General features: G+C 41.3%; 2 protein-coding genes and 2 long non-coding RNA genes across 6 annotated transcripts; 1 reads left to right on the top strand and 3 right to left on the bottom strand.

Annotated features, from left to right (window-relative positions):
• Positions 1-13,404: 13,404 nt before the first annotated feature.
• On the bottom strand, positions 13,405-14,292 carry LOC109197667 (uncharacterized). Its single transcript, XR_002058773.2, has 3 exons — positions 14,063-14,292; positions 13,802-13,988; positions 13,405-13,722 (listed from the first exon to the last, which is right to left on the bottom strand). It is a non-coding gene; the product is annotated as an uncharacterized LOC109197667 (long non-coding RNA).
• Positions 14,293-29,116: 14,824 nt separating this feature from the next.
• Positions 29,117-48,160, bottom strand: LOC109197085 (uncharacterized). Of its 3 annotated transcripts, XR_003218889.1 has the most exons (4): positions 48,150-48,160; positions 42,051-42,053; positions 29,789-29,957; positions 29,117-29,438 (listed from the first exon to the last, which is right to left on the bottom strand). It is a non-coding gene; the product is annotated as an uncharacterized LOC109197085 (long non-coding RNA). The 3 variants fall into 3 exon arrangements; XR_002058379.2 differs by lacking the exons at positions 42,051-42,053; positions 48,150-48,160 and adding an exon at positions 30,788-30,935; XR_003218888.1 differs by lacking the exons at positions 42,051-42,053; positions 48,150-48,160 and adding an exon at positions 30,464-30,570 and having other exon boundaries at positions 29,789-30,232.
• On the bottom strand, positions 44,671-45,539 carry LOC109197081 (uncharacterized). The gene is made up of 2 exons (XM_019352184.2): positions 45,417-45,539; positions 44,671-45,325 (listed from the first exon to the last, which is right to left on the bottom strand). Exons 1-2 carry the CDS (start codon positions 45,489-45,491, stop codon positions 44,678-44,680), a joined length of 723 nt encoding a protein of 240 aa, XP_019207729.1. The 5' UTR covers positions 45,492-45,539; the 3' UTR covers positions 44,671-44,677.
• A 2,751-nt stretch (positions 48,161-50,911) lies between the features above and the next one.
• LOC109197662 (NLR family CARD domain-containing protein 3-like) lies at positions 50,912-67,165 on the top strand. The gene is made up of 5 exons (XM_025905211.1): positions 50,912-51,015; positions 60,888-61,172; positions 65,022-65,442; positions 65,779-66,792; positions 66,872-67,165. The coding sequence occupies exons 2-5, from the start codon at positions 60,896-60,898 to the stop codon at positions 67,047-67,049; spliced, it is 1,890 nt and encodes a 629-aa protein (XP_025760996.1). The 5' UTR covers positions 50,912-51,015; positions 60,888-60,895; the 3' UTR covers positions 67,050-67,165.
• The last annotated feature ends 4,924 nt before the right edge of the window (positions 67,166-72,089 follow it).

The raw sequence follows: 72,089 nt of genomic DNA, 5'->3' as shown, positions 1-72,089 counted from the left end.
TAAATCGATTTGTTGATCAATTATTAAGTCATGTACTAACAGAGACTTGGAGGAGAGAGACCTAATATTTAATAATCCACATTTCACTGTTTTACTCTTTGGTTCAGATGTGGATACTGTATTGTTCTTTCTTTGTGATTTTTTATGTTTAAGTTGTTTATTGCTGGCTTTTAGTTTGTTTTTTGTCTGTTTGGGAGCTGACACAGTCTCAATGGAGATGGGTTTTTGGGGGGGTAGCAGAAGGAGAGAAGCTGCAGAGAGGCGTGTAAGACTGCAACTCTGCTTCCTGGTCCCAACTCTGGATAGTCATATTTTGGGGGTTTAATAAATTTGTCCATATTTCTAGAAATGAGAGCTGCTCCATCCAAAGTGGGATGGATGCCGTCTCTGCTAACAAGACCAGGTTCTGTTTAAGACTATGTTTCCTCCTCACCGTCACCCAGCCGCCCTCTTTCCCCAGCTGGTTGGGATCTGCCAACTAGCGGGGCCTACGCTACCTTCGGCTGCACCAGCTACAGGGGCCTGGCTAGCTGCGGGTAAATAAAGGGTGCGAAGCCGAGTCTCCAATTCAGTAATCCTGGCCTCCAGAGCTGAAAATAAACTAAATTTGTTACAAGTATCATTACTGCTAAAGGAGGCCGAGGAGTAACTAAACATCTGACACAATGAGCAGGAAAGTGCAGGAGGGACAGGTGTAGAGGCCATGCTGCTAGCGAGTCGGCTACAAGCTAAGCTAAGCTAGCGAAACAGTACAGAGACAGTGAGTGAATATCCATCCATCTTCATCCGCTTTATCCGAGGCCGGGTCGCGGGGGCAGTACCCTAAGCAGGGAAGCCCAGACCTCCCTCTCCCCAGCCACCTCCTCCAGCTTTTCCGGGGGAACACCAAGGCGCTCCCAGGCCAGCCGAGAGATGTAATCTCTCCAGCGTGTCCTGGGTCTGCCCCGGGGCCTTCTCCCGGTGGGACATGCCCGGAACACCTCACCCAGGAGGCGCCCAGGAGGCATCCTTGTCAGATGCCCGAACCACCTCAACTGGCTCCTTTCGATGTGGAGGAGCAGCGGCTCTACTCTGAGCCCCTCCCGGATGGCTGAACTTCTCAACCCATCTCTAAGGGAGAGGCCAGCCACCCTTCGGAGGAAGCTCATTTCTGCCGCTTGTATCCGCGATCTCGTTCTTTCGGTCACTACCCACAGCTCGTGGCCATAGGTGAGGGTAGGGACGTAGATCAACCGGTAAATTGAGAGCTTCGCTTTTACACTTAGCTCCCTCTTCACCACGACGGACCAGTGCAGCGTCCGCATCACTGCAGCTGCAGCACCAATCCGTCTGTCGATCTCCGGCTCCCTCCTCCCATCACTCGCGAACAAGACCCCGAGATACTTGAACTCCTCCACTTGGGGCAGGAACTCATCCCCGACCCGGAGTGGGCACTCCACCCTTTTCCGGCTGAGAACCATGGCCTCAGATTTGGAGGTGCTGATCCTCATTCCCGCTGCTTCACACTCGGCTGCGAACCGTTCCAGTGCGAGCTGGAGGCCTTCACCCGATGAAGCCAACAGAACCACATCATCCGCAAAAAGCAGAGATGAGATTCTGAGGCCACTGAAGTGAAAGCCCTCCGCCACTTGGCTGCGCCTAGAAATCCTGTCCATAAAAATTATGAACAGAACCGGTGACAAAGGGCAGCCCTGGCGGAGCCCATCACCCACCGGAAACGAGTCCGACTTATTGCCGGCAATGCGAACCAAGCTCTTACAATGGTTGTATAGGGATCGAATGGCCCGTAGTGAGTGAATACTTTGGCTATAAATTAGGTAGTGAGTACACAGAAAGTGTGCTCCGGATGAAGCACGTGAAGATGATACTATGAGAAAAGAATGTATTTTAGTTGTTAATTAAATTGCTAAGCAGAAAAGCTACTCAGAAACACCACTGTGTTTGAGCAGGAACAGGAAGTGATACTCTACCACAGAGTGAGCGAACACCAAGGGACAGCGCCACCAAGAGTCATGCACAACTCTTTTGTGCCTCAGTTCACCACAGAGGTGAATAAACACAGTGAGTGCACAGCAGAGGTGGCAAAAGTACAGTCAGGGGTTAAAGAGGATTCAGCGGGTGGAGGAACCCTAAAATTGGTGGTAATGGCTCAGTGTGGGGAAAAGAAACATAACTCACAATCATTTCTACTGAGAGCTCAAGTAGATTGTTGGGTCTGCGCTTCCACAGGCCCCGCTGGTTTAGAAACTTATTCTCATTAACGACAAAAACAAGATGAACATCTTTTACTTGCTAGCAAGGGAGGCCCCGGTCGGTGTCTCAGAAAGCACTCTGAATCCTACTGCAGACTGACCCCAAATCCGGCCTCCGCTTGCTGCCTTTTATTGGGAAAAACAGTTCACACAATACACATCACAGCAAAAGCACCTCCCACCGTAAAATCCCCAAATGGTTCTAAGACAAGGCACTATGTGTGTGTATGTGTAAACATCTGTATGCATGTGCAAGAACGTGTGTGTGTGTTTGAGTGAGTGTGTGAGAATGTGTGTGTCTCTCTGCGTCCGTGACTTCCAACTGTTTCTAACAACATCCTTAGTCATAAAATGGTAATCTCCCCCACACCCAATATATGGTTCAATTCCTGTATTGGTTCACCATGCACAACACAGTGAAGCCACAAAAGGGCAGGAAGCTTACCACACAAGAATCAGATCTTCAGATAGGATTCCCCAATTCTCTGTGAATGGTACTCATGGCCATTGATCAGTGGTCTTTGATCAGTGGGTTTTGGTCAGTAATTGTTGATCAATGGTCATGGGAATTTGCATAATTATGATTAAGGAACTGACCTCACAGCCCATTGTTCCTTCAGTGGGCTGGTTTCAGTCATTATGTAAATGTACTGTTTATAAGATTTGGGGAAACCTGCAGTCAGCTGAGACTGAAGAAGTCACTTGGATGAGTGACGAAACGTTTCTCCCACAAAACGCTACGTCCAGATGAACAGATTCACCTTTTGGAGATTTACTTTCCTGGATGATTGAGAATGCATCAAGACGTTTTAACCCACTTTGGCAAGGACTGCCTAAAGCTTGTACGTCAGTATGAGCAAACAGCACGTAAGATGGCGGACTACAGGAACCACCTGAGATTCAGCCTCAGATGCCGACAAAACAGGATTACTCCTAAAAGTCTGCAAATGAGCTCTTCAGTTAAAGGCTTCCAGGCAACAAAAATCCTCCAGAAGGCACAGCATCAGTTGCTTAATGAACGGGTGAGGCAGACAAATTTTACCATCGACATGCTAAAATCTCAAGAGGAGCGGATCCGACGGAGACTGACAATGCTTTTAGATGAGGATACTCTTAAAAAGGTCTTTGACTTCACTGAGAAGGCTCGTCTAGCACAGCACAAGAAGTCTAAGACCAGGCAACAAAGGAAGTTTGACTTACTTGTTGTACGTCGGAAACCACTGCAAAATACGGAGAGTGTCCTCAGTGGCCAGAAGAGACAAGGATGCGACACGGAGGATGTGGACAAGTGGGTGAAGAATTTGTCTGACAGACAGCTCACCCAAACAGAGAAAAACATCCTTGCTAAAGGGTTGAATTTTGCCATCACACCGAGACAAATCCCGCTAGTGGAGCTGATCACAGCCACAGAAACAGCAATTCGTAACAACAATATTGCAGACGTGGAAGCAGATCAACTACGGACGAAAGTTTCAGCCTGTCTCAGCAATGCAAAGCCCCCAGCATCCAACATCACCATGGAGGAGAGGAAGGCACTCACATCACTTAGTGATGACAACAACATTATCATCCTTCCGGCAGACAAGGGTAGGTGCACAGTTTTGCTAAACCAGAAAGACTATCATGAGAAAATTTTGTCACTACTCAGTGATGAAAATACTTATGAGCCCCTGAAATGAGACCCAGGAAGTGGTTACAGGAAGAGGGTCATAGACTGTCTGAAGCAGTTAGAACAAGACAAGGCTATTGACCGGACCTCATACCACAGGCTGTATCCAGGGGAGTCTACACCAAGGCTGTATGGTTTACCGAAAATACATAAACAGGGTGCACCTTTAAGACCTATTGTCTGCATGATCAACTCGGTCACCTATAACATCTCCAAGTTTCTGGCTTCGATCCTCAACCCGCTGGTGGGCAGCTCTGAACACCACATCCAGAACACTTTGGATTTTGTTGAGAAGGTGAGAGATGTCATTATGGAGGCAGATGAAACAATGGTCTCGTACGACGTTACATCTCTCTTCACTTGCATCCCAGTCACGGAAGCGTTGGAGGTAGTCCGTAAGAGATTACAGGATGACCCCAACCTCAGCAACAGGACCACTCTCAGCATCGACCAAGTGTGGAACTGTGTCTTCATTCCACCTACTTCACATACAAGGGTCAGTTCTACAGGCAGAAACATGGGTGTGCCATGGGCTCCCCAGTTTCACCCATCGTGGCCAATTTGTACATGGAAGAAGTGGAAAAGAGGGCTTTGCTATCCAACCCTGGAACACCACCAAGCCATTGGTTCAGATATGTGGATGACACCTGGGTGAAAATCAAATCTCAGGACGTACCACATTTCACGGATCACATTATCTCGGTCGACCAACACATCAAATTCACCAGGGAGGATATGAAAAGTGGCAGGTTAGCCTTCTTAGACTGTGAGATTTCCATCAGTAATGGGGGACATCTAAAAGCTGACGTGTACCGTAAACCTACGCATACGGATCAGTATCTAAAGTTTGACTCTCATCATCCACTGGAGCACAAACTGGGTGTCATCAGGACGCTACAACACAGAGCGAACACCATCCCCACTGACACAGCGGCCAGGGAGGCAGAAGAACAGCACATCAAGAAGGCCCTGAGTAAATGTGGTTATCCCAGCTGGACTTTTGTCAAAGCTGGAAAGACACCTAAAGAAAGCTCCAGCCGATCCTGGAGAGAAGGACAACCGCTGCCCAAGCTACAACCTGTAGTGATCCCATATGTGTCAGGAGTATCGGAGCAGTTGAGACGCATTTTTTCTAAACACCGGGTCTCTGTGGCTTTTCAACCCCAAAATACGCTGCGCCAAAAACTGGTCCACCCCAAGGATCGGGTCCCCCGACACAAACAGAGTAACATAGTGTACGCTGTTAAGTGCCAGGAGGATTGCCAGGATTTATACATCGGGGAAACCAAACAACCTCTAGCGAAGCGGATGGCACAACACAGAAGAGCTACCTGGTCAGGCCAGGACTCTGCAGTCTATTTACACCTACAGGCCAGTGGACACTCTTTCAATGATGAGAATGTACACATCCTGGGGCCCGTTCTTCGTACCTCGCTAAGTAAGTTAGCCGGATTTGAATGTTGACGATTTCGCGTGATCTTGGATCGTTCGGTTCTCCGAAGCTCATCTGGGACTTGCTGTCATAGCAACAGATCCGTAAGCGTAAACCTGCTCGGGAGCAGGTTTACTTTATGTAAACAGGATTAGATCGCGGCCACTCAGGTATGTCCGCTGCAGTTATATGAAAGCAAGAGCGATATGTCGCCACTGTTTTACCATAAATAAATATTATCAATGTAACTAAAGATAATGCAGCATTTGATTCTTTTATTGATGTCATACAGATACATACAGGTCATTTCCGAAAAAAAGGGAAATGTACTATTAATCATTCTATGTCATGTAGTAGATCATGTCAGATGTAATTCATATTTTAGAGTAGTAATAGTAAATTACTACGTGCAATCAAGATGAGAGACCACGACTATAAAAGCGAAGGTGGATTTGGGAAGTCTGTCGCAGCCATGTCCTGTCCGTTTGTACGCGAGCAAGGAAGGTGCAAGATTGATAAGGAGAGTTTACAGAATTTAGCGTATATTGCGGGATAGACAGGATCCTTTAGCTCAGCGCGACGGTGTGCTCATAGAGAGATATCGATTCTCCGTGAGGGTATTATTTTCTTTCTTCCTCTCTCTCTCTCTCTCTCTCTCTCTATATATATATATACATATATACTTACTGTACTGTATATACTTACTCCCGACTTACTGTGCATGCTTCAGTCACCCCTTGCATGGGAACAGGTAAAAGTGATGGAGTGTTATGTCAAACTACACACAAAAAAACCCACAATGTCAATAAATGTCACAGTACAAAAAGGGGTGTGACGAGGGGGTGCAGGACCACCACCTGTCTTTATTTGCTCTGCCCTTTTCTTGGTTGCTGTTATAAACAAACAAACAGATTATTCCAGGGTCTCTTGTCATAGACTAAAAGCAATATAAGTGATAAATATTACCATTCTGTAGAATATTCTTATATTTCACTTTTACTTGTTCCCATGTTCTAGTGGGTCCTGTTGTGGCTCTAATGTGAAAGAGGATATGATGTAATATAATATAATGTGGTATAATATAATATCACATGATATAATGTAATATCATGGATCACTTACGAGTTTAATTTGTCAGCGACATTCTACCAGCCCTCTCTCCTTGCTTTTGCAGCCTTTGCAGTGTTCCCCTGCGTTTTAATTAAACTCTGAAACTCCTGATATCCCTCAATCAAGAGTTCTTGGTCTGCTGCCGTAAAATACTGAGCGCGCTCCTTCGACATCTTCGCCGACCAATCACAGGGTTGCCGATCAATGTTTCTACTATCGATGCGTAGCCCCTTTTAAGCCACCCAGTGATCTCAGATTACTTCATCCAGCTATACTAATCGTCAACAACAGGTGTGTTCGGAGAACCGGATTAGCGAGCTCAAGGTTAGCGCGATGATTTGATCTTGGATGTGTCATTTGATCTTGGATGTAGTAAGCGAGGTACGAAGAACGGGCCCCTGGACAGGGAGGAACACTGGTTTGAGCGCAGAGTCAAGGAGGCCATTTACGTGAAAAGGGAAAGACCATCTCTGAATCGAGGAGGGGGCCTAAGGGTACATCTGTCACCATCTTACAATGCTGTGATTGCAGCCATTCCCCAATTCTCTGTGAATGGTACTCATGGCCATTGATCAGTGTTCCTTGATCAGTGGGTTTTGGTCAGTGATTGTTGATCAATGGTCATGGGAATTTGCATAATTATGATTAAGGAACTGACCTCACAGCCCATTGTTCCTTCAGTGGGCTGGTTTCAGTCATTATGCAAATGTACTGTTTATAAGGTTTGGGGAAACCTGCAGTCAGCTGAGACTGAAGAAGTCACTTGGATGAGTGACGAAACGTTTCTCCCACAAAACGCTACGTCCAGATGAACAGATTCAACTTTTGGAGATTTACTTTCCTGGATGATTGAGAATGCATCAAGACACTTCAGATAGGATGTATCTGCAATAAAACCTCCCCCAGCACAAAGGGGCTGGAATGTCTTGATTCTATAGATTGAACTCAGACCTTACAAATTTAAGAAGCACAATGACAACATTCAACAATTAGACTTAACAAGATATTCTTAGTGTGCTGGCTGTGACCAGCTGACCTGCTGCTCTCTGTGGATGTACACACCTGAATCCAACCAGATGTGAGCAGATGTTTCCTGGCTGATTTCATCGTCTACACTGTTTATGTTTTCTGTTTGGTTGATGGCACACAGTGTGTGGCATCAACTGATAAACATGGAGGAGGAAGTGTGATGGTCTGGGGCTGTTTGCTGATCCAGGGTCGGTGACTTGTGCAGAGTGAGAGGCTCCCTGAACCAAAACAGCTACCACAGCATCCTGCAGCACCATCCAGGACCCTCTGGTTGGTCAGGGGTTCATCCTACAGCAAGATAACGACCCAAAACACAAGTCTAAGCTACACCAGAACTACCTCAGGAACAAAGAACAAGATGGTGAGCTTGAAAACATGAAGTGTCCAGCACAGTCTCCAGACTTAAACCCCATCGAGCTGGTTTGAACTGGACAGAAGAGTAAAAACAAAGCAACCTACAAGGTCCACATTTATGGGAACCTCTGCTACAGATATGGGAGAATATTTGATTTCTATTGTAGACAGAATGCCACGGGAGTGTTCAGTCAAAAGTTTAGAATAAACTTTGGTCAATAAATGTGTTTCATGATTTATTTTAAATTTAAATTTCACCTTATAACATCATTTATATCATCAGACAGTAATGCTTTCATGTATTATGGCTCAACTGGGTGTGACCACACAAACTGTTACTTTTTCTTGTCGGGGTGGTTTATTTTGTTTGTTTGTTTTTACTGATTACTTCCCCCCAAAAGTAATCCCGTTACTTTACTGATTATTTATTTTCAAAAGTAATTAGTTACTTAGTTACTTTTTAAAAACATGATTTACAACCTGAATAGGTGAAGCGATAGATCTTTCAGCCCAATTCTACTTTTTCTGCATAATCGATCATACAAAATGTAATCAAATGGAAACATCTCTTTTTAAAACTTGTTTTATTAGTTTTAATCTTTTAACTTTATGCATGAAGCAAACATTAAATTATATGCAACATTCTCTGGTTTAACATTTAAACCTATTTTCTGCACATTCCAGCACATAAAATAAAATATTTTTTGTGTTTACACTCACTCTTTCAAATAAATGCAAGTAAAACACAGCAGAAAATAAATAAAATCAAAGACTCAGCGGTCCTGTTGCTCTATTTTCACCTGTATAGCAGGCGGAGGTTTGCCCTGGTGCAGGTGTGCCGCAGCGGTCAGTGGAAGAATCCGCGAGTTTCTCTGTGAATTTCCATGGTAGCTACTCGGTGCTCGCTCGGAAGTTTAGGGTTTTTTCGCTGTAAAAAGAAGTTTTCTTCCCACGCAGTGAACAGTGGACACTAATGTTTTTGTCACTTTTTATGGAATCAAACTCAAAGTAAGGTCAGTGCTTCCACGCTTTGAACGCTGCACGCTCATACTCTCTCCGCACTCGATATATTATCCATTGTTGATCTGCAGACAGCTGTTGTCACGAACGTCGCACTCACTTACATCACTGTCATGAGACACTCACAAAAAAATCACGTTTTTAGTAACGCAGTAGCGCAGCGTGTTTATGGGAAAGTAACGGTAATCTAATTACCTTTTTTGCAATAGTAATCCCTTACTTTACTCCTTACAGGGTAAAAGATGACGACACCTAAAGAAATCCTTCTGGGGACTTTGAAGGATTTGCGACGTGAAGAGTTTGAAGAATTTAAGTGGCATCTGAAGAACTACGGGTCTGTAGAAGGTTTACCAGCAATCCCAGAGAGTGAACTGGAGAATGCAGAGAGGACGGACATAGTGGATCTGATGTTTGATGCCTACTCTATCAACACTTTTGAAGTCACTAAAAATCTTTTGGGGAGCATAAACAGGAATGATCTGTTGGAGAATTTAAATAATACCATCCCAGAACCCAAAGGTAAGTCAGGGAATGACTAAACAAAAAACACACAAACAATAAAAACATTAGTTAACATTACACAGCTGCCATAAGCATCTATATAAATAATAAATCCAACACTTTCAGGAGTGAGACACTGCAGAAAGCCAACAGTTTATATGTGTTCTATGCATCTGCACAAATAGCCTCCTGTGTACGCATGAATATCTGCTCTTTGGGTTTTGATTAAAATTTTGATTAAAATGGGACCAGCAGCAGGTTTTCTGCCCATTTTACAGATTTATATTGTCAGATTGGTTTTATCAACATAAATGAGGTGACAACAACAGTTTGGGACATGTCACCAATATGATCAAAGTGTTTTTTCTTAAATCTATTTACCAGTTGAAGGTAAAGTTAAAAAAAATGGCTGCCATTTCTTTCTGCTCTTTGGAGACCCAAACAAAAAAAAAATGCCCAGACAGTAAATGGTTTTTATTATGGTTGATAAACAGGACACTAAGGTGATTGGTCAAAAGTTGGAGGAAAGCCACAGTTTTCCTTATTTGACTGAAATCCACCATTTCAGCTCACGTTTTTTCTTCTGCAGCTTTCTGGGAGATTCCACTTCAGCCTTCTGCTGGCAACGCTCCCATTACCATGCTTCCCTTAGGCAGCATCATTAGAAGACATAGCATACATTTACACTGCTATGCAGATGACATGCAGCTCTATCTACCCATGAAGCCAGATAACACACACCAATTAGTTAAACTGCAGGAATGTCTTAAAGACATAAAGACCTGGGCCCGTATCCCTAAAGAATCTTTGTGCAAAAAGTGGCTCCTAGCGGCCAAATTCTAAGAAAATTCTCAGAGTCGTGACGTTTTCTTAGAATTTCCCCTAAAAGTGACACGACAATCCCAGTTAATATAAAAGCTATTCCTCAAGATTCTTAGCGCTTAAAAGGGCTCCTAAGGCGAGATCTGCTAAGAGCAGGGAAGAGGACTTTTAGTGGCTTAAGAGTTCCCCTAAGCAGCTGCAAAAAATGGCCAACAGAAGAGGCAGGAGAGATACCTTCATGTTCGTTCACCAACTGGGCCAGCAACAAACCTTGCTCCTCAGTCCAGTTCGGCTTGCGAGTCCTTTTTTTCTCCATTTTCTGTGTTTGTAGCATATTTGTTAACAAGCCTTTACAAATAGACCAGCCAGCAATCACAGACATTGATAAAAGCTGAGCCGTGTTACCCTCGTTAAGACCGCACTGGAACTTGTAACGTTGTGATTTCTACTTCATTAGGGACAGCCCCTTGAGATAGGCCATCTTGTTTTCAATGGGGTCCATATGGGAGTGAAAGTACAAAATATGCCAGCTAGGATATTGATATGAGCAAATAAGACACGAATCATTATTTGAACAGGGTGTAATGAGTTTAAGTTTTCACATATTTTAGATTCTAATGTTAGGCTATAACCCCTACAGCTTACTATTCATTTTCCAGATATTTTCTTGAATGTGAAATATTATTTACAATTACAGTCAGCATAAGATTAGAGTGTATAATTATGTTTATTGATTTGAGGGTACATCCTTTGCTCATTCTCACCAAAAGCTCATTTCCATCAAACTTGTAGGATCAACCAATCACGGCTTTTGAAATGATGACTCATACCTAGCAACGGGGGTCAACCACACCTCCTCACTAAGATAGGATTTTCCATCTATTCCTTGCTCAGAGTTCACTGAAAATGTTCTGGAATCACTTCTAAGCTAAAACTCCTGGCAAGGAATTTTTAGGTTAAGTTAGGAGCTCTCTGAGAGGATTCTCAGAATCTTTAGGGATACGGGCCCTGGATGGCCGCTAACTTTCTGCTTCTTAATTCAGATAAAACTGAGGTTATTGTACTCGGCCCTGAAAATCTTAGAAATATGGTATCTAACCAGATTCTTACTCTGGATGGCATTACCTTGGCCTCCAGTAATGCTGTGAGGAACCTTGGAGTCATTGTTGACCAGGACATGTCCTTCAATGCACATATTAAACAAATATGTAAGACTGCTTTCTTCCATTTGTGCAACATCTCTAAAATTAGAAATATCCTGTCTCAGAGTGACGCTGAAAAACTAGTTAATGCATTCATTACTTCCAGGCTGGACTACTGTAATTCATTATTATCAGGATGTCCTAAAAACTCGCTGAAAAGCCTTCAGTTAATCCAAAATGCTGCAGCAAGAGTCCTGACAGGGACTAGAAAGAGAGAGCAGATTTCTCCTGTTTTGGCTTCCCTTCATTGGCTTCCTGTTGTTGTGGCCATTTTTGTTGAATGTTTATAAATCAATCAATATACTTTATTAATCCCAAAGGAAATAAGGGTTACAGCAGGCAGCACGCTAATGGCGCATGCACACTTACAAAGGAACCTTCTGACCAACTTTACACAAACATCACATTGGTGAGACATGTCAGAAAGGTAGGCTGATAGGAAAAAAAACCAACGAAAATACATAACATGAGGTGAGAGGAGGAGAAAAAACTCCACTCAGACTGAGCTCCTAATGGGAGAACAGTTTGATAACAGAAAAAACACCTCAGCACAAAAAGCACATGACTATCAATACACCATGAAACACAAGAAAAGCAACAGGGGCGGGTAAAGGGTAGGGGGAGAGCCGGTGTAGACAGCGCATCCGGTCCTGCAGCATGTCTGCGCTGGTCCAGTCGACTGCCATCTTCCCCGGTATAAAATGCAATTTGTATTCATTTTAGTTTTTTCTTTAAAGTTGTAAGAATATATTGACCTAGTTTTGTTGTGTAAATTTGTAATTAATTTTTGGAAAGGTTTTGGAAAGTGATTGGTTTATTATCTTATGGACCCTCCCATTAATCAAGGGATTAAGAGCACCCTGGAGGGGTGTGGTAAATGTTTTTTGTTTGCCAAATGTCAGATAGGAGGACAGGAGGGTTAGAAAATGATTTTTTTGACCACTTTTAAGGTTGTTAAAGCAAATTAAGTTAACTTTCGTTTAATTTTAAGTTTTAAGAAGTTATTTGGCTGATTTTTTGTTTATAATTTTCCACGAAATAAACGGCATATGATTTTTAAACAATGGAGTCAGAAGTGCGTTCTAAAACAAACCTCCCGTTGCCACCCATGGCCTTTTCTTGGACTTTTTTGGTGTTTGGAACATAAAAGGCTGTGACATTTAAGTAAAAAAAAATCATTCGATTCGAATGGATGTCAACTTGGAAGCTGGGAAAACTTGCAAGATTGGACTTGGAAGATTGGATCTTCGCAGAATGGACTGAAAAAATGACGCAAAGTTCGTGAGTAAATGCAAAACTTTGTTTGGATGAGCCGAGACGCTGAGCTGCAAAATGAAACATTTGTATTAAACAATTATCTTTTGGACCGTGTGAAACGAATTTTGTGGTTAAAATGGAGGAACAAGAAAGGGAGCTTTTTAATTTAATTAAAAAACGAAGAGCGAAGCTTGGCATTCTGACAAGAAAACGAAATGACATTAATGCTCTCATTGATGCTGGAGAATCAAAAGCCTCCATAGATGAACACATGAAAACATTTAATGATTATTTGGGAGAGTTTATGGACTTACAGACTTCAGTTCAAAAATTGCTGAACGATGATGAAAAGGAAACAGATCACAGCGATTGGTATGAACCTAAGCTGATCGGTTAAATCCAGAGCTCAAAATCCTGCTCCTCACATACAAGGTCTTAAATAATCAGGCCCCATCTTATCTTAATGACCTTGTAGTACCATATCACCCTATTAGAGCACTTCGCTCTCACACTGCAGGCCTACTTGTTGTTCCTAGAGTATTTAAAAGTAGAATGGGAGGGAGAGCCTTCAGTTTTCAGGACCCAAAAAGATAGTTGGGTTTTTTCTGTTGCATTATTGCAGGTTCTTTACCTTACAATATAAAGCACATTGGGGTGACTGTTGTTGTTATTTGGAGGAATAAAAAACAAACAAAAAAAAACTTGGAGTTCTTTCATTTATTCTAAATATTTATTCATTACTGGCTCCATAGTGTCATTTATGTAATATGTGAAATGTTGCTAGTATTGATTTGGTGCTGTATAAATAAAACTGAATTAAATTGAATGTTTCTCTGTAAAACCTGCACTCAGTTATAACCCAAGTGTCAGGGATTGGACTCAAGCACAAAACCAAGAACCGGAAGCTGAGTGACTTTAAACAGAAATTTACTTAACTAGATTTCTTGACAAGGAAGCTGAATCGCAGCTAAATTCAACAGCGATCAAGGTATTATGAGAAGTGCAGCGCTGAGGCCAGAACATAAGCTGAGGCAGGTCAAAGGAACAACAGGGGCAGGAAACTATCCAGGAACACTGGAACAAAGGAGATAATAATCAGAGTGGTCCACAGTGTAGTGCATGAGTCCAAGATTTAAAAACTAAGAGGTCTTACGTGGCTGCAGGTGGAGATTAGCTGGAGGAGGAGATGAATTAAATCTGGGTACAGAGTGAGATGTGGGTGCACAGGGAGGCAGGCAGGTGAGGATGGCAGTTTGCAAGAGTGAGTTTTACCAGCAGTGGCAGGCCAGAATCCTGAGGCGTGACTTATGGCGTGAGTTGAAGATATATCCAGGTGCTGACTAGGGAACAGGAATAGAGGGTTACGCGAAACATGCTGAGCAGCACAAGACAAAATGTGATGCAGAGAACTCACTGTGGTAAGCAGACAGTCTGGAGAAGGTTCATTGTGAGTGCTGCTCATAAATACTGCCGGAGTAATTGGCAACAGGTGAGGAGCGAGGAGGGCTCCACCCAGGGGAGGAGAGCTGATGCTGTGGAAAGTTACTCAGACTCACCTGGATCATGACACCAAGAGTCCAGTGAACTGAACACATAACCACAGTAACCAGAATACAGTTTTCTCATTTGTGTCATTTGCTGTATCTTCATGCAGAGATTCTCCTTGAGTGTCAGCTCAAACTCAAGTCAAACCTGAAGCAGACGTTCCAGTGTGTGCGTGAGGGGATTTCTACAACAGGAAACCCGACCCTTCTGAATGAGATCTACACAGAGCTCTACATCACAGAGGGAGGGACTGCAGAGGTCAATGATGAACATGAGGTCAGACAGATTGAAACAGCATCCAGGAAACCAGAGAGACCAGAAACAACCATCAGACAAGGAGACATCTTTAAACTCCCACCTGGAAGAGATAAACCAGTAAGAACAGTTTTGACAATGGGAGTGGCTGGCATTGGGAAAACAGTCCTAACACAGAAGTTCACTCTGGACTGGGCTGAAGGCAAAGCCAACCAGGACATCCAGTTCATATTTCCATTCACTTTCAGAGAGCTGAATGTGCTGAAAGAGGAAAAGTTCAGCTTGGTGGAACTTGTTCATCGCTTCTTTACTAAAACCAAAGAAGAACGAATCTGCAGCTTTGAAGGCTTCCAGGTTGTGTTCATCTTTGATGGTCTGGATGAGTGTCGACCTCCTCTAAACTTCAACAAAACTACAATCCTAACTGATGTTACAGAGTACACCTCAGTGGATGTGCTGTTGATAAACCTCATCAGGGGTAAACTGCTTCCCTCTGCTCGCCTCTGGATAACCACACGACCTGCAGCAGCCAATCAGATCCCTCCTGACTGTGTTGGCATGGTGACAGAGGTCAGAGGTTTCACTGATCCACAGAAGGAGGAGTACTTCAGGAAGAGATTCAGAGATGAGGAGCAGGCCAGCAGGATCATCTCCCACATCAAGACATCACGAAGCCTCCACATCATGTGCCACATCCCAGTCTTCTGCTGGATCACTGCTACAGTTCTGGAGGATGAGCTGAAAACCAGTGACAGTGAAGATCTGCCTAAGACTCTCACAGAGCTCTACCTACGCCTTGTGCTATTTCACCTAAAAACAAAGGACATCAAGTATGATGGAGGAGCTGAGACAGATTCATGCAGGAAGATGATTGAGTCTCTGGGAAAACTGGCTTTTGATCAGCTGCAGAAAGGAAACCTGATCTTCTATGAATCAGACCTGACAGAGTGTGGCATCGATATCAGAGCAGCATCAGTGTACTCAGGAGTCTTCACACAGATCTTTAAAGCTGATAAGCGTAACATGTTCAACAACGTTGTTTACTGTTTCGTCCATCTGAGCATTCAGGAGTTCTTTGCTGCTCTTCATGTCTATCTGACCTTCATCAACTCTGGAGTCAACCTGCTTAAGAAACAATCTCCTCTCTCTAAAATTTTCCAGAAAACACTTACTGTAAAAGACTTCTACCAGAGTGCTGTGGAAAAGGCCTTAGAGAGTCCAAATGGACACCTGGACTTGTTCCTCCGCTTCCTCCTGGGACTTTCACTGCAGACCAATCAGAATCTCCTACGCATGCTGACACAGACAGGAAGTAGCTCACAGACCTATCAGGAAACAGTCCAGTACATCAAGAAGAAGCTCAGTGGGAAACTGTCTGCAGAGAAAAGCATCAATCTGTTCCACTGTCTGAATGAACTGGATGATCGTTCTCTAGTGGAGGAGATCCAGCAGTCCCTGAGTTCAGGACGTCTCTCCACAGATAAACTGTCTCCTGCTCAGTGGTCGGCTCTGGTCTTCATCTTACTGTCATCAGATCTGGATGAGTTCGACCTGCAGAAATACTCCTGTTCAGAGAAGGCATTTTTGAAGCTGCTGCCAGTGGTCAAAGCATCCAAGAAAGTGCTGTAAGTGAATCTATGAACAAATATGTTTAATAATGCTAGATGAATAAAAGAATATTTCTCCATTGTTATTCTTCCTCAGGCTGACAGGTTGTAAACTCTCAAGAAGAAGCTTTGAAGCTTTGTCTGAAATTCTCAGCTCCTCATCCAATCATCTGAGAGAGCTGGACCTGAGCTTCAAGAAGCTGCAGGATTCAGAATTGGATTTGCTGTGTGTTGGACTAAAGAGTCCTGACTGTAAACTTGAAACTCTCAGGTAAGGATACAGACTTTTTGACACTTTTTGACTCTTAAATCTGTAAGTTTATCTTGATGACGACATTCAAAGTCAGCACAATTTTCCTTTTAAGTTCCCGAGTTTATATTTTTGACTGTCAGGTTGTCTGAACAGATGTTTTTATTTTATTTTATTTTTTTACTTGTCCCCAAAGTCAGAACTAAACCCACATGTAGGTGACTTTCTGTTACTGGAGCAGCCTTCCTGAAGACAGCAGTGTGTTTTCATGCTTTTAAAGCCAAACTCACCTTTCTGACATGGCTTTCATTTATTATCTACTTTGTATTTGTCATCTATATTTATCATGCACTACTTTGCTCATTTATTGTTTGGTTTTAATGTTCTTACCTGGTCTCTGGTTTGTTTGTTTGTTTGTTTGTTTTGCTCAGTTCTGTTTTTCTGAGATTTTTTAAGTTATTAAATTTGTAACTGTAGTGATTTGTGTGTGTGACAGAGAGACACTGCTAGGGATTTTTGACACAAGTTGTTCTTGTAAAATCAGTCTGTGAAGGTTCTCAGACATCCAGGTCACCGTAGTCTAAGGAGCTTGGAAAGAAAAGCGTCTGGACTTTAAGTTTCCTTGAAGATGTTTCACCTCTCATCAGAGAAGCGTCTTCAGTTCTAGAGTCAAATGGTGGAGAGTCCCAGATTTAAACCCTGTGGGAGTGTCCCCCCAAGACATGGACCAGACTTCATAATCCAGACTTTGAAATTGGCTCCGATTATTTCCTCCTCTGTTACAGTGAGCTCACCCCAAGAGTTAAACACACTATTAAACACGCTATTTTCAAATCTTTTTATTAGAAACACATTTAAACATCTACTTTTTAATATCTCAGGAAGCACAAGTAAGCCTGCAGTCTGAGAGTGCAGTGCTCTGTGAGGAGAATAAGGGATTAATAATAAGAATCAGCTCATATTAGATAATAAGGTTTATTCCAGGATCAGGTATGTTCCAGATCAGCACACCCCACTTTGCAGTTATTTATTTGTAAAGCATGTTTGGAATCATGTCTGATTTTCGTTCCACTTCTCACGTGTTCACCACTTTGTGTTGGTCTTTCACGTGGAATTCCAATAACATTGATTCATGTTTGTGGCTGTAATGTGACAAATGTGGGAAAGTTCAAGGGGGCCGAATACTTTTGCAAGCCACTGTATTTCCCCCGGGTGGTTTTCACACAGCTGAATAAACGTCAAACAGAAAACTGATTAAGCAGAAGTGTGAGATGGCCGAGAATTTACTCCAGTGTCCTCTTATATTTTAGATAGCAAGGAGCAGACGGACGAGTTTATTAAACTCCACCGTGACAGCGGTGACTCAAATCTGAAGGCTAGACCGTCCCGTTTCATAGCCGTTTATTTCCGGCCTACCCGACCTTCTGAGGACCCGGCCCACATAGACCGAAGGCCGGGTCCTCAGGAGGATGCAACCCATGAATTTGGACATGACCATAGTAAAAGTTAATGGTGTCTGGCCATTGACTGTAGAAAACATGGACGACACGACAGCTCCCCAAGAATGAAGACAAAACGTCTCTATCGCCCCCTGGTGTCTGGCTGCAGTATAGGTCATAAACCCCGCCTCCTCCATATTAGTGGATGGGACTGGGGTCAGACTAAAATAAATTAATTCTCCTCAGATAATTTTTTTCCAGAGATTCTTTATTTTGCTATCAATAGTTATCATCACGCTGATTGATGTCCAAGGGGTCTCCTTTCCCATAAGTTTGATTCTAATTCCTACCGCGGTGATGTTAAATTGGGGTGAAACGTCATCATAGCAGCTTTGACTGGCAGCTGCAGTCACGGAGAAACTTGCGTATCTCTGTTCGGGAATAGCAGATAGAGCGTAGGCTCTGAGAGGAGGGCCAGCGTTTATGCTACGAAAACACGACCGAGTGTTTTAACTCACAGTCTGAGGTGTTCTTCAGTAAACTGGACCACCTGACAGAAGGACCCGAGGCCCGGCTGCACTTTTTCGGTAAGTTAAACATGTTTGTAAGCTAATCCGTAACTACCGTCCTTAGCTAGGTCCTGAGACCTAAGCTGTGCCCCAAAACGTCGGCTGCATCCTTCGGAGGACCCGGCCCACGTAGACCGCGAAGGTCGGGTCTTCGAAGCCTGAGAAGGCCGGAAGTGCGAGGCTGTGAAATGCAAGAGCATCTGGCTGCAGCCACTGTGGAGCTCCACAGTAACCGGATACACGTGACCTCCACACTAACCGGAAACACGTGACCTCCACAGTCGCCGGAAACACGTGACCTCCACAGTAACCGGAAACACGTAACTTCAGTTAAATCGACTTTGACAGCGAAAACTAAATTGCGTTTTTGTTACTATTGATGCTGCTGAGAAATAAAAATGGTTTTAAGTGGGGTTTTTTTTAACACTCTGGGTTTGTTCAAAAAAATTCACCATCCCCTAAATTGTTCATGGCCAAAAGTTTACAGTGGTCCCTCGCTATAACGCGGCGCACCTTTCGCGACACTCGCTGTTTCGCTGATTTTTTTTTTTGTTTCTTTTTCACAGCACATCGTGTTGTGCGTTCTGATGGCTGTAGACCATTGTCAATCAATCTAGTCCAGTGTCTCCTGTACAGGAGCGGTCCCTAATAGGAGTCCTTTGGTACCATTCCGCGAGAGTTGAGGCTCCGGTGTGAAATGTATGGTTGTAGTTGTGTGTCTTATTTTGAAAGAACTATTTACACGTTACCATAGTGACCAGAGAGCATTAAGAAGCAGAGAGGAGGATGTCACTGTGATTTTTGTTGGCGCACAGCTCAAGTCACGTTTATTATTATATTTACAAAATACCACAGTTTCTTTTTTATTCTTTTGTTGTATTTATCCGCGACACCTTAAAGGTCGTTCCCTGAAAATATTGTCTGACATCAAAGTGGTCCGTGGTGCAAAAAAGGTTGGGGACTGCTGCTGTACAGAATGTGTTTAGCTTGTCGAATTTATATAAATCTTCGATCGCTAGCAGTGTAACTCTGAAGTGCTGTACTGTATGTTTGTAAGTTTTCTCCCAAACAAACACAACAATGCCGACGAAACGTTTTGCACCCTCAAATGCACCTTTTGGTTTCATTCCATAATACTGGACTTATGTTTCTACAAAGGTTTGAACTCTAAGAGTGTTTAAACAAAAGAGAAAAGTGTGACAATGTTCATGCCTGTCTGAGAAAAGTGTATAAAGCATGTAGTGAGGGGTTTTACAGTCTTAACATCTATAATAATTGTAAAAAAATAAAGTTGGCTACTTCATGGATTTCACCTACCGCGGGTTATTTTTAGAACGTAACTCCTGCAATAAACGAGGGACTGCTGTATTATTAATAGTAGAGTCTGGGACATCTAATTGATTAACATCAACATTGATTATTATGCACTGTTATTTTTGTTCAAGGAGAGCAAAAAATATAAAACTCTCTCAGCTTGTTTGTTGCCAAAAATGGCCACTTTTTGTGTATGTTCACAAAATGCTATAAAATGTATATTTCTTAAAACATTTATCTACTTTTACCGACGTGACTCTTTAAAATAGCACCAGTCCTTTTCATCAAAATCAAAATTGTATCTAAATTTTTTACTCTTTATAGCCAGTTAGGTTATATATTACCATTAACTTTTCAGATAAAATGGTGATAAAGTCCTAATGTTTTCATGAAACTTAACCCCATCTGAGCATCGGGGAAAAGGCTGTCTTGCAATTGTTGAGGTCACTAGTGTGTGCCCCATTTCTTCCAGGATCACTCTCTTTATAGGTTAGTACTGTGAAGTGGTTTCATGGTACAAAGGCATTGTATTCCAAGATCTGGGAGATTGTAGAAATGAGCAGTGATGCTCATCCTACCATCTTTCCAGAAAAATAAGTGATCTGGAAGCTGTTAGGCTTACTTACAGCAACAGCACTTTCTGCACCTGCATAAACTCCCGGACACATTTTCTAACAGTGTTTGTTGCTGTATGTGCTGCAGCTTTGAATTTTTTATTAATATATATTTTGTTAATATTGTGGCTATGGTGTCTTGTTATGAAATGTACAAGAGTAAAAGTGTTTTTAGCATGTGCTTCAAAGCTAAGTTTGACTGGGAAACTCAAATCTCAATAGCCAGTATCAACAAAAATTCACTGCAGCCTGTGTAATATTTGATGCATCATTATTTATTTCAGTCTATCTTGCAAATACATATTTGCGTTGCAATGTCATGCACAAACACACACAAGTATTGGATCCTTAAGATCAAACCTATGTCATTCTTTTGGTGCACTGCAGTGTGGTAGTCAAAAAAAAAAAAAAGAGAGAAGTCAAGTGGCCACAAATGGCCAGGATAGAGCCCAGAGGGTTAATGCGTAAAATGTATAAAAATATTATTGATTACAGGGTAATATATTAATGTTAATATCAACAATAAGCTTTTTACTCTGAAGTTACAAGTATAAACAATGCTGTTGCATTTACACTTAATTTTTTTTTACTATAAGTATGGACATGGAAACAAGTGAATATTTAATAATAAGTTTAACTGGAATTCTGTACACTGAAAAACAAACAACGACACATAAAAAACACAAACAAACAGCCAGTGACTTCATCTGTCCATTAAATGTCAAACATCGCATTGACCCATAGTCCCTGCTCATCAGCACAAGCTTTTAAAAAGAGCTCCATGTCCTCTGCAAACTGAAAAATAAAGAGGAAGAAGTCTGTTGTGGAAGTTTTTCCACTTAAATAAAGCCTGCAGATGAGCGGTGAGCGGTAGCTAACATTCTTTAATCAAAGCACACAAAGAACAGACAACCAAGCTTGGTGGAGAGCCTGCATGACCACGGGGTAGGGTCAGCAGAGTCTCACTGAGAGTAGTGTGGCTCTCAGTTAAATACCTTCTCCAGGAACAAAAGGCAGTACACAGCTGTTTCACACCTTAAGGTTTACACTACCTTGCTACCTCCCAGAGTCCTCGAAGAGACAAAAGACTCTCCCTCCTGTGGAGTTGTCTGCTTCCCCCAACTTCCTAAATAGACCCCCACCATTTGTCTTACAGTATGAGTGTCAGACATGTTAAAATCACCAAGGCATTACAATAATGTGATTAATACATAAGTGAAAGAAATTCCATTACAATCCCACCCTTTGATTCTCAAATCAAGAATCACATTAAAACCAGAATTTCTTTCCCAACATTCTGTATATTACATCAACATTATTTTACACTTAAAGGAGTTTCACACTGTGTATCCTCACTGCACTGTTCTCCCACCACCCTTTGTTCATCTTTAATCTTCCCCCCAATCTAAGCTCTCACATGCAAATGGCAACAACAATGATACAGAGGAAAGGTCTTCTCCAGAGTGTCAAAGTACTTTGCATGGCAAAGTGAAAAAGCATTAGATGGTCATTCCCAGTCCCATTTACATTTACAGAGTCATAATTCCAACGCTGGTCTCCCTCTGTGCTGTCACTTTTGGAGCTTGGCATCCTCTCTTCATCCCTCGATTTCCGTTCCAATGCGGCTGTAGATTTAAGGCAGAGCACGTCGTACACCTTAGTTGTCTTCCTCAACGTCAACGGCGAAACTCTTTCATTTTATTTTAAGATTTTGCTGTTCAAAATCTCCTCGTGACAATCATTTGGAAGCCCAGTGGTGCAGCCCACTGTCATTTGTCTGCTGTCCTGCAGATGGTCCTTGCTTCTCGCTGGTCCTGTTGAAGCGTTCTCTCCCGGTCGTGGTCTGTATCTGCGTCAATCCTTCCATATCCCTCATGTCACGGTCTCTGCAATTTAAAAATGAAAGCTTCCACGGAAAACCCTCTTTTGCCCTATGTCAGCTTAGCACAATTAGACATGCACAATGAAGTTGTGCATTGTCTCTGAAAAATTCCCAGGGATTCTCCTCTGGAGTAGTTTCACTCCAGGCCCTGTCTTAAGAAAAGGTAAAACATTAGCCAGCGGTGTGTCCTGCTGTAAATCATGTGATTGGATCATATGATTACCCAGATAGCAAGACGACATTGAATCTATGTTGATTTTTCATCCGAACCGTCGTATATGGTCGGGGTTGAAATGCCAATGTTGTAACAACATTGAAATACTGTGGTAAACCGACGGTCTTACTATAGAGACGTTGTAACGATGTTGATTCACCGTTGTTTTTTTGTCATTGATATTTGATCTATTTATAGTCGACCAGGTGACAACAACAACGTCGAGAAAACGTCTATTTATAGTTGACGATCATTCGGCTCCGGTCACCATCAAAAACCATCGATTTGTAGTTGAGCATTAAATTGCACTGCAACTGATCGGGTATAAAGTACCAGAGAAAGTAGATTTATTGTTCATTTGTTATCAATGACTTGGTCTAGTTCACCAGCTTTAAAAAAAATCGTGTCTACGTGCAATTTATGTATAGTTGACCGGGAAATTAAAGCAGCGATCACTTGGACTATTCCGCAGCACCCCTCTCACATTGGTACATCCCCCCAGGTATTCATTGTCTTCTACAGTAGAGCGGGACATTTGATTTACTCTCAGCGCAATTGACCGGAGAAGGCATCAGTTCATGCACTGCACTGGCCTGCACCACGATTAGTATAAGGTAAGAATGAATGATTTTTTTTTCCTACTCGTTATTTCCATGTTTGCATTTGAATAACAGTAAAAAAAACTCGTTAATGTTGTACATTAACAAGTTTTTTACTGTTATTTACGAGCCCGAAATTGTGTCTACTTCTTACAATCCGGCAACAAATAAATTGCACTGCGAACAAAGTATATCAACAAAGAAAACATTTTCGTTTCATAATTTCTTCGTTATATTCCCTTACAAAGCTAGCTTTAACGCTTCGAGGTTTCCTTTGTTCTTGCCGTCGCCTCGGCGCTTGACCCAGACTTTCGCTCTGTAGTTGCTTAGTACTACAAAAAATTCTAAATCTGTGATATATGATTGATAAACGTAAAGTTAACTGTATAAACGTGTTCAATGACTTTGTTACTTTTGATGATTGGAGAGCACTCGCTTCAATTCGCACACGAAAACTTTAGACTCAGTTTGAATGCCCACGTGACTGTACGTTGCACGCTGACCTAACTTTACGTTGCACGCGTACATGACTTTCCGTTTGTGCCTTGTATAATGAATAAGGCTACGTCCACACGTACCAGCGTATTTTTGAAACCGCTGATTTTTCTATGCGTTTGCACCTTTTGTCCACACGTAATTTATGTCTGGCCGTACATTGTGTTTGTATTTCCAGGCACATTTCACGAAGCAGAACGCAGTCTTCAGAGATATCCACGTGAACGCTGTGATACGTCTGACCTTCAGTCCGAAGAAGAAACCCAGACCAGTCTTAAAAGAAAGCACAAGTAAAACCCTTTTATTCACAAACATATCTTTGATTGTTAAGAATTTATGATCTTGTCTTTTATACATATCTGTGGTGCTTGCATACTGCAATATCACCACATAATATAGTCCAAAAAGTGGAAGTTTGTAAACTTTTTAAAAATGCAAAGTCGTGTACACTTGTGCACTTCAAAAATTCATTGTATACTGTACCTTCTTGCACGTCTCTGTTTCCTGTGTGTGTTGTTAGAAATCAAACTAACTTTAGGAAACAATATGCCAAAAGCATATTTACAATTACTTAAGACCGTTTTTAATTTCTTTTCTTTAGACCAAATCCCCTGTACACATATACGGACTCAGAGGATGAGCAGCCTACAAAAAACCGGTTTCCCCAGGCCCCTCGAGTGAAAATACCAGGTAATAAAATACTGTCTAGTGTCTGTGTACATATCTGTGTCTGACACGAGGAAACTTTTTTTGACAAGTTGTCTGTATTCTTAAATACTTAAAAAATTATCTTTTTCTAAACAGCCCTCATCACTCCAGTCTGCCCCCCAGCCCACTGATAGCAACCATCATAATGCCCCACCCAGCTTCCGGCACCTTTCGCCACTCCAGCACAAACCGACACAGCTTTGCGATCTCGCCAGCATGCAGAGTCTGATGTCTTCCCTATAGATGGTATGCTTTTAAAAAAGTTTTAAAGCTGCATCACAATGTCATTGTACTCTTATCTAAAAAAAAACCCCAATTTATACTCCTGAATGTCATCTTGTTGTGATTTTTTTTTTCTGTAGATTCCAGAGACTCTGTGAGGCCACTATTACAAGGCAAGTTTGAAAATCTTGGAATTTCACAGTTTACATGGTATAACAAATATATGTGACAGGCAAAAACTAGTAAACACTTTTAGCAGTTACAAGAACTAACAAATGAATATCCAACAATTGATCAACAACGTTGATTGGTGCTGCTGGACCACACTGGAGGTGCGAGTCCGCCGTGTAATGGTTTATGCCATTACAAAGGAGCTGGCCTCTGTACTCAACTGGGCAGGGGAAAAAACCAAGGACCAGACAAAGCAAAAAAGGGCATTTAAAGAGACAGCGCTGTGCAGATGCATATTTGGTAAGTTTTACTGTTTATTGTAGTTTTATGAGCCTAAAGTGAACAATAAAGGGATCAATTGATGTGCTGGGTGCGTTTCACATTTCCTATGTTTTTTTTTTTTTGCTATATTACTTTGTCTTTCTTAATAACAAGACTTTCATGTCCGGTTAATCTGGAGATGGAGTCTTTGGTCTTCGGCTTGTTTTGTCCTCGGGTTGTACACTTTGTACAGCCCGAGGACCCCATGTTTTCTTTTTTCTTTTTTTTTTTTTTAAAGGATACACGGCACACCATGCTAAGACATATCACATTTTCAGCTTATAGCTCTTTGGGAATCAAATGCGGCAGTTTGCTGATTTCCGCCTGGTGACTTTCATGTTTATCAGCCTAGGAGTTTACATACTTTCTCCCTGCTGAAGACAATTAACAAGAGCTTTTTCATGTGCTCTAATTCCCTTTTTTTTGTCTTTGTTTTTTTTTTGTGTGTGTGTGTCTATTTTTGTCCTAGATGGCCTGGCGCAGCAGGTAGGGGCGAACTCTATGTCTGAGTTGGTCTTTGCTCAAGCAGTCCAGAAATGGCTCAGATATGCTCCAGATCGTACGGGTGGCGCGCAGGACGCACATCATCCATCCCCATCCCGGAGTAAATAATAAAAAGTGACGTGAAACATAGAAATGTAAATAGGAAACTTTGTCTTTTAATAAAGTATTTTGCAAATGATACATGTCTATTGACCTTTTTTGTTTTGTTTTTTTTCAATAAAAAGCAACTGTGCAAAAGAGGTGGAAAATTAACACCATAGCTCAACAGTGTTTCAATATCAGAATCTGACATTGTTTCAATGTCAACAGTATTCGAAAATATAACGTCGAATCAATGTCAGGTTTCAATATTGATTCAACATCAAAACCTGACGTTGTTTCAACGTTAAAAATGGGTGCAAGAATGATGTTGGGTCAACGTCACACTTCAACGTTGCTTCAATGACGTCGCCTGATATTGACTCAACATTGTTTCAATGTTTCCTTGCTATCTGGGTAACCCTCTGCTGTGGAAGAATAGATGTTAGCGCAGCGCATCTGTATGCACACTTTCTCACAGTGACCTCTGTACTGTAAACAATACAAGGTCATGAATAACACACCGCTGGTAAATTCAAAGACACAGAAAGTGACAATTAAAAGGTTAAATCAGCACGGCCCAAAAGCCCCTACAACCTGTTGCTGTCACCTTTCTGCTCCTGTAAAAGAAACATACATACATCCACCCTTTTGTCAGGTCAAGGTGGAGGTGCAATCTTGCATACTGGTGTCAAGTCAGCCAAAGCTTTTGTCAGTCCAGTCAGTCCCCATTTTTATTTGCTGACAGTAGAACCTCGTGACGCAATAAGTTTCTACTGCCAGCAATGACGTCATTTCAAAAAAAGAAAAATAATTTAGACTGGATTACCTCGCTGAATCCTTTTTGGCAGGGACTTGTTTTCTGATTGTCCCAAATAAGTGGCTTTCTCCCGAGCCCATTTTAATTTTTTGGAGAAACTCACTTGCGATTGTTCAACATGTGTAGCGCTTTCGATCCCGATCTTGCAGGCCTGCTTGAAAAAGAAAATTGCTAAACAAAAAAAAAAAAATATCTCTCAGTGCACTGTTAAAAATCAAAACAATATGAAGGCCTCCTTTTAGAAGTTGTCTAAGCATGCTCTCTCAGAATGATAGATCCAAACACAACTAACTGGTAGGTTAAAAGTGGTACCAAAAGAAAATGCAAAATCCCCAAAACTTTCATCCACCAGTCACACACCTCACACAACAATATTCTATTAGATAATGAGTTTTGTTTTCCCCCATGTAACCAGATGTGTGTTATGATAAGACCTCCCCCACACATCAGAAACAAGAAACTCAATAATCTATTAGTCTCCACTCATCTGACCCCCCTGCAGCATTCTGTTCACCCCTGCAATGATTCAATCATCCTTCCCCAAAATAATACTAGTTCACTAGTCTATGTATCACTTCTTAAACCCACTAAGTGAACCGGACAAGATGATGGTAACAGAAACGCCTGCTTAAAATGCTATTTGGTCTTCATGAGCTTCATTGCATGTGTGTTTGTGTTAGTAGGATTAATGCATTTTTCTGTTTGTGTAATTTTGTGTACCTCTCCTCTTTGCGGTGCTCCAGACACTTTTCAATTCTCCACGCAAGGCAGTCGTTTTTTTCTTCCCAGTTTCCTAAACCCAAATTTCAGTTCCCACACTAAAACAACCTTCCTCCATGTTCTCCCCTGCTCCTTCCACTGTGGTCTCATCTCATCTCTCCTCCCTTGCAGCAGTCCAGTGAGAGTCAGTTGTCTTTCAGCTTTGTCCTGTGTTTTCCACTGTCTCATCTTGCCATTTTGCTCCAACAGTGGCAAATGTCCAACTCAGACAGTCTTTTCAAAGGTCCATTTACACACGGTGAAGTTGCAGCTCATTGGAAATGCACATCCATCCATCCAGTCATGATGATGCCATTTTTCTCCTTGCTGTCGCTGTCTTGCACAGCTGCTGCTGCAACTTTTCTTCACTGCTCAGGACACTGCTGTGAGCTCCTGATATCCATCTCGTTGTTCTGGAACTGCATTTCTTGTCTTCAGAGAGAGATTCTTGGACCTTGTGTTCTCAGGGTGACAAACACATGGAAGTTAAGCTGTAAAACAATTCAGCCAAAACTTGGCTTGAGTGTTTCTAAATGATGTTAACCTACAATTTTCTTCCGACTGCTGCACGTGAAAAATTGATCAGGGTCTGCTCTTCACCTGCAAGTGACACACTGAGACATTTTGATCATTCTTATCACTGCTTAAAAAAAACACGTCTCCCCTCTCTGGTTCTGAAGTTCCCTTTCTTAAAAACCCAGAGAGATTGTAGTTGTTCTACACTGAAAATCACCAAACCCTCTTCCTATTTTACTTATTTTCATCAACAATTCTGCTAATTTTGTGTGTGTGTCCACCCTAGGGGAGCTGGTGGCCTGCAGTACCACCGTCTCCCGCTAGTTGGAAACAACCTTTACGCACATTTCTACACTCCTCTTTTTTTTTCTTTTCTTGTTTTTGTTCCCATTTTTCAACATTTTGAACCCCATTTTTCACTGTTTTTTGGTTGTTGATTTTTTTTTTTTTCCACACACATCAACTTTTCCCACACAACCATTCTCTGCAATCTTACACACCACACATTTACTCAGTTCTTACCATACAGTCAAACATTGAGTTTTGTCCCTGGCCGCCTGGTGGAACGTCTGCCGCAGTCGCCTCTCGAGCCACTAATCCGGCTCCGCTGACTGCCCCTGGAATCTAGATTCTCTATTACTACACGAGGCGTCCCCCGTGAGGTTCCTTGCCTTCTACGGACCAAGGAACGAACACCGCCACCCCCAGTCTCCTTTGAAGAAGTTAGGATCTTTTAGAAGACGCTAGAGATGTCACTCCGTGATTCTACACGAAGACTCTCCGTGATTCTACACGAAGACTCCCTCGGAGCTCTTGCCCTGGAAGGTCGTAACACACCTTCTTGGGCTCCCCGAAGGCTGCAACACGCTCACCTCCTCGGCCAGACACAAATCTCTCGTGACTTGTTACAAGTTAGCTATCACTCACCCATCTGCAGGAGTCCCCTCAAAATCGATGGTCTCGGTGGTGACTGAAACACACGGCTCCGTGACTCCTCCATTTCCTTTGCTTCAACAGCCGGTAGGACAAAGGTACCTTTTACCTCAGGGGTGATCAGCCCGTCCACGGAAGCGTTGTTCAGCGACCACACGGACCACCCTGCTCGCAGCGCCATTCTGTTGTGGAAGTTTTTCCACTTAAATAAAGCCTGCAGATGAGCGGTGAGCGGTAGCTAACATTCTTTAATCAAAGCACACAAAGAACAGACAACCAAGCTTGGTGGAGAGCCTGCATGACCACGGGGTAGGGTCAGCAGAGTCTCACTGAGAGTAGTGTGGCTCTCAGTTAAATACCTTCTCCAGGAACAAAAGGCAGTACACAGCTGTTTCACACCTTAAGGTTTACACTACCTTGCTACCTCCCAGAGTCCTCGAAGAGACAAAAGACTCTCCCTCCTGTGGAGTTGTCTGCTTCCCCCAACTTCCTAAATAGACCCCCACCATTTGTCTTACAGTATGAGTGTCAGACATGTTAAAATCACCAAGGCATTACAATAACGTGATTAATACATAAGTGAAAGAAATTCCATTACAAGTCCCTCTACACAAAAACACTGCAGATGACAAACCAGGCAAACATCTATTTGAATGCCTCCTCATCATGTGAGCCTTGAAGTTTTTTTTAGGAAGACTAAGACCACAGTGAGGGCGTTTCATTTTCAAGGACTTTCCACAAGCCACAGTTTCATTTAGCACAGAGGGTAGAGCACATGAATGTTCTACTGAAGATTCAGAAAATGGTTTAGATACTGGAGACAAGACATCGAGAGGGAGATGTGGCTCCACGGAGAGTGCAGCGGGGAGCAGTCCTGAATGCTGACATGAGAAAAATTGCCTTGCCATATCCCCACGCTGTATTACTGTCATGTTACAGACAGGGCAGTGAAAGTGCACCGGTATATCATTTTGTCTGTAAGAGAGAGAAAAAAAACAAAACGAACAACAACATGTAATTTAAAGGTAGTTGTATAGAATGCAATCAGTTTATCTAACAATCGGATTGTACATATTAACAAAAATATCCAAGCCATCCTCAATAATGAAAGCAAAATGGTGTAGATCACAAGAGCTGTCAGGAAATGTGGTGAACAGAAAAAAAAAAATATTTAAGGAAAACATGCTTTTTTTCTCTCGCTGATGAATGCACTGAACTGTACAATGTGAAAAGCAACTTTTAAGTCAACAAAGAGAATGTAGAAGTGCTGAAAAGAAGAGCATATTTATAACTTTAACTATGAGGTATATTTAATACCAACATACCTTTGAAAGGCAAAGCATTTTTAATGTGTCCATTTATATACTCCTCAATCTTTGCCTTGACAGTAGGGCTGAAAGTGGGGCACAGAGGGCAGTGAAAGAGTCTTCTGCAACATGTTGTGCATTCCTGCAATTCTGGCTTGGAGGCAAAACTCCAAATTGATATGAGCATCTAAAACAGAGAGAAAAACAGATAAACACCATATACACATTTAAGTTCAGGTTTTAGCAGAAATAACACGTTACAGTTAGCATGTAAGAGATTTGTGGAGAAAATTCTTAACAAAAACATAATTTACAAAACACTTTTATTTGTGACATACGTATCTATTGACATATAACAGACAATTTAACAAAGGCTAACTAAAATCTGGGCAATAAAAAAGCAGAACAGAATGGAATAGAGAATATTAGTATTTATACATATATAAACCTCTTTGTGACGACCTTGTAAAGTAAAGTGTGTTGTGTTAGTCCCCGAAGGGAAATTACTCCTCTGCATTTAACCCATTCACCCAGTGAAGCAGTGGGCAGCCACCAATGCAGCGCCCGGGGAGCAGTGTAGGGACGGTACCTTGCTCAGGTGTACCTCAGGGTAGCCGTTCAGTGGAGTCGAACCCCCGACCTTCCGATCATGGGGCAGACACTCTACCTACTGAGCTATCCCTGCCCCCTGACCTTTACAATGTTTTTGCAGGTGGAATGAGAGAAATGAATAAAGTGCAATATGCAGTAAATGGAACAATGTGCATTGATGTTACAGATAGGGAAAAGTAGTTCAATAACAAGCAAAAAATAAATACGTTTGAAACTGACCACTAAATGCAAACCAGAGGTGTCAAAAGTACACACATTCCTTACTAAAGTTTAGATACTTCGGAGGTATGACTGTTGTTGTAACGCTAACAAAGTGCCAACGTAATCAGTGTAAGCAAACTAGATGATTCCTAAAATTATATAATTATTAACGGCAAATTTATACATGAAAGACTCTGTCCCAACCTTTACGATCCACTTGCAACATTTCCACAGTCGATGATCCACGCAGGAACGTATTTCTGCCTACTGTGGAGGTCACGTGTTTCCGGTTACTGTGGAGGTCACGTGTTTCCGGTTACTGTGGAGGTCACGTGTTTCCGGTTACTGTGGAGCTCCACAGTGGCTGCAGCCAGACCCTTCTCGTGAAATGGGACGGTCTAGCCTTCAGATTTGTGTCACCGCTGTGTGGGTGGAGTTTAATAAACTCGGCTGTCTGCTCCTTGCTATCTAAAATATAACAGGACACTGTTGTAAACTCTCGACCGTCTCACACTTCTGTTTAATCAGTTTTCTGTTTGACGTTTATTCAACTGTGTGAAAATCCCGGAGGAACCCACCCGATGGATTAATAAAGTTTTATTTAATCTAATAATCTAATAACTTTGATCTCAGCCAACCCGATTTACTCCGGAACAAATAAAACCAAACCAAAAAAAAGCCAAACAATTACATTTTTAAGTTATCCGAGTGACTTATATATCATGTTTAACCTGAGTAGCGAAAGAGCGGGGGTCTGAAAACGATGAAGCCGGGAGTCCGCTGCTGTCTTGATAAACCAAGCAGATATTTGAAATTTACACCGCCACTTTCTCGCCTGAAAATATGTTAAAAATTTATTTTGTGACCCAGAAAGATTAATAAGAGTAATTTTAAAACTTAGTAGCGGCCGCCATTGTTGGAAATTGAATTTGGCTGGGCCGTGCTATGAATTCTGGGATATGGTGGGCCACGAAGGACACACCCGACCCATCCTTCAAATTCGGGGAAATGAAGGATGCATTTGTCGGCCGCATTTGAACGAGACGACGAATTGGGACAGCCTTCGTCGCCTGGCTGTGACGTAATCGGCCTTCAAATGCAGCCTCCGGAGGATGCAGCCGACGTTTTGGGACACAGCTCTAGCTAGCTAAAATGAGCACTCAGCTGTCGGGGTTCGTTTAGCTAATCTGTGCAGGTGAATGAATTTACTAAAGAAATCAAGAGAAACGCCCCGGGCTACTCAGTCACTAATTACTGTTACTGTACTTTTATTACAAGTATTATACTGTGAAAGCAACAGGCTGCACCCTGCTGCAGCTCCTGTGCAGAGCTGAATATTAAATATTTTATTAAACAGCAGCATGTTTTCAGTCTCTTCCCACATGTGTAAAGACAGTAACACCAACTTTAAAAACCTGGCACTTCAGTAACTCCTCATTAATCCGTAAAAACTGATCAAATAGCAAAGCTCAATATTTACTGAAACCAACGACTTCCTGTTGGCAGCTTAAGTTAAAATGTTTGTTTCATTTTTCCACTGATTAATTTTTGAGCACTGACTGTATTTTTTTATACTGAGTTTGTTGCAATATATTGTTAATGAGGTATGTTCACAAATACACATGTGCAGAACTCTGTACAGCTTACATCCTTTAAGACAAATAGTTTGAAGCATTAATATTTCTTGTTCAATACCAGTGCTGATAACACTGCTGATAACACTGACTCTTAAGGACCCAGGACATTCATGGTTCAAAAAACAAAACAATGAAAAACACTTTTGTCATACTTGTGTTCAGTTTTGTATAGAAATGAGACCAAATTGATTGTGAGGTTAAATGTGATAGAAACAGCTCACACTGACATCCATCCTGTTTAAACATGAGTGTCATGAAGCCTGTTTGCAGTTATTTGCTCTGTTTTCCACTCTGGATGTTCTTTCTGTTCAGCTGTGAGTGTAAAAGGCTCCAGTCTACAACCTGTTTGTGTTAGTTGTTCATTAGAAACATTGTTTTGTGCTGATGTTGCACTTTTACTCACAACCAAAGAGTTTTTGAAAGCTGCATCAAATTGCATTTAAACGACTTTTGAATATTACTTTAAATATTTAGATTTAAAGTTCTGATAAAAGTGTAAATACAAAGATCAGTATTGTTAATGTTTTGGCTGCAGTGTGTTTTTGGAGACAGGTATAACAGAACAGCTTTAGTGTTTACATTTTTAAAAATTGAGTATGAACTTATACAAAATGCAGCAAGATATTAAAAAACAATTTGATTATAAAATCGAGTATATGAGATTCATATCGATGTCGGATATGAAAAGCGGCATCGTTCCATCTCTGCTTTGATTAGAGACACAGCTGAGAGTTTGTAGTCTGTCAGCATTTTAAAAAGTTTCCATTTCTTCAGTGTTGAACAGCAGAAATGAGAATTTCCTGTCAGAGGCCATTTTTGAAAAAATGAGGTGAATCAACCATGAAAAACATGAATCAGCATGTGAACATGAGCTGATGCTGCTGAAGTGAAGCAAAGTTACAGAGGTTTGATTACAGACAGGCTGATATTATACTGATCCACACTGAGGATCTTCATGGTAAAGTCTGTTTTCTTCTTCTCTGGTTTAGTCCATTGACTGCAGCAGAACAATGTTCACATTTCAAACAGTGATACTCAACGTATGGCCCGCGGCCCACACGTGGCCTGCCCACCTTTGCTAATTCAGAGAGAGTGGACCCTGATTAACTGTGTAGCTTCTTCCTCATGGTTCTAAGTATCAGACACAACAATGAATAATCCACAGCTGACTCTCTTTAGCAGGTCAAAGGTCACGGCACACAGCAGACAGTCAGAAATCTTCTAACTCTGATCATTTATCAGTTGTGACACTGTGAGACTTGATCAGAGGTGTGATCATCACAGCAGAGGCCTTTGTGTCAAAGTCACTGAGGATCAAACAGAAACACATGAAGCAGATTTTGCTGTTCTGGCTTTTTATAGCAGATAACCTTCAAAATCTTCTGCAGTCGATCAAAAACTGAAGCAAACCATGAATCAACATGTGAACATGAGCTGATGCTGCTGAAGTGAAGCAAAGTTACAGAGGTTTGATTACAGACACAGCTGAGAGTTTGTAATCTGTCAGCATTTTAAAAAGTTTCCATGGAACAGCAGAAACGAGGCTTTGCTGTCAGAGGCCGACAGCACTGAACACAACAGCAGACTGGTGGCTAATAAACAGTGAATGATGCAGAAACAGATGTTTGAAGCTGTTCTTGGAGAACACAGAGAGAGAGAGCTGTGCAGGCAGGAACAGCCAAAGTCAGAGAGAATTCATGAGCATATTTATCAAACGTGAAGCAGAGTTTGGATCTTCTTTTGCTGCTGGTTCACTCAGTTTTGGTTGGAGACAGATGAAACCTGCAGCTTCAGGATCTGTGAGCTGTCCACTTTCAGCCCCGACGGCGTGTCCATGTCTGTGTCAGGGCTCTGTGTGCGGGCAGGCGGAGAGGAGGATCCAAACGCAGGACTCTGACACTGAATTGTAACTTAAAACCTCAGCTTTATTGCTGGCACGAAAACAAAACATAAACTGAGCAAAGGTACCGAAATACTGAATACTGAAACACTGACACAGAAACACACAGGCATAGTCTGATGGTACAACGCGACACCGAGCATGGGAAAACACAGGGCTTATATACACAGGGAAGTAATGAGGGAATGGGCAACAGGAGGGAGACACAGCTGGGAGAGATCAGGACTAACGAGACAGGGGGAACAAAGCTGCACACACTAACATAAGACAAAGACTTTCACAATAAAACAGGAAACATGAAACACAACTCAGAGACATGGACTTAACACAGAGAGACAGAAAATAACACCTGGCACTAAACCCACACAAAACATGAGAACAAATCCTAATCACAAATAAACAGAAACATGAAGTAATCATCATCACCACCACCACAATCAGCAATACAAGAGAACAAGAAAACAATCCATCCTTCAAAAATAAACCAAAACATAATAAACTCAAAATACTGGGTCCAACGGACCCAGAACCGTGACAGTTTGTGAGGAAAATGATTCAATAACTTGCTGCTAATACACAACACTTCATCATATTTCCTCATAACCCTCTTTTGTCTGACCATTTGATCCCATTTGAATTTGCAATAAAGGATCCACAGAGTTTGGTGACAATAATGACAGTAGATGTTTGTGTGCTGGAAGCAAATGAGTGTGTGATGTTCTTTCAGTGTTGCACTTTGTAGACGCTCCCTGAGCACTGGTCTCACAGCCAGCTGCACATAGAGACCAGTGTTGTTAGTCCAGGTCAGAAGATGACTTGTTGGAATGAAAATGAGCTTGTAGTTTGTCTGCTTTAATCATGTGACTGGAAAAAGGTGTTGGACTTCAAATATGTCCATTTCTTTCACACTTCACCTTTAAAAGTGAAGCCATGTGGTTCCTGGAAGGAAAAACACGACTTTTTCAAGTCTTTGTCCTGTTTTTATGAGAAATGTACGACTTTAATGTGAAACATTCAGAGTTTTTTCTCTTGTTGTGTTTGTTTGAAGCTGCTTCCTGTTGGCTTCAGCTGTTTGGAGTTTCCATTTTCTAAACTTCTACATTCTGAACCTTCTTCAGCTCTTAACAGATTATGAAACACTGAATGATTTCAAGCACTTTGTCTAATAAACTTACATCTTTCATTCTTTATACAGATTGAGTTTCTGTGGTTTGTCAGAGATCAGCTGTGATTATCTGGCAGCAGCACTGAAGTCCAACCCCTCCCATCTGAGAGAGCTGGACCTGAGTCAGAACTACAACCTGCAGGATTCAGGAGTGAAGCATCTGTGTGGTTTTCTGGAGAGTCCAGGATGTGGACTTGAAACTCTGAGGTCAGTCAGCATGTTTTAGTTGTGCTGAGATGAATATGATGTGAAAGTTGTGCTGACACTAAACTGCAGACATCAGGCTGATATTATACTGATCCACACTGAGGATCTTCATGGTAAAGTCTGTTTTCTTCTTCTCTGGTTTAGTCCATTGACTGTAGCAGACAATGTTCACATTTCAAACAGTGATACTCAACGTATGGCCCGCGGCCCACACGCGGCCTGCCCACCTTCCTAATTCAGAGAGAGTGGACCCTGATTAACTGTGTAGCTTCTTCCTCATGGTTCTAAGTATCAGACACAACAATGAATAATCCACAGCTGACTGTCTTTAGCAGGTCAAAGGTCACGGCACACAGCAGACAGTCAGAAATCTTCTAATCTGATCATTATCAGTTGTGACACTGTGAGACTTGATCAGAGGTGTGATCATCACAGCAGAGGCCTTTGTGTCAAAGTCACTGAGGATCAAACAGAAACACATGAAGCAGATTTTGCTCTTCTTGCTTTTTATAGCAGATAACCTTCAAAATCTTCTGCAGTCGATCAAAAACTGAAGCAAACCATGAATCAACATGTGAACATGAGCTGATGCTGCTGAAGTGAAGCAAAGTTACAGAGGTTTGATTACAGACACAGCTGAGAGTTTGTAATCTGTCAGCATTTTAAAAAGTTTCCATGGAACAGCAGAAACGAGGCTTTACTGTCAGAGGCCGACAGCACTGAACACAACAGCAGACTGGTGGCTAATAAACAGTGAATGATGCAGAAACAGATGTTTGAAGCTGTTCTTGGAGGACACTGAGAGAGAGAGAGCTGTGCAGGCAGGAACAGCCAAAGTCAGAGAGAATTCATCAGCATATTTATCAAACGTGAAGCAGAGTTTGGATCTTCTTTGTTGCTGGTTCACTCAGTTTGGTTGGAGACAGATGAAACCTGCAGCTTCAGGATCTGTGAGCTGTCCACTTTCAGCCCCGACGGCGTGTCCGTGTACGTGCCGTCGAGTGAACGATCCACGCTCTGTGTTTCCATCTTTGTGTGTTTAGCTGCTCTCATTTACTGTTTTAGCTGTTTGCTGCTGGTTGAAATAGTTTGTGAGCTTTAAGCTGAGATTCTGGCAAAATACATTTATATTAAACATCGATTCAGGATTGAATGAATCAACATCGTTTTCTTCCAATTCAAACCATTTAAATGGGAACATGAATTTTTTACAGCCGCCTCTAATGCTGGGTAATGTCAGCTGGTCCATGTGCAGCTGGCTGTGAGGCTCAGGGAGCGTCTACAAAGTGCAACACTGAAAGAACATCATCCATAAATATTGAGGAATAACTGGACTCTCATACAGCGAGACTCAAATGCCTTTAAACATCAGCTTATCCTGCTGATCCAAGTCCAACACTGAGTTTATAAAAACATGTTTGTCAATCATTTGTTTGGTTGTGAGGAAAATGATTCAATAACTTGCTGCTAATACACAACATTTCATCATATTTCCTCATAACCCTCTTTTGTCTGACCATTTGATCCCATTTGAATTTGCAATAAAGGATCCACAGAGTTTGGTGACAATAATGACAGTAGATGTTTGTGTGATGGAAGCAAATGAGTGTGTGATGTTCTTTCAGTGTTGCCCTTTGTAGACGCTCCCTGAGCCTCACAGCCAGCTGCACATAGAGACCAGTGTTGTTAGTCCAGGTCAGAAGATGACTTGTTGGAATGAAAATGAGCTTGTAGTTTGTCTGCTTTAATCATGTGACTGGAAAAAGGTGTTGGACTTCAAATATGTCCATTTCTTTCACACTTCACCTTTAAAAGTGAAGCCATGTGGTTCCTGGAAGGAAAAACACGACTTTTTCAAGTCTTTGTCCTGTTTTTATGAGAAATGTACGACTTTAATGTGAAACATTCAGAGTTTTTTCTCTTGTTGTGTTTGTTTGAAGCTGCTTCCTGTTGGCTTCAGCTGTTTGGAGTTTCCATTTTCTAAACTTCTACATTCTGAACCTTCTTCAGCTCTGAACAGATGATGAAACACTGAATGATTTCAAGCTCACACTTTGTCTAATAAACTTACATCTTTCATTCTTTATACAGATTGAGGGGCTGTGGTTTGTCAGAGATCAGCTGTGATTATCTGGCAGCAGCGCTGAAGTCCAACCCCTCCCATCTGAGAGAGCTGGACCTGAGCTCCAACAACAAGCTGCAGGATTCAGGAGTGAAGCATCTGTGTGGTTTCCTGGAGAGTCCAGGATGTGGACTTGAAACTCTGAGGTCAGTCAGCATGTTTTAGTTGTGCTGAGATGAATATGATGTGAAAGTTGTGCTGACACTAAACTGCAGACATCAGGCTGATATTATACTGATCCACACTGAGGATCTTCATGGTAAAGTCTGTTTTCTTCTTCTCTGGTTTAGTCCATTGACTGTAGCAGAACAATGTTCACATTTCAAACAGTGATACTCAACGTATGGCCCGCGGCCCACACGCGGCCTGCCCACCTTTCCTAACTCAGAGAGAGTGGACCCTGATTAACTGTGTAGCTTCTTCCTCATGGTTCTAAGTATCAGACACAACAATGAATAATCCACAGCTGACTCTCTTTAGCAGGTCAAAGGTCACGACACACAGCAGACAGTCAGAAATATTATAATTCTGATCATTTATCAGTTGTGACACTGTGAGACTTGATCAGAGGTGTGATCATCACAGCAGAGGCCTTTGTGTCAAAGTCACTGAGGATCAAACAGAAACACATGAAGCAGATTTTCCTCTTCTGGCTTTTTATAGCAGATAACCTTCAAAATCTTCTGCAGTCGATCAAAAACTGAAGCAAACCATGAATCAACATGTGAACATGAGCTGATGCTGCTGAAGTGAAGCAAAGTTACAGAGGTTTGATTACAGACACAGCTGAGAGTTTGTAATCTGTCAGCATTTTAAAAAGTTTCCATGGAACAGCAGAAACGAGGCTTTACTGTCAGAGGCCGACAGCACTGAACACAACAGCAGACTGGTGGCTAATAAACAGTGAATGATGCAGAAACAGATGTTTGAAGCTGTTCTTGGAGGACACTGAGAGAGAGAGAGCTGTGCAGGCAGGAACAGCCAAAGTCAGAGAGAATTCATGAGCATATTTATCAAACGTGAAGCAGAGTTTGGATCTTCTTTTGCTGCTGGTTCACTCAGTTTTGGTTGGAGACAGATGAAACCTGCAGCTTCAGGATCTGTGAGCTGTCCACTTTCAGCCCCGACGGCGTGTCCGTGTCCGTGCCGTCGAGTGAACGATCCACGCTCTGTGTTTCCATCTTTGTGTGTTTAGCTGCTCTCATTTACTGTTTTAGCTGTTTGCTGCTGGTTGAAATAGTTTGTGAGCTTTAAGCTGAGATTCTGGCAAAATACATTTATATTAAACATCGATTCAGGATTGAATGAATCAACATCGTTTTCTTCCAATTCAAACCATTTAAATGGGAACATGAATTTTTTACAGCCGCCTCTAATGCTGGGTAATGTCAGCTGGTCCATGTGCAGTTGGCTGTGAGACTCAGGGAGCGTCTACAAAGTGCAACACTGAAAGAACATCATCCATAAATATTGAGGAATAACTGGACTCTCATACAGCGAGACTCAAATGCCTTTAAACATCAGCTTATCCTGCTGATCCAAGTCCAACACTGAGTTTGTAAAAACATGTTTGTCAATCATTTTGTTTGGTTTGTGAGGAAAATGATTCAATAACTTGCTGCTAATACACAACATTTCATCATATTTCCTCATAACCCTCTTTTGTCTGACCATTTGATCCCATTTGAATTTGCAATAAAGGATCCACAGAGTTTGGTGACAATAATGACAGTAGATGTTTGTGTGCTGGAAGCAAATGAGTGTGTGATGTTCTTTCAGTGTTGCACTTTGTAGACGCTCCCTGAGCACTGGTCTCACAGCCAGCTGCACATAGAGACCAGTGTTGTTAGTCCAGGTCAGAAGATGACTTGTTGGAATGAAAATGAGCTTGTAGTTTGTCTGCTTTAATCATGTGACTGGAAAAAGGTGTTGGACTTCAAATATGTCCATTTCTTTCACACTTCACCTTTAAAAGTGAAGCCATGTGGTTCCTGGAAGGAAAAACACGACTTTTTCAAGTCTTTGTCCTGTTTTTATGAGAAATGTACGACTTTAATGTGAAACATTCAGAGTTTTTTCTCTTGTTGTGTTTGTTTGAAGCTGCTTCCTGTTGGCTTCAGCTGTTTGGAGTTTCCATTTTCTAAACTTCTACATTCTGAACCTTCTTCAGCTCTGAACAGATGATGAAACACTGAATGATTTCAAGCACTTTGTCTAATAAACTTACATCTTTCATTCTTTATACAGATTGAGTGTCTGTGGTTTGTCAGAGATCAGCTGTGATTATCTGGCAGCAGCACTGAAGTCCAACCCCTCCCATCTGAGACAGCTGGACCTGAGCTGGAACAACCTGCAGGATTCAGGAGTGAAGCATCTGTGTGGTTTCCTGGAGAGTCCAGGATGTAAACTTGAAACTCTGAGGTCAGTCAGCATGTTTTAGTTGTGCTGAGATGAATATGATGTGAAAGTTGTGCTGACACTAAACTGCAGACATCAGGCTGATATTATACTGATCCACACTGAGGATCTTCATGGTAAAGTCTGTTTTCTTCTTCTCTGGTTTAGTCCATTGACTGTAGCAGAACAATGTTCACATTTCAAACAGTGATACTCAACGTATGGCCCGCGGCCCACACGCGGCCTGCCCACCTTTCCTAACTCAGAGAGAGTGGACCCTGATTAACTGTGTAGCTTCTTCCTCATGGTTCTAAGTATCAGACACAACAATGAATAATCCACAGCTGACTCTCTTTAGCAGGTCAAAGGTCACGGCACACAGCAGACAGTCAGAAATCTTCTAACTCTGATCATTTATCAGTTGTGACACTGTGAGACTTGATCAGAGGTGTGATCATCACAGCAGAGGCCTTTGTGTCAAAGTCACTGAGGATCAAACAGAAACACATGAAGCAGATTTTCCTCTTCTGGCTTTTTATAGCAGATAACCTTCAAAATCTTCTGCAGTCGATCAAAAACTGAAGCAAACCATGAATCAACATGTGAACATGAGCTGATGCTGCTGAAGTGAAGCAAAGTTACAGAGGTTTGATTACAGACACAGCTGAGAGTTTGTAATCTGTCATCATTTTAAAAAGTTTCCATGGAACAGCAGAAACGAGGCTTTACTGTCAGAGGCCGACAGCACTGAACACAACAGCAGACTGGTGGCTAATAAACAGTGAATGATGCAGAAACAGATGTTTGAAGCTGTTCTTGGAGGACACTGAGAGAGAGAGAGCTGTGCAGGCAGGAACAGCCAAAGTCAGAGAGAATTCATGAGCATATTTATCAAACGTGAAGCAGAGTTTGGATCTTCTTTTGCTGCTGGTTCACTCAGTTTTGGTTGGAGACAGATGAAACCTGCAGCTTCAGGATCTGTGAGCTGTCCACTTTCAGCCCCGACGGCGTGTCCGTGTACGTGCCGTCGAGTGAACGATCCACGCTCTGTGTTTCCATCTTTGTGTGTTTAGCTGCTCTCATTTACTGTTTTAGCTGTTTGCTGCTGGTTGAAATAGTTTGTGAGCTTCAAGCTGAGATTCTGGCAAAATACATTTAAATTAAACATCGATTCAGGATTGAATGAATCAACATCGTTTTCTTCAAATTAAAACCATTTAAATGGGAACATGAATTTTTTACAGCCGCCTCTAATGCTGGGTAATGTCAGGTGGTCCATGTGCAGCTGGCTGTGAGGCTCAGGGAGCGTCTACAAAGTGCAACACTGAAAGAACATCGTCCATAAATATTGAGGAATAACTGGACTCTCATACAGCGAGACTCAAATGCCTTTAAACATCAGCTTATCCTGCTGATCCAAGTCCAACACTGAGTTTGTAAAAACATGTTTGTCAATCATTTTGTTTGGTTTGTGAGGAAAATGATTCAATAACTTGCTGCTAATACACAACATTTCATCATATTTCCTCATAACCCTCTTTTGTCTGACCATTTGATCCCATTTGAATTTGCAATAAAGGATCCACAGAGTTTGGTGACAATAATGACAGTAGATGTTTGTGTGATGGAAGCAAATGAGTGTGTGATGTTCTTTCAGTGTTGCCCTTTGTAGACGGTCCCTGAGCACTGGTCTCACAGCCAGCTGCACATAGAGACCAGTGTTGTTAGTCCAGGTCAGAAGATGACTTGTTGGAATGAAAATGAGCTTGTAGTTTGTCTGCTTTAATCATGTGACTGGAAAAAGGTGTTGGACTTCAAATATGTCCATTTCTTTCACACTTCACCTTTAAAAGTGAAGCCATGTGGTTCCTGGAAGGAAAAACACGACTTTTTCAAGTCTTTGTTCTGTTTTTATGAGAAATGTATGACTTTAATGTGAAACATTCAGAGTTTTTTCTCTCGTTGTGTTTGTTTGAAGCTGCTTCCTGTTGGCTTCAGCTGTTTGGAGTTTCCATTTTCTAAACTTCTACATTCTGAACCTTCTTCAACTCTGAACAGATGATGAAACACTGAATGATTTCAAGCACTTTGTCTAATAAACTTACATTTTTCATTCTTTATACAGATTGTGGGGCTGTGGTTTGTCAGAGATCAGCTGTGATTATCTGGCAGCAGCACTGAAGTCCAACCCCTCCCATCTGAGACAGCTGGACCTGTACAACAACAACCTGAAGGATCCAGATGTGAAGCAGCTGTCTGATCTTAAGCAGAGTCCAGACTACAGACTGGAGACTCTGAGGTCAGTAGAGCGATGGAGTGAGTGGGTGGTGCTGTCAGCAGTATTGTACTAAACACAGTCAGTATGAAACAAAGATCCAGTGTTTCCTGTAAAGCTGCAGCTTCTCAGTGAAGCTGTGAGAGGAGAATGGTGACAGGCTCCAGGATTGGACACAAACACTTCCTGTTTCTCACCTTTATGGTCACCATGGTAACGACTGACACGCTCTGATCAAACGCTGTCAACAGCCAATCAGCTCTCTGAACAAAGCAGCACGCAGACCAATGACTGCATTCATTTCCAGGTTTAAAGCAGTGAAGAACACAGTCTGTAGGTGAGGAAGAATTTAGTGAGAGCAGATGTTTGGATGGAACAGCTGGAACCGTCCATCTGGATTGTTGGGGTAGTTGTTGGGGTTCCTACAGAGCTCAGAGTGGACACACCAAGGTTCTTCTAATGAATGAAAGTCCAAACTCAAACTAGGAGGGAAAAACATTTTCATCAACTTCAATAAAAATCCAAAGATTAGAAAAAGTGAAGCAACAATGAGTCCTAGTACAGTCCCAGCACTGAAGTCCCTGCTGCTCTTTATACTGGATGTGCATCATCACTGACTGACAGCTGATGAAGAGTCTCTGGAAACACTCGTTTATCTCCTCTGCTCTTCCTCCTTCTCTCTGCAGGTGGAGGTGATGATGGTAAACAGGACGGTGTGTGCTGAGAGAGGAGGAGCTGTGTCCTGATGATCCAGAGAGGTTGAAGCAGCAGCAGCTTGTGTGTAGAGACGCCGTGACTGGGCCATGTTACTGGGAGGTGGAGAGGAGAGCTTCATCTGGCAGTGACTGACAGAGGAATGAAGTGCAGATGACTGTCAGTGCTGCAGAGTGAACTGCTCTGAGAACAGCTCCACTGTCAGCCACAATGTAGAGTCCAGCATCATCCCTGTGTGTCCCTCTGGATCTGACAGAGGATCTCAGTGTATCTGGACTGCTCTGCTGCTGCTCTGTCCTTCTACAGTCTCTGCACAGTCTCTGTCTGACTCTGGCTTCAGACCCTCCTGGATCAAACTCACCTGGAAAGACTTTCAAACATCTTTGATTGATAAACATAATGTTTTTATAAGATTGATGTCACGTATTCATGTTTATGTGCAGTTTAACTGTTTTTTATTAGAAATAATTAAATTGTTGCTTAAATTTACACCAAATGTCAGAAATCGGCACTGAGATGAAGGTATAACTGGACATCTTTGACTACAGTTTGATTTTACCTGTAATTGTTTTGCCTTGTTTGGTTTCAGTGTTTTCAGCTCAACCTCACATGTCTGAATTTACAGCCATGTTTTCATTGACATACTGTAGTAACACAACTGATCTGAAATCACACAAAAACATAAAATCCTAGTAGTACTTATATTTTACTGTAAAAAACACAAACATGTTTACTGAATGATTTTCATAACTTGTCATACAAATATAGATGTTAAGTTTAGAAAACAATGATTTTCCCAAACTAAACGTGACGATTCAGAAAAAAACACTGCGTCTGTTCTTTTATCGTGACTCTGGTTTTAGTGGCCGATCAGTAACATTTACAAACTGGTGTATAGTTTGAAGTCTGAACTTTCAACAGGAGTTAAAACACAGACTCAGCGTGGCTGCAGCTCGTTGCTGTGTCAGATTAAATCCATCATGTGATCTGGAGGCGTGTCCATGGACCTCAGAGGGTTAATAACACTCACCTTTATTCCATTTCCACACTGTCCCTGTGTGAAGTCTGCCCATAGTGTTGATTCAACATGTGCTCTGGCACCATCGTAGGCCTCATTGCTACTGACAACAACAAATAAACCCTGTCCACTCTACGGGCTGAACCATGTTTATTATTTTATCTGATGTGGTCTTTAGATCTTTAACACACTGTCTTCTGTTCACTGCATCATGTTTCTGTTTATTACAGTTTTTTCTGATTGCTTAAGCACATTTTTTGTAACTATTGGCTATTTTTGCAAAACTCTACACACAAATAAGAAAACCTGTCACCAAATTATCAAAACATTGTAGTTCTCTTGCAAAAGCGAACACAGCTAGATTAACTCTTCACACCTTCGTAAAAATGGTGTTTTCGTATCAAACAGTACACACAAGCCATCATCTACTAAGCACACAATGCGCCAACTGCACACTGATGGTATGAATACAAAACACATCTGGCTTTTGCTTTCTCTGTGTACAGATGTCAATTTGAGGTCACACTTTTGTCATAGTGTCATGTAAACATACAAGGATCCAAACTTCAAGTATTGGTGTTTATTCACACTCATCAAAACCAAGACAAAGTCAGAACACAAAATAGGAATTTCACGAAAAAAAGGGGAAAAAAAGACAATCAGCCTACATCATGTCGTCTTTCTGGGTCCGGCCACAAAATTTCGTCCACATCGCATGCGATATCCTCCAGTCCAAGGCACCGGGGAAAATATCTCCTTGAATGCCGTATCCAGGCCTGACATGATGCCTGGTCAATATCTCCACATGCCTCCTCCATTGCCTGTAAAAGGGCTACCTGTTGATGAGGATGATGGTCGTACACTTTCCAGCGCCAGGCAGAGAAGAACTCCTCGATGGGATTTAAGAATGGAGAGTATGGAGGGAGGTTGAGTGCCATGAAGGATGGGTGGTCTGTAAACCAGTTGCGGACCAAAGCAGCCCTATGGAAACTAACATTGTCCCATATGATGACATATCGGGTCTGCTCTGGTCTCTGAACAGTGAGCATGTCATGCAAGGTGTCCAGGAATGCAATAATGTGTGCAGTGTTGTATGGGCCTATGGTTGCATGATGGTGAACAACACCATTTTGGCTTATAGCTGCACACATGGTTATGTTACCACCACGTTGTCCTGGGACATTGATGATGGCACGGTGTCCAATAATGTTCCTGCCACGTCTCCTGCTTTTACTGAGGTTAAAACCGGCCTCATCCACAAAAAGTAGCTCATGTCCCATTGCATCTGCTTCTAGTTCCATCACTCTCTGGACAAGACAAAACAAATGCAACACATCAGGCCCATGCACAGCACGACAGTATGCACTTCCAAATTCAGAACCAATGACACTAGCTTACCTGCACATAGTCATATCGCAGTTGCTTTACACGTTCTGTGTGTCTCTCGAAAGGAACTCTGTAAATTTGCTTCATTCTTATTCTGTGGCGCGCAAGTACACCACTTAGTGCAGAAATGCTTGCACTGTGTATATTTTGAAAGATGGTGCCCTTATCAATTATGCGCTGCTGTATTTCACGCAGTCTTATTGCATTATTGGCAATCACCATGTTCACTATATGGGTCTCTTGCTCTGGAGTGAACATTCTGCCTCTGCCCCCAACATCTGGACGTCTAGCAATTCTGTAAAGTAACAATTTCAGTATTTTTGCATGTATGGTACTGTTGTGTTTCTCATTAGAGTATGGCAGTGCTACAAAGTACTAACTGATTCTCATTTCGAAATGTCCTAATGATGCTTGCTACAGTGTAGCGGCTCAGTTTAGGCTGAACCCGTTGGCCAGCTTCCCTCAGGGTCATCCCATGGTTGATGACATGGTCCACTATTGTAGCTCTGATGTCATCAGTTATTCTGTTTCTTACTCTTCTTACCCTTCCTCTTTCCCCTCCTCGTCCTCTTCTTGCTCCTCCACGTCCTCTTCCTCCAACTTCTTCACCTCTACGTCCTCTCCCTCGGCCTCCTCTGATTCTCACTCTTCTCACTCTTGCTGCTCCTTCCATTGTACTCCACATAGACAGCTTACCTGTGGCCTGTTTATAGTGCTTAGGCTGATTGCAAAGTGGACTAATTATCTAAAACAGTTTTCACATGTGACAGTGTGCCAGACAGTTGGCAAAATAGTGTAAATAATGGCCATACATGTGTATAATTTTGCTAGGAGTGTGTTGGAAATTTGGTAATTGAGTGTAAGCCGTGAGTTGTGTTTGAAGTTCTGCAAAAAGAGTGTTGTGCAGTGAATTGTAGCTACAGGTTTGCAAAGTGTGTGTTACAAAATGGCAAACTGAGTGCAAAGCAGTGTTTGTGCTTTTAGTTTTGCAAACTCAGTGAGTGGTTTTGCTATAAGTATTAATAGTTTTAGAAATTGTGCTATAAGAACCACAGTTAGGGTTTAAGCATTCAGAAAAAACTGTAAAACAAGCTGCTGATTATTTCACATTTTACTTGTGAGCAACGGCACATTTAAATCTTACAAATATAGTTACTTGGCTTATATCGTGATATATATCGTTATCGCCTGAAATGAAAAAAAAAACATATCGTGATATGAAAAACTCTTATATCGCCCAGCTCTAGTTTCTAATATACCAGATATGGAGCCAGAATATGTTGATTAAGGAGATCTGCAGGACAGGCAGATGAAGGACGGAGATGTAAGTTTGATTCTGAAAAGTGTGACAACCACTATTAATAGAACACACCAGAGTCACGTCTTCATGACAAGAACAAACAAGAACAAAATGAGCCAATTAGAGTCTTCAGGCTGAGAGCTGTTCCTCCAGCTGAGTGAGTAGTAATCGGATAGGAGCTGCTTTCAGCCATTTGGCGATGACATTGTTACTTCTGACAGGATACTACCACCTGTTCCAATAACTCTAAATATGAGCTAATTAAAACATAAGAAAATAGCAATATGTGTGCAATATTTCTGGAAATAACCAGAAGACCATCGAACAGGAAACATACAGACTGTCCAAAATTAACACCATAAAGAGGATGTATATGGATTCCACCACGCCTTTCTGTACCACTGTGCCTCCAGACAAAATGGAGTTTCTATTCTCGTTGAAGACATTTTAAGACCTCCTCTACCACTAGGGGTCAGTATAACAAAATTTTATTTACTGGAGCCAGAACGGGGTTAGTGTGTCTCTGTGCTGTCTGTCAGTGACTCTATCAATTTGTTGTGCTTCACATTTTCAATGTTGTGGTGGAATATTTTGATAATTAGAAATAAAAATACTCTACATAAGTTCAGTGTATGCAGCTGAATGATTGAGTCATTGAGTGTTTGTTTAATCTTCAGGTTCTGTTTGTAAGATCATTCTTGTTCTGTGAGGTTTAAACCACACACACTGATTCTCATGTAGAGATCAGATCAGTCATTTATTGAATCAAATGACAACACAAATATGTGATGATCTGAGTGTAGCTGTTGCTCTGTAGATTACAGAGAAGCAATATTGTGATAGGATATTCCACTGATCAGCTACAACCTCATCTGCTTCAGTTTCCAAAGTGTAATTAGAAAATTATTAAAAGGAGGGAAGCTGCAGAGTCAGATGTCTCCTCTCTTTGATTGGTGGGGCTTCTACGCTAGTCTGATGCTCTGCTGTGTATCTTTTCCACTTTTTTATTATTTTTTTTCTGCTTATTTTTTGGATTTTTCTGTCATTAGATTTTATTATTGTAATTTGTAAGCATATTATTTTTGTGTTTTTAGTCTTTTTCTTCATTTTACAGCAGTACAAATGTTTTAAATTTCGATTTGCAGTGGGAAAATTACATTTAAAATAATATATATATATATATTTGCTACACTCTCTGTCTCTGGCTATCCCCTGTGTAACGTGAGCAAAAGCTGAGAATTACAATTAGAGTCCCTCTATTAAACCTAGCTGGCATTGCCATGGTTAGTTAGAATAGTGCTACTTAGGGGGGGGGGTTGGACACTGCATGCACAAGCCTCCATGCCACTTTTAAATGATCTACCACATAAACCTTTCCAACAGTATATGATTAATGACCAAGAAGCACTAAGAAAAAAAATCAACCAAACATAAATTTTGCTTACTTGTTGTTCTAGTTTCTTTTTTTAAATGATTTTATCTCTTGTATCTCTATTTGAAAGAGAAATGTAACTTAAACACAACAGTCTTTGAACCAATAGAAAGCTGGTGCTCAGAGGAAGAGGGCGGGCTTTACTTGGTGTCAGTGAGAGAAATGAAAAAAAGCTGAAATGAGTGAGAAGGACGATGAAGGAAACATCTGTGCTGTGTCTGCTCTGTAAGTAGAATCTCTGTGTTTGTTTGAATTCTTGTACTTTGACTGTCTGCTCTCCTGATAACTGATGATGGAGGAGAAGACATGAAAAACAAATCAGGCTGAATTCAAGTTCAAAACACCACGAGCACCAACTGCAGGTCTGAACTGACTCTTTATCTTTGCTCAGGAGTCGAGGAAACACAGCAGGCAGTGAAAAGATCAAATCATTCACTCATTATATCAACACAGCTGCACAGTGGACACATATTTTTATTGTGTTATTCAAAAGTAGAGGATATTTTACATAGATTCAGTTAATATAGGTCAGCGCCCACATCTTTTTTTGGGGGGGGTTGCCTTCATTGGATAGTAAGTAGAGATGAACAGGAAATCAGGGGAACAGAGGAGAAGAAATGAGTGCTGCTTTCAAACCATCCGGCACATTGTCATCTGCTAATGCACTGAGTTAAACCAGCGTCCCTCACGGCTGGTTTTAAGATAGAAAGTGATGATCATGGTCCAAAACCCTGTACTGACAGAGTTCGAACATGAAGAATCTAAACTCTGCCAATACCTGTTAGATCTCCCAAAAGATGGTTTTTGCTTGTTTGTTGTTTTTAAACTTTATACACAATCCAGTCATATGTTGCTCAAACTTTACTAAAGCATGTTACTGACATCAAAGAGAAAATGAGCAGATATGTCAGAGAGACGAGTTTGTGTGTTTGTCAGCTGTTTGTGTGGAGTTGTTCTTCATGTTCACCTCAAATCAGCCTGAGTGTCATTTCTCTTTAGTTCTGATCTCACTGCTGAGCTGCACAACAAACCAAGGTCAGTAACCTTCTTCTGTCACAGTTTAAACCTGAGAAATGAATAAACTACTACTGATCACAAACACACTCACTTCCTCTTACACAGTTTTTCACAATAAAAGATAAGACTTTATTGATCCCACGACAGGGAAATTTTTGCGTTACCTCAGATACAGATAACAGAAGGAACTACAAAAACACAAATAAGTACAATCAATGAAAAAAGAAAGATAATACACTATATACAATGGTAGCATACTCAGTATGTGATTATGGAAACAGGATACTTCCCTAAAATAAAAACAAACCATATATAATGCCAATGCTCTTTTATACTTGTTAAACACAGCATTATTCTTTAAAAATAAATTCCAACATTTTACTAAATATTTTAGATTTTAACATGGATTTCAATATTTTAATATTTCAACAAAATCTAATAAATGGTCGTTTTAACCTGATTACAAACAAATAAGTTGATAAATTAAAATAAACCAGTAAAGAAAAACTGGAAAATGTAAAATGACAAACAAAATAAAAAAGCCCACATGTACTGAACACATCAACAGGCTAACACACAACTAATCTGTATTTATATGTATCATGGTGATAACAACAACGTTGATCTTTGATTTGATGACATCGTCAAGCGTGTGAAGCAGGTTCAGCTTTCAGATTCATTGGTGGCACAGAGCTGGAAACTTTACATGAGGACAGTTGTTAAACTTACTGAACTGAAATGTGTGGATTACACATCAATAGCTTATTTCAAGCACAAATATCTTGTATTAAGTGAAAATTCTCCAGCTTCACTGTGTAAAAACAAGTTCATATATCTCACTGACGCATCATAGAGGCCGAGGGGGCGGCAATTTTTCACACCAGCCTATTAAAGAACACAGATTTAGTATATTACATTTGTTTTGAAAAAACTTTAATTAGAACAAAGATTTAAATGTGAGTTTTATAAAATGTAACCCTGAATGGTCCTCACCTTCAAAACAAATTCACCTTCTTCCTCTCGTGTCCTGTCTTTCTGAGATCTTTCTCCATCTCTCAGTGTTGTACATTCATTTATTTTTTTCTGGTAAATACAGCAGCTGTAACTCAGCTGACACAGACAGCGTGGAACAAAAGGCCACAACCGACTGAATAAGGACATTAAATGTTTGCTGGAAAGCTCATGATCTGTACTGGGAGACCGTGTGGAGGGAGGAAGAGGACCCAAAAGCAGACACCGAGGAAGACACTGAGGACCTCCCTAAGGTTGCAAAACAAAACCGAGCCGTCATTTGGGCTGATACATGAATAATAAAACCAAAACCGACAGCTATAGGACTAGACTATGACTTTAGCTCATTCTCATTCTTTGTCTTGTGAAGCACTTTGCGATTTCTTTTCATCTGTGAAAAGCAATATAAATAGATTTTACTTATTTCCTTTCCTCTTCACACAGACCTCATGTCCCCAAAACCTTTAAATGTGGCCCACAGTCAAACTGAAAGTATTTCTTTAAAAAGTGACCCAGGTCACTGTAGTCAAAGGAGCCTCGAAAACAAACGTCTGGACTTCTTTGAGTTGCTTGAAGACGTTTCATATCTCATCCAAGAAGCTTCTTCAACCTTTTTTATTGTGCTTTTATTCTAATGTGTTTCTGTTCAGCAGTGCTTTCAGTTTGGTTGTACGTCTTTGTTTACAATGACGATAAAGCTCATCTCTGCTCTGTAAGAGGCTGATCTTTGTCACAGACACTCCTTGGAATGTGGTTTTGTGAGTTTTGGGAACAAAACAGGTGGAGCAGGTCTGTACATAAGAGGAAGTGTTGGAGTCAACATCTCATTTCACAACGAGGACGAAAACGAGGTGAGTGCTGCTCCACGTTCTTGTTTTTCTGCTGTCAGAGTGTAAGTGAACTGGAAGTGGAAATCAGGAGCTGTTTATTTGGAGCTGAAGGCTTAGCTGGGTTTGGAGGAGAGGTTAGAGAGGATAATCACAACTGGATCAGAGGAAACTCACCTTTCTGTTCTGTGTTGATTCTAATAATCCAATGGGAAAGCAGCATTCCCTGGATAATCAGTGGAAATCCAAATCCTCTCAGGGATCCTCTCCGTCCTGTGTGTGTGTGTGTGTGTGTGTGTGTGTGTGTGTGTGTGTGTGTGTAAAAGTGTAAAATCAAATGATCCATTAATCAAGAATAATGTTGATCAGTATTTCAGTATTTATATCTTTTCTTAGATGTTCATGTGGTTTGGTTATTTGCCTTTTGGTTGAAAGTACACTGAGAGAGGACTTTTCATTAGTGATCTTAATAGTATTTTTTATATTAATGTAATTTTTCATCTAATTGAATACAATCTATTTGTGTATGATTGTCAGTCCAAAGAGGGAGAGAGGAAAGAGGGGAATGTGAGGAGAAAGTACAAGGTCAGGAAGAACCAGGTAAGAAAACAGACAGGGAACAGTGACAGGCAAAACAGAAACTGTTAAACTGACGAAGAGAAAAAACCTGATTTTACTCACACAATCAGGAAGTTGTGTCCTCCCTATATTAAAGCTGCTGTACAGAATCTGCAAAACAAACTGGGTTGAAACATTTTTGACCCTCTTTAACAACATTCCAACATAACATTATCATTGATTGGGGAGATTAAAATTAATGATATATTTGTATGTGGTTCAGCCACAACTCTACTAAAACCTCAGCCAGTAATAGGTAGGCCAACTTTTGGACCGTCCAGTTGTCTGTATGACTGCTGCAGTACATGCACCACATTTGCTCACTATCAGAAAGTGCCAAACAGCCCTGGTGGAGTGAGGAGCTGTAAAGAGAAGCAGAGCGCTCTGTTTATATTCTACAAATGTTTTAAGCTGGTTTCAAAGATTCTGTACAGTTCAATTCAATTCAATTCAATTTTATTTATATAGCGCCAAATCACAACAAAAGTCGCCTCAAGGCGCTTTATATTGTACAGTAGATCGCACAATAATAAATACAGAGAAAAACCCAACAATCATATGACCCCCTATGAGCAAGCACTTTGGCGACAGTGGGAAGGAAAAACTCCCTTTTAACAGGAAGAAACCTCCAACAGAACCAGGATCAGGGAGGGGCGGGGCCATCTGCTGTCATTGGTTGGGGTGAAAGAAGGAAGACAGGATAAAGACATGCTGTGGAAGAGAGACAGAGATTAATAACAGATATGATTCAATGCAGAGAGGTCTATTAACACATAGTGAGTGAGAAAGGTGACCGGAAAGGAAAAACTCAATGCATCATGGGAATCCCCAGCAGCCTACGTCTATTGCAGCATAACTAAGGGAGGATTCAGGGTCACCTGGTCCAGCCCTAACTATATGCTTTAGCAAAAAGGAAAGTTTTAAGCCTAATCTTGAAAGTAGAGATAGTGTCTGTCTCCCGAATCCAAACTGGAAGCTGGTTCCACAGAAGAGGGGCCTGAAAACTGAAGGCTCTCCCTCCCATTCTACTTTTAAATACTCTAGGAACAACAAGTAGGCCAGCAGAGCGAGAGCGAAGTGCTCTAATAGGGTGATATGGTACTACAAGGTCATTAAGATAAGATGGGGCTTGATTATTTAAGACCTTGTATGTGAGGAGCAGGATTTTGAATTCAACTGTGGATTAAACAGGAAGCCAATGAAGGGAAGTCAAAACAGGAGAAATATGCTCTCTCTTTCTAGTCCCTGTCAGTACTCTTGCTGCAGCATTTTGGATCAGCTGAAGACTTTTCAGTGAATTTTTAGGACATCCTGATAATAAAGAATTACAATAGTCCAGCCTGGAAGTAATGAATGCATGAACTAGTTTTTCAGCGTCACTCTGAGACAGGATATTTCTAATTTTAGAGATGTTGCGCAAATGGAAGAAATCAGTCTTACATATTTCTTTAATATGTGCATTGAAGGACATGTCCTGGTCAAAAATGACTCCAAGGTTCCTCACAGTGTTACTGGAGGCCAAGGTAATGCCATCCAGAGTAAGAATCTGCTTAGATACCATATTTCTAAGATTTTCAGGGCCGAGTACAATAACCTCAGTTTTATCTGAATTAAGAAGCAGAAAGTTAGCGGCCATCCAGGTCTTTATGTCTTTAAGACATTCCTGCAGTTTAACTAATTGGTGTGTGTTACCTGGCTTCATGGATAGATAGAGCTGCGTGTCATCTGCATAGCAGTGAAAATTATGCTATGTCTTCTAATGATGCTGCCTAAGGGAAGCATGTATAATGTAAACAGAATTGGTCCTAGCGCTGAACCCTGTGGAACTCCATAATTGACCTTAGTGTGTGAAGAGGACTCTCCATTTACTTGAACAAATTGGAGTCTATTAGATAGATATGATACAAACCACTGCAGCGCAGTACCTGTAATACCTACAGCATGTTCTAATCGCTCTAATAGGATATTATGATCAACAGTATCGAACGCTGCACTGAGGTCTAGCAGGACAAGCACAGAGATGAGTCCACTGTCAGAGGCCATAAGAAGATCATTTGTAACCTTCACTAAAGCTGTTTCTGTGCTGTGATGAGCTCTGAAACCTGACTGAAACTCTTCAAATAAGCCATTCCTCTGCAGATGATCAGTTAGCTGTTTGACAACTACTCTTTCAAGGATTTTTGATATGAAAGGAAGGTTGGAGATTGGCCTATAGTTAGCTAAGACTGCTGGGTCTAGAGATGGCTTTTTAAGTAAAGGTTTAACTACAGCCACCTTGAAGGCCTGTGGTACATAGCCGATTATTAGAGATAGGTTGATCATATTTAAGATCGAAGAATTAATTAATGGCAGGACTTCTTTGAGCAGTTTTGTAGGAATGGGGTCTAAAAGACACATTGATGGTTTGGAGGAAGTAATTATTGAAGTTAACTCAGAAAGATCAATTGGAGAAAAAGAGTCTAACTTAACACTGATGGTACTAAAAGTAGCTGTAGATAATATTACATCTGTGGGATGATTATTGGTAATTTTTTCTCTAATGATAAAAATTTTATTTGTGAAGAAGTTCATGAAGTCATTACTAGTTAACGTTAAAGGGATGGTTGGCTCGATAGAGCTCTGACTTTTTGTCAGCCTGGCTACAGTGCTGAAGAGAAACCTGGGGTTGTTCTTATTTTCTTCAATCAGTGATGAATAGTAAGATGTTCTGGCTTTGCGGAGGGCTTTCTTATAAAGCAGCAAACTATTTCTCCAGGCCAAATGATGATCCTCTAAATTTGTGACACGCCATTTCCTCTCCAGCTTACGAGTTATCTGCTTTAGGCTACGTGTTTGAGAATTATACCACGGAGTCAGGTACTTCTGATTTGAGGCCTTAGTTTTCACAGGAGCTACAGTATCCAGAGTCGTACGTAGTGAGGAGGTAAAATTATTAACAAGATAATCGACCTCTGATGGAGTAGTGTTCAGATAGCGGCTCTGCTCTATGTTGGTACAGGGCATTGAAGATGATAACAGTGGGTGGATTATATTCTTAAACTTAGTTACAGCACTTTCAGAAAGACATCTACTTTGATAACGTCTACTCTCCACTGCTGTGTAATCAATTATTGTAAATGTAAATGTTATCAGGAAATGATCAGACAGCAGAGGGTTTTCAGGAAACACTGTTAAATGTTCAGTTTCTATGCCATATGTTAAAACAAGATCTAGAGTGTGATTAAAGTGGTGGGTGGGTTCTTTTACATTTTGAGAGAAGCCAATTGAGTCTAATAACAGATTAAATGCGATGTTGAGGCTGTCATTTTTAGCATCTACATGGATGTTAAAATCACCCACAATAATTATTTTATCTGAGCTGAGCACTAAATCGGATAAAAAGTCTGAGAAATCAGAGAGAAACTCTGTGTAAGGCCCAGGTGGACGATAGATGATAACAAGTAAGACTGGTTTCTGAGTTTTACAGCTGGGGTGGACGAGGCTAAGCATCAGGCTTTCAAATGAATTAAAAGTCTGTCTTGGTCTTTCGTTAATTAATAGGCTGGTGTGAAAAATTGCTGCCACACCGCCCCTCGGCCTGTGCTTCGAGGTTTCTGGTAGTTAGAATGACTCGGGGGTGTTGATTCATTTAAACTAACATAATCATCCTGCTGCAACCAGGTTTCTGTAAGGCAGAGTAAATCGATTTGTTGATCAATTATTAAGTCATGTACTAACAGAGACTTGGAGGAGAGAGACCTAATATTTAATAATCCACATTTCACTGTTTTACTCTTTGGTTCAGATGTGGATACTGTATTGTTCTTTCTTTGTGATTTTTTATGTTTAAGTTGTTTATTGCTGGCTTTTAGTTTGTTTTTTGTCTGTTTGGGAGCTGACACAGTCTCAATGGAGATGGGTTTTTGGGGGGGGTAGCAGGAGGAGAGAAGCTGCAGAGAGGCGTGTAAGACTGCAACTCTGCTTCCTGGTCCCAACTCTGGATAGTCATATTTTGGGGGTTTAATAAATTTGTCCATATTTCTAGAAATGAGAGCTGCTCCATCCAAAGTGGGATGGATGCCGTCTCTGCTAACAAGACCAGGTTCTGTTTAAGACTACGTTTCCTCCTCACCGTAACCCAGCCGCCCTCTTTTCCCAGTTGGTTGGGATCTGCCAGCTAGCGGGGCCTACGCTACCTTCGGCTGCACCAGCTACAGGGGCCTGGCTAGCTGCGGGTAAATAAAGGGTGCGAAGCCGAGTCTCCAATTCAGTAATCCTGGCCTCCAGAGCTGAAAATAAACTAAATTTGTTACAAGTATCATTACTGCTAAAGGAGGCCGAGGAGTAACTAAACATCTGACACAATGAGCAGGAAAGTGCAGGAGGGACAGGTGTAGAGGCCATGCTGCTAGCGAGTCGGCTACGAGCTAAGCTAAGCTAGCGAAACAGTACAGAGACAGTGAGTGAATATCCATCCATCCATCCATCTTCATCCGCTTTATCCGAGGCCGGGTCCCGGGGGCAGTAGCCTAAGCAGGGAAGCCCAGACCTCCCTCTCCCCAGCCACCTCCTCCAGCTTATCCGGGGGAACACCAAGGCGCTCCCAGGCCAGCCGAGAGATGTAATCTCTCCAGCGTGTCCTGGGTCTGCCCCGGGGCCTCCTCCCGGTGGGACATGCCCGGAACACCTCACCCAGGAGGCGCCCAGGAGGCATCCTTGTCAGATGCCCGAACCACCTCAACTGGCTCCTTTCGATGTGGAGGAGCAGCGGCTCTACTCTGAGCCCCTCCCGGATGGCTGAACTTCTCACCCTATCTCTAAGGGAGAGGCCAGCCACCCTTCGGAGGAAGCTCATTTCTGCCGCTTGTATCCACGATCTCGTTCTTTCGGTCACTACCCACAGCTCGTGGCCATAGGTGAGGGTAGGGACGTAGATCGACCGGTAAATTGAGAGCTTCGCTTTTACACTTAGCTCCCTCTTCACCACGACGGACCGGTGCAGTGTCCGCATCACTGGTTTAGAAACTTATTCTCATTAACGACAAAAACAAGATGAACATCTTTTACTTGCTAGCAAGGGAGGCCCCGGTCGGTGTCTCAGAAAGCACTCTGAATCCTACTGCAGACTGACCCCAAATCCGGCCTCCGCTTGCTGCCTTTTATTGGGAAAAACAGTTCACACAATACACATCACAGCAAAAGCACCTCCCACCGTAAAATCCCCAAATGGTTCTAAGACAAGGCACTATGTGTATGTATGTGTAAACATCTGTATGCATGTGCAAGAACGTGTGTGTGTGTGTGTGTTTGAGTGAATGTGTGAGAATGTGTGTGTCTCTCTGTGTCCGTGACTTCCAACTGTTTCTAACAACATCCTTAGTCATAAAATGGTAATCTCCCCCACACCCAATATATGGTTCAATTCCTGTATTGGTTCACCATGCACAACACAGTGAAGCCACAAAAGGGCAGGAAGCTTACCACACCTTCAGATAGGATTCCTCAACTCTCTGTGAATGGTACTCATGGCCATTGATCAGTGGTCTTTGATCAGTGGGCTTTGGTCAGTGATTGTTGATCAATGGTCATGGGAATTTGCATAATTATGATGAAGGAACTGACCTCACAGCCCATTGTTCCTTCAGTGGGCTGGTTTCAGTCATTATGCAAATGTACTGTTTATAAGATTTGGGGAAACCTGCAGTCAGCTGAGACTGAAGAAGTCACTTGGATGAGTGACGAAACGTTTCTCCCACAAAACGCTACGTCCAGATGAACAGATTCAACTTTTGGAGATTTACTTTCCTGGATGATTGAGAATGCATCAAGACACTTCAGATAGGATGTAAATGGTAAATGGTCTGTATTTATATAGCGCTTTTATGGTCCCTAAGGACCCCAAAGCGCTTTACATATCCAGTCATTCACCCATTCACACACACATTCATACACTGGTGATGGCAAGCTACGTTGTAGCCACAGCCACCCTGGGGCGCACTGACAGAGGCGAGGATGTATCTGCAATAAAACCTCCCCCAGCACAAAGGGGCTGGAGAGGTGGTCAGGGTCAAAGGAATGTCTTGATTCTATAGACTGAACTCAGACCTTACAAATTTAAGAAGCACAATGACAACATTCAACAATTAGACTTAACAAGATGTTCTTAGTGTGCTGGCTGTGACCAGCTGACCTGCTGCTCTCTGTGGATGTACACACCTGAATCCAACCAGATGTGAGCAGATGTTTCCTGGCTGATTTCATCGTCTACACTGTTTATGTTTTCTGTTTGGTTGATGGCACACAGTGTGTGGCATCAACTGATAAACATGGAGGAGGAAGTGTGATGGTCTGGGGCTGTTTGCTGATCCAGGGTCGGTGACTTGTGCAGAGTGAGAGGCTCCCTGAACCAAAACAGCTACCACAGCATCCTGCAGCACCATCCAGGACCCTCTGGTTGGTCAGGGGTTCATCCTACAGCAAGATAACGACCCAAAACATAAGTCTAAGCTACACCAGGGGTCCGTTCTTCGTACCTCGCTAAGTAAGTTAGCCGGATTTGATTGTTGACGATTTCGCGTGATCTTGGATCGTTCGGTTCTCCGAAGCTCATCTGGGACTTGCTGTCATAGCAACAGATCCGTAAGCGTAAACCTGCTTGGGAGCAGGTTTACTTTATGTAAACAGGATTAGATCGCGGCCACTCAGGTATGTCTGCTGCAGTTATACGAAAGCAACAGCAACATTTCTCCACTGTTTTTCCATAAATAAATATTATCAATGTAACTAAAGATAATGCAGCATTTGATTCTTTTATTGATTTCATACAGATACATACAGGTCATTTCCTAAAAAAAGGGAAATGTACTATTAATCATTCTATTACATGTAGTAGATCATGTCAGATGTAATTCATATTTTAGAGTAGTAATAAAAATTACTTCGTGTAATCAAGATGAGAGACCACGACTATAAAAGCGAAGGTGGATTTGGGAAGTCGCAGCCATGTCCTGTCCGTTTGTACGCGAGCAAGGAAGGTGCAAGATTGATAAGGAGAGTTTTCAGAATTCAGCGGATATTGCGGGATAGACAGGATCCTTTAGCTCAGCGCGACAGTGTGCTCATAGAGAGATATCGATCTTCCCGTGAGGGTATTATTTACTTAACACTCTCTCTCTCTCTCTCTCTCTCTCTCTCTCTCTCTCTCTCTCTCTCTCTATATATATATATATATATATATATATATATATATATATATATATATATCCCAACTTACCGTGCATGCTTCAGTCACCCCTTGCATGGGAACAGGTAAAAGTGATGGAGTGTTATGTCAAACTACACACAAAAAACCCACAATGTCAATAAATGTCACAGTACAAAAAGGGGTGTGACGAGGGGGTGCAGGACCACCACCTGTCTTTATTTGCTCTGCCCTTTTCTTGGTTGCTGTTATAAACAAACAAACAGATTATTTCAGGGTCTCTTTTCAAGAGACTAAAAGCAATATAAGTGATAAATATTACCATTCTGTGGAATATTCTTATATTTCACTTTTACTTGTTCCCATGTTCTAGTGGGTCCTGTTGTGGCTCTAATGTGAAAGAGGATATAATGTAATATAATATAATAAATTACTTACGAGTTTAATTTGTCAGCAACTTTCTGCCAGCCCTCTCTCCTTGCTTTTGCAGCCTTTGCAGTGTTCCCTTGCGTTTTAATTAAACCCTGAAACTCCTGATATCCCTCAATCAAGAGTTCTTGCTCTGCTGCCGTGAAATACTGAGCGCGCTCCTTCGACATCTTCGCCGACCAATCACAGGGTTGCCGATCAATGTTTCTACTATCGATGCGTAGCCCCTTTTAAGCCACCCAGTGATCTCAGATTACTTCATCCAGCTATACTAATCGTCAACAACAGGTGTGTTCGGAGAACCGGATTAGCGAGCTCAAAGTTAGCGCGATGATTTGATCTTGGATGTGTCATTTGATCTTGGATGTAGTAAGCGAGGTACGAAGAACAGGGCCCAGAACTACCTCAGGAACAAAGAACAAGATGGTGAGCTTGAAAACATGAAGTGTCCAGCACAGTCTCCAGACTTAAACCCCATCGAGCTGGTTTGAACTGGACAGAAGAGTAAAAACAAAGCAACCTACAAGGTCCACATTTATGGGAACTTCTGCTACAGATATGGGAGAATATTTGATTTCTATTGTAGACAGAATGCCACGGGAGTGTTCAGTCAAAAGTTTAGAATAAACTTTGGTCAATAAATGTGTTTCATGATTTATTTTAAATTTAAATTTCACCTTCTAACATCATTTATATCATCAGACAGTAATGCTTTCATGTATTATGGCTCAACTGGGTGTGACCACACAAACTGTTACTTTTTCTTGTCGGGGTGGTTTATTTTGTTTGTTTGTTTTTACTGATTACTTCCCCCCAAAAGTAATCCCGTTACTTTACTGATTATTTATTTTCAAAAGTAATTAGTTACTTAGTTACTTTTTAAAAACGTGATTTACAACCTGAATAGGTGAAGCGATAGATCTTTCAGCCCAATTCTACTTTTTCTGCATAATCCATCATACAAAATGTAATCAAATGTAATCTTTTTAAAACTTGTTTTATTAGTTTTAATCTTTTAACTTTATGCATGAAGCAAACATTAAATTATATGCAACATTCTCTGGTTTAACATTTAAACCTATTTTCTGCACATTCCAGCACATAAAATAAAATATTTTTTGTGTTTACACTCAGTCTTTCAAATAAATGCAAGTAAAACACAGCAGAAAATAAATAAAATCAAAGACTCAGCGGTCCTGTTGCTCTATTTTCACCTGTAAAGCAGGCGGAGGTTTGCCCTGGTGCAGGTGTGCCGCAGCGGTCAGTGGAAGAATCCGCGAGTTTCTCTGTGAATTTCCATGGTAGCTACTCGGTGCTCGCTCGGAAGTTTAGGGTTTTTTCGCTGTAAAACGAAGTTTTCTTCCCACGCAGTGAACAGTGGACACTAATGTTTTTGTCACTTTTTATGGAATCAAACTCAAAGTAAGGTCAGTACTTCCACGCTTTAAACGCTGCACGCTCATACTCTCTCCGCACTCGATATATTATCCATTGTTGATCTGCAGACAGCTGTTGTCACGAACGTCGCACTCTTTACATCACTGTCATGAGACACTCACAAAAAAAATCACGTTTTTAGTAACGCAGTAGCGCAGCATGTTTACGGGAAAGTAACGGTAATCTAATTACCTTTTTTTGCAATAGTAATCCCTTACTTTACTCCTTACAGGGTAAAAGATGACGACACCTAAAGAAATCCTTCTGGGGACTTTGGAGGATTTGGGACGTGATGACTTTGAAAAATTTAAGTGGCATCTGAAGAACAATGGGTGTGTAGAAGGTTTACCAGCAATCCCAGAGAGTAAACTGGAGAATGCAGAGAGGACGGACATAGTGGATCTGATGTTTGATGCCTACTCTATCAACACTTTTGAAGTCACTAAAAATCTTTTGGGGAGCATAAACAGGAATGATCTGTTGGAGAATTTAAATAATACCATCCCAGAACCCAAAGGTAAGTCAGGGAATGACTAAACAAAAAACACACAAACAATAAAAACATTAGTTAACATTACACAGCTGCCATAAACATCTATATAAATAATAAATCCAACACTTTCAGGAGTGAGACACTGCAGAAAGCCAACAGTTTATATGTGTTCTATGCATCTGCACAAATAACCTCCTGTGTACGCATGAATATCTGCTCTTTGGGTTTTGATTAAAATTTTGATTAAAATGGGACCAGCAGCAGGTTTTCTGCCCATTTTACAGATTTATATTGTCAGATTGGTTTTATCAACATAAATGAGGCGACAACAACAGTTTGGGACATGTCACCAATATGATCAAAGTGTTTTTTCTTAAATCTATTTACCAGTTGAAGGTAAAGTTAAAAAAAATGGCTGCCATTTCTTTCTGCTGTTTGGAGACCCAAAAAAATAAAAATAAAAAATGCCCAGACAGTAAATGGTTTTTATTATGGTTGATAAACAGGACACTAAGGTGATTGGTCAAAAGTTGGAGGAAAGCCACAGTTTTCCTTATTTGACTGAAATCCACCATTTCAGCTCACGTTTTTTCTTCTGCAGCTTTCTGGGAGATTCCACTTCAGCCTTCTGCTGGCAACGCTCCCATTACCATGCTTCCCTTAGGCAGCATCATTAGAAGACATAGCATAAATTTTCACTGCTATGCAGATGACATGCAGCTCTATCTATCCATGAAGCCAGGTAACACACACCAATTAGTTAAACTGCAGGAATGTCTTAAAGACATAAAGACCTGGATGGCCGCTAACTTTCTGCTTCTTAATTCAGATAAAACTGAGGTTATTGTACTCGGCCCTGAAAATCTTAGAAATATGGTATCTAAGCAGATTCTTACTCTGGATGGCATTACCTTGGCCTCCAGTAACACTGTGAGGAACCTTGGAGTCATTTTTGACCAGGACATGTCCTTCAATGCACATATTAAACAAATATGTAAGACTGCTTTCTTCCATTTGCGCAACATCTCTAAAGTTAGAAATATCCTGTCTCAGAGTGACGCTGAAAAACTAGTTCATGCATTTATTACTTCCAGGCTGGACTACTGTAATTCTTTATTATCAGGATGTCCTAAAAACTCACTGAAAAGTCTTCAGCTAATCCAAAATGCTGCAGCAAGAGTCCTGACAGGGACTAGAAAGAGAGAGCATATTTCTCCTGTTTTGGCTTCCCTTCATTGGCTTCCTGTTGTTGTGGCCATTTTTGTTGAATGTTTATCTATCAATCAATCAATCAATCAATCAATCAATCTACTTTATTAATCCCAAAGGAAATTAGGGTTACAGCAGGCAGCACGCTAATGGCGCATGCGCACTTACAAAGGAACCTTCTGACCAACTTTACACAAACATCACATTGGTGAGACATGTCAGAAAGGTAGGCTGATAGGAAAAAAAAAAAAAAAACAACGAAAATACATAACATGAGGTGAGAGGAGGAGAAAAAACTCCACTCAGACTGAGCTCCTAATGGGAGAACAGTTTGATAACAGAAAAAACACCTCAGCACAAAAAGCACATGACTATCAACACACCATGAAACACAAGACAAGCAACAGGGGCGGGTAAAGGGTAAGAGAGAGCCGGTGTAGACAGCGCATCCGGTCCTGCAGCATGCCTGCGCTGGTCCAGTCGACTGCCATCTTAAAGTTGTAAGAATATACTGACCTAGTTTTGTTGTGTAAATTTGTAATTAATTTTTGGAAAGGTTTTGGAAAGTGATTGGTTTATTAGCTTATGGACCCTCCCATTAATCAAGGGACTAAGAGCACCCTGGAGGGGTGTGGTAAATGTTTTTTGTTTGCCAAATGTCAGATGGGAGGACAGGAGGGTTAGAAAATGATTTTTTTGACCACTTTTAAGGTTGTTAAAGCAAATTAAGTTAACTTTTGTTTAATTTTAAGTTTTAAGAAGTTATTTGGCTGATTTTTGTTTATAATTTTCCACGAAATAAACGGCATATGATTTTTAAACAATGGAGTCAGAAGTGCGTTCTAAAACAAACCTCCCGTTGCCACCCATGGCCTTTTCTTGGACTTTTTTGGTGTTTGGAACATAAAAGGCTGTGACATTTAAGTCAAAAAAATCATTCGAGTCGCATGGATGTCAACTTGGAAGCTGGGAAAACTTGCAAGATTGGACTTGGAAGATTGGATCTTCGCAGAATGGAGTGAAAAAAATGACGCAAAGTTCGTGAGTAAATGCGAAACTTTGTTTGGATGAGCCGAGACGCTGAGCTGCAAAATGAAACATTTGTATTAAACAATTATCTTTTGGAACTTGTGAAACGAATTTTGTGGTTAAAATGGAGGAACAAGAAAGAGCTTTTTAATTTAATTAAAAAACGAAGAGCGAAGCTTGGCATTCTGACAAGAAAACGAAATGACATTAATGCTCTCATTGATGCTGGAGAATCAAAAGCCTCCATAGATGAACACATGAAAACATTAATGATTATTTGGGAGAGTTTATGGACTTACAGACTTCAGTTCAAAAATTGCTGAACGATGATGAAAAGGAAACAGATCACAGCGATTGGTATGAACCTAAGCTGATCGGTTAAATCCAGAGCTCAAAATCCTGCTCCTCACATACAAGGTCTTAAATAATCAGGCCCCATCTTATCTTAATGACCTTGTAGTACCATATCACCCTATTAGAGCACTTCGCTCTCACACTGCAGGCCTACTTGTTGTTCCTAGAGTATTTCAAAGTAGAATGGGAGGGAGAGCCTTCAGTTTTCAGGACCCAAAAAGATAGTTGGGTTTTTTCTGTTGCATTATTGCAGGTTCTTTACCTTACAATATAAAGCACATTGGGGTGACTGTTGTTGTTATTTGGAGGAGGAATAAAAAAAAAACAAAAAAAAAACTTGGAGTTCTTTCATTTATTCTACATATTTATTCATTACTGGCTCCATAGTGTCGTTTATGTAATATGTGAAATGTTGCTAGTATTGATTTGGTGCTGTATAAATAAAACTGAATTAAATTGAATGTTTCTCTGTAAAACCTGCACTCAGTTATAACCCAAGAGTCAGGGATTGGACTCAAGCACAAAACCAAGAACCGGAAGCTGAGTGACTTTAAACAGAAATTTACTTTCTTCTTGACAAGGAAGCTGAATCGCAACTAAATTCAACAGCGATCAAGGTATTATGAGAAGTGCAGCTGAGGCCAGAACATAAGCTGAGGCAGGTCAAAGGAACAACAGGGGCAGGAAACTATCCAGGAACACTGGAACAAAGGAGATAATAATCAGAGTGGTCCACAGTGTAGTGCATGAGTCCAAGATTTAAAAACTAAGAGGTCTTACGTGGCTGCAGGTGGAGATTAGCTGGAGGAGCAGATGAATTAAATCTGGGTACAGAGTGAGATGTGGGTGCACAGGGAGGCAGGCAGGTGAGGATGGCAGTTTGCAAGAGTGAGTTTTACCAGCAGTGGCAGGCCAGAATCCTGAGGCGTGACTTATGGCGTGAGTTGAAGATATAACCAGGTGCTAACTAGGGAACAGGAATAGAGGGTTACGCGAAACATGCTGAGCAGCACAAGACAAAATGTGATGCAGAGAACTCACTGTGGTAAGCTGACAGTCTGGAGAAGGTTCATTCTGAGTGCTGCTCATAAATACCGCCAGAGTAATTGGCAACAGGTGAGGAGCGAGGAGGGCTCCACCCAGGGGAGGAGAGCTGATGCTGTGGAAAGTTACTCAGACTCACCTGGATCATGACACCAAGAGTCCAGTGAACTGAACACATAACCACAGTAACCAGAATACAGTTTTCTCATTTGTGTCATTTGCTGTATCTTCATGCAGAGATTCTCCCTGAGTGTCAGCTCAAACTCAAGTCAAACCTGAAGCAGAAGTTCCAGTGTGTGCTTGAGGGGATTTCTACAACAGGAAACCCGACCCTTCTGAATGAGATCTACACAGAGCTCTACATCACAGAGGGAGGGACTGCAGAGGTCAATGATGAACATGAGGTCAGACAGATTGAAACAGCATCCAGGAAACCAGACAGACCAGAAACAACCATCAGACAAGGAGACATCTTTAAACTCCCACCTGGAAGAGATAAACCAGTAAGAACAGTTCTGACAATGGGAGTGGCTGGCATTGGGAAAACAGTCCTAACACAGAAGTTCACCCTGGACTGGGCTGAAGGCAAAGCCAACCAGGACATCCAGTTCATATTTCCATTCACTTTCAGGGAGCTGAATCTGCTGAGAGAGGAAAAGTTCAGCTTGGTGGAACTTGTTCATCACTTCTTTACTGAAACCAAAGAAGCAGGAATCTGCAGCTTTGAAGACTTCCAGGTTGTGTTCATCTTTGATGGTCTGGATGAGTGTCGACTTCCTCTGGACTTCCACAAAACTACAATCCTAACTGACCCTAGAAAGTCCACCTCAGTGGATGTGCTGCTGATAAATCTCATCAGGGGGAAACTGCTTCCCTCTGCTCGTCTCTGGATAACCACACGACCTGCAGCAGCCAATCAGATCCCTCCTGACTGTGTTGGCATGGTGACAGAGGTCAGAGGTTTCACTGATCCACAGAAGGAGGAGTACTTCAGGAAGAGATTCAGAGATGAGGAGCAGGCCAGCAGGATCATCTCCCACATCAAGACATCACGAAGCCTCCACATCATGTGCCACATCCCAGTCTTCTGCTGGATCACTGCTACAGTTCTGGAGGATGAGCTGAAAACCAGTGACAGTGAAGATCTGCCTAAGACTCTCACAGAGCTCTACCTACGCCTTGTGCTATTTCACCTAAAAACAAAGGACATCAAGTATGATGGAGGAGCTGAGACAGATTCATGCAGGAAGATGATTGAGTCTCTGGGAAAACTGGCTTTTGATCAGCTGCAGAAAGGAAACCTGATCTTCTATAAATCAGACCTGACAGAGTGTGGCATCGATATCACAGCAGCCTCAGTGTACTCAGGAGTGTTCACACAGATCTTTAAAGCTGATAAGCGTAACATGTTCAACAACGTTGTTTACTGTTTCGTCCATCTGAGCATTCAGGAGTTCTTTGCTGCTCTTCATGTCTATCTGACCTTCATCAACTCTGGAGTCAACCTGCTTAAGAAACAATCTCCTCTCTCTAAAATTTTCCAGAAAACACTTACTGTAAAAGACTTCTACCAGAGTGCTGTGGAAAAGGCCTTAGAGAGTCCAAATGGACACCTGGACTTGTTCCTCCGCTTCCTCCTGGGACTTTCACTGCAGACCAATCAGAATCTCCTACGCATGCTGACACAGACAGTAAGTAGCTCACAGACCAATCAGGAAACAGTCCAGTACATCAAGAAGAAGCTCAGTGGGAAACTGTCTGCAGAGAAAAGCATCAATCTGTTCCACTGTCTGAATGAACTGGATGATCGTTCTCTAGTGGAGGAGATCCAGCAGTCCCTGAGTTCAGGAAGTCTCTCTACAGATGAACTGTCTCCTGCTCAGTGGTCGGCTCTGGTCTTCATCTTACTGTCATCAGATCTGGATGAGTTCGACCTGCAGAAATACTCCTGTTCAGAGAAGGCATTTTTGAAGCTGCTGCCAGTGGTCAAAGCATCCAAGAAAGTGCTGTAAGTAAATCTATGAACAAATATGTTTAATAATGCTAGATGAATAAAAGAATATGTCTCCATTGTTATTCTTCCTCAGGCTGACAGATTGTAAACTCTCAAGAAGAAGCTTTGAAACTTTGTCTGAAATTCTCAGCTCCTCATCCAATCATCTGAGAGAGCTGGACCTGAGCTTGAACAAGCTGCAGGATTCAGAATTGGATTTGCTGTGTGTTGGACTAAAGAGTCCTGACTGTAAACTTGAAACTCTTGGGTAAGGATACAGACTTTTTGACACTTTTTGACTCTTAAATCTGTAAGTTTATCTTGATGACGACATTCAAAGTCAGCACAATTTTCCTTTTAAGTTCCCGAGTTTATATTTTTGACTGTCAGGTTGTCTGAACAGATGTTTTTATTTTATTTTATTTTTTTACTTGTCCCCAAAGTTAGAACTAAACCCACATGTAGGTGACTTTCTGTTACTGGAGCAGCCTTCCTGAAGACAGCAGTGTGTTTTCATGCTTTTAAAGCCAAACTCACCTTTCTGACATGGCTTTCATTTATTATCTACTTTGTATTTGTCATCTATATTTATCATGCACTACTTTGCTCATTTATTGTTTGGTTTTAATGTTCTTACATGGGGCCTGTTCTTCGTACCTCGCTAAGTAAGTTAGCCGGATTTGAATGTTGACGATTTCGCGTGATCTTGGATCGTTCGGTTCTCCGAAGCTCATCTGGGACTTGCTGTCATAGCAACAGATCCGTAAGCGTAAACCTGCTCGGGAGCAGGTTTACTTTATGTAAACAGGATTAGATCGCGGCCTCTCAGGTATGTCCGCTGCAGTTATATGAAAGCAAGAGCGATATTTCGCCACTGTTTTACCATAAATAAATATTATCAATGTAACTAAAGATAATGTATTTGATTCTTTTATTGATTTCATACAGATACATACAGGTCATTTCCGAAAAAAAGGGAAATGTACTATTAATCATTCTATTACATGTAGTAGATCATGTCAGATGTAATTCATATTTTAGAGTAGTAATAGTAAACTAGAAAGTGCATTTTCTGAAGAAACTGCAGTGTGAATGCTTGAATCTGAATGTATGCACTGAAATGAATTAACTGCTGAATTCTAAGTTAAAAAGTTTCAATGAGATAATAAAAAGAAACAGAATTTAATCTGAAAACAAAAGTGCTGATGTGCTAAAAGCTGAAGTTTACACAGAAGAACAAGTTGGGAAAAAGCTGAAAATGTTTTAAATGTAAATTAGAACACCCTTAGAAATGAGAAAAGAAAATTTAGAGTCTGAAAACATCTGAATGAATATTAAAAGTTCATATTCTTTGAATCACTGAATGACTAAAATGTGATCCCTCCACTTGGATCCACACAGATTAAAAAATTTTAAATGTCTGAACTTTGAAAGACACGGTGTTGGAAAGAGAACAACGATGGCGACGTTTTGAGGGTAAAATGATGGCTGTAGAGCAAACACTGTGGACACAGCAGCAGTTGAAAGAGAAGTGTTTAAGATGAATCTTGGCAGAGTGAGAGACAGAGCTCATTAGGCAGGCAGGTGTGAGCCTGGTTGCTATAGTGACTGCACCCACTGGCTCCATACACATGCGCACAGACATGCACCTCACTTTTGCTGCTTAAAATGAACAGAAAAGTCAGGTCGAAACAAATCGCTCCCAAATGAAAAGTACAGGTCGTATTGACAAAATTCTTTCACCGTGAGCGACAGCAATGTCCAGTCTACCTAATTCTCAGTTTTCATGCTTGTGGAGTTTATTATATGGACGTGGTGACAGTGTAAAGACAGCCTGTACTTCTGGTTTTCAAACGAACCTTCTGAGCCATTTTAACATTAGAGTCTATGGAGGAGTTGGAGGGAGGAGGCTGTGCATTGGTGACATTTATGAAAGAACCATAACACCTAGTACAATAGTAAACACATTGGATGAAAGAGGACAGCGATGGCTACGTTTTGAGGGTAAAATCATACCTGTAGACGAAACGCTGCGGACACAGCAGCAGTTTTAAAAAAGATTTTAAGATTAATTTTTTCGCTCCTCTCACTCTAGCAGTTCAGCTGTCTCACTCTAGCCCCAACATTCCGTCCCATACACACCCATTATAAACTCTGAAACGGCTGAAAAAACATCATGAAACTTAAACTGGAACTGAAGAAAAAGTATAAGAGATATTGAAAAGATAAATACAAGTTGAATAGTTGAATGTCTTGTCTTCGTTTTAAAGTTTGAATGGTGGCTCTATGTCAACGTATGTTGAAGTAGATACAGTTTGAAAATGAGCAAGTTGAATGAGGATTTGAAGGGTCTCCCCATTGAAATACATGGGAAATTTTTGTTGAAAAAAGTTGAATAATTTTAAAAATATAAATGTTATAAATGAGAAAAATAGAAGCAGTCATGTCCAAAAGAAGAGGAATCTAACGGTGTTTGAATGGTTTTTCTAAGTTGAACGGTTTTGAAGGAGATAGATGCACAAAAACGTACGGAATATGATATAATAATAATAACTAGAAAGTGCATTTTCTGAAGAAACTGCAGTGTGAATGCTTGAATCTGAATGTATGCACTGAAATGAATTAATTGCTGAATATTAAGCCAAAAATATTGAATGAGCTGGAAAATACAGAGTTTTTAACCTGAAAACAAAAGTGCAGAACTTTTGAAAGCTTATGTTCACACAGAAGAAGCTGGAAAATAGCTGAAAATGTTTTAAATGTATATTAGAAAACCCTAAGAAATGAGAAAAGAAAATTAGAGTCAGAAAACATCTGAATGAATATTAAAAGTTCATATTCTTTGAATCACTGAATGACTAAAATGTGATCCCTCCACTTGGATCCACACAGTTTTAAAGGTTTACATCTCTGAGCTTGGAAAGACACGCTGTTGGAAAGAGAAGAACGATGGCGACGTTTTGAGGGTAAAATGATGGCTGTAGAGCAAACACTGTGGACACAGCAGCAGTTGAAAGAGAAGTGTTTAAGATGAATCTTGGCACAGTGAGAGAGACAGAGCTCATTAGGCAGGCAGGTGTGAGCCTGGTTGCTATAGTGACTGCACCCAATGGCTCCATACACACGCACAGACATGCACCTCACTTTTGCTGCTTAAAATGAACAGAAAAGTCAGGCCCAAACAAATCCTTCCCAAATGAAAAGTACAGGTCCTATTGACGAAATTCTTTCACCGTGAGCGGCAGCAATGTCCAGTCTACCTAATTCTCAGTTTTCATGCCTGTGGAGTTTATTATATGGACGTGGTGACAGTGTAAAAACACCATGCTCTTCTGGTTTTCAAACGAACCTTCTGAGCCATTTTAACATTAGAGTCTATGGAGGAGTTGGAGGAAGGAGGCTGTGCTTTGGTGACATTTATGAAAGAACCATAACACCTAGTACAATAGTAAACACATTGGATGAAAGAGGACAGCGATGGCTACGTTTTGAGGGTAAAATCATACCTGTAGACCAAACACCGTGGACACAGCAGCAGTTTTAAAAAATATTTTAAGATTTATTTTTTTGCTCCTCTCACTCTAGCAGTTCAGCTGTCTCACTCTAGCCCCAACATTCCGTCCCATACACACCCATTATAAACTCTGAAACGGCTGAAAAAACATCATGAAACTTAAACTGGAACTGAAGAAAAAGTATAAGAGATATTGAAAAGATAAATACAAGTTGAATAGTTGAATGTCTTGTCTTCGTTTTAAAGTTTGAATGGTGGCTCTATGTCAACGTATGTGGAAGTAATAAGAGTTTAAAAATGAGTAAGTTGAAGGAGAATTTGAAGGGTCTCCCCATTGAAATACATGGGAAATTTTTGTTGAAAAAAGTTGAATAATTTTAAAAATATAAATGTTATAAATGAGAAAAGTAGAAGCAGTCATGTCCAAAAGAAGAGGAATCTAACGGTGTTTGAATGGTTTTTCTAAGTTGAACGGTTTTGAAGGAGATAGATGCCAAAAAACGTACGGAATATATAATAATAACTAGAAAGTGCATTTTCTGAAGAAACTGCAGTGTGAATGCTTGAATCTGAATCTATGCACTGAAAAGAATTAATTGCTGAATTTTAAGTTAAAAATGTTGAATGAGATGAAACATACAGAAATTTTCACCTGAAAACAAAAGTGCTGAACTGTTAAAAGCTGACAAGCACAGAGAAGAAGTTGGAAAATAGCTAAAAATGTTTTAAATGTAAATTAGAAAAACCTAAAAAATGAGAAAAGACTATTTAGAGTCAGAAAACATCTGAATGAATATTAAAAGTTCATATTCTTTGAATCACTGAATGACTAAAATATGATCACTCCACTTGGATCCACACAGTTTTAAAGGTTTACATCTCTGAGCTTTGAAAGACACGCTGTTGGAAAGAGAAGAACGATGGCTTCATTTTGAGGGTAAAATGATGGCTGTAGGGCAAATACTGTGGACACAGCAGCAGTTGAAAGAGAAGTGTTCAAGATGAATCTTGGCAGAGTGAGAGAGAGCTCGTTAGGCAGGCAGGTGTGAGCCTGGTTGCTATAGTGACTGAGCCAGGGGCTCCATACACACGCACACAGACATGCACCTCACTTTTGCTGCTTAAAATGAACAGAAAAGTTAGGCCGAAACAAATCGTTCCCAAATGAAAAGTACAGGTCCTATTGACGAAATTCCTTCACCGTGAGCGACAGCAATGTCCAGTCTACCTAATTCTCAGTTTTCATGCCTGTGGAGTTTATTATATGGACGTGGTGACAGTGTAAAAACACCATGCTCTTCTGATTTTCAAACGAACCTTCTGAGCCATTTTAACATTAGAGTCTATGGAGGAGTTGGAGGGAGGAGGCTGTGCTTTGGTGACATTTATGAAAGAACCATAACACCTAGTACAATAGTAAACACATTGGATGAAAGAGGACAGCGATGGCTACGTTTTGAGGGTAAAATCATACCTGTAGACGAAACGCTGCGGACACAGCAGCAGTTTTAAAAAAGATTTTAAGATTAATTTTTTCGCTCCTCTCACTCTAGCAGTTCAGCTGTCTCACTCTAGCCCCAACATTCCGTCCCATACACACCCATTATAAACTCTGAAACGGCTGAAAAAACATCATGAAACTTAAACTGGAACTGAAGAAAAAGTATAAGAGATATTGAAAAGATAAATACAAGTTGAATAGTTGAATGTCTTGTCTTCGTTTTAAAGTTTGAATGGTGGCTCTATGTCAACGTATGTTGAAGTAGATACAGTTTGAAAATGAGCAAGTTGAATGAGG

This window comes from Oreochromis niloticus, linkage group LG3, assembly GCF_001858045.2.
Source record: "Oreochromis niloticus isolate F11D_XX linkage group LG3, O_niloticus_UMD_NMBU, whole genome shotgun sequence".
Classification (NCBI taxonomy): Eukaryota; Metazoa; Chordata; class Actinopteri; order Cichliformes; family Cichlidae; genus Oreochromis; species Oreochromis niloticus.
Note: the sequence above shows the minus strand (reverse complement) of the source record. Positions and strands in the feature narration are given on the sequence as shown.

Bases quoted from the DNA above. Each gene is read 5' to 3' on its own strand.
- LOC109197081 (XM_019352184.2), bottom strand. From the start codon at position 45,491: ATGAAGCAAATTTACAGAGTTCCTTTCGAGAGACACACAGAACGTGTA. The intron at 45,326-45,416 runs GTAAGCTAGTGT...TGTCTTGTCCAG, and splicing joins TGCGATATGACTATGTGCAG to AGAGTGATGGAACTAGAAGC.
- LOC109197662 (XM_025905211.1), top strand. From the start codon at position 60,896: ATGACGACACCTAAAGAAATCCTTCTGGGGACTTTGGAGGATTTGGGA. The intron at 65,443-65,778 runs GTTCAGCTTGGT...GGAGTACTTCAG, and splicing joins AATCTGCTGAGAGAGGAAAA to GAAGAGATTCAGAGATGAGG. The intron at 66,793-66,871 runs GTAAGTAAATCT...ATTCTTCCTCAG, and splicing joins AAAGCATCCAAGAAAGTGCT to GCTGACAGATTGTAAACTCT.